Consider the following 70924-nt stretch of genomic DNA (forward strand, 5'->3'; position numbering starts at 1 on the left):
CATCTTTTTTTATTATTTTCTTTTTATAGTTAAATTAAAAAAATAAAAACCCATTAATTTGTAAAAAAATATTAAATAATTAAATAAAAGAAAAATACATTAAATTAAAAATAAAAATACACCAAAAAATAAAAAAAAAATACATATAAAAATACTAATTTAAGACCCGTCTTCGTCCTTGTCCTCGTCCTCGTCTTCGTCCCATCCTCATCCTCGTATTCGTCCTCGTCCTCGTGTTCGAATGATATATGATCGCTTACGACGCGTAGAGCCAGAAGCTATCTTATTTGCTTCCTCCTCATGACCTCAGCTTCCTCCTCCATTGTCTCTTGCATGAGCTGATCCATCCTCTTCTTATTCTCAATAAATTGTTCCAAAATGTCGAAAGTGTTTGTGGAATCCATTTCGGTAAAGAAACTTGGTGAAAATGAGTTTTGGAGGTTGAGTTGGTGTATGAAAATATAAAATAGTGAAAATGGTTGAATTGGTTTGGTATTTATATTAATTTTGTAAATTATTATATATTTTTTATTTTTTGACCGTTCAACGGTCAAAAGAATAAAATGTTATTACTTTTTTTAACATTTCCGACTACAAACCCCCCCCCCCCACCACCCATGTCGCCCCTATTATCGTCGAGGGAGGGGGGTGGTGTTCCTACAAAAATCGCCCCTATTTGCCGCCCATTACACATACCCTTAAAAGTATTTTATTTCTGATAAATCTCTTATTTATTACGTTATGTGTTGTAATTGAGCGTTATAGGGGCAAATATAGTTTTTACGTCATTCCGGGGGTATTATGGGGCGTTATAAGGTTATGGGCGTTTCTATAATAAATTTCATTTGTGACTTGAGCTAGTAATGATTAAAGAGGCGCGGTAGGTGGGGCTTTGAAGGGACGATGGACGCCGTTTTCTCTCCATCTCTCACACACATATACATGTGTGTGTGTATTTGGGCTCCCAAGGGACTTTAAACCATAGCGGGACGTTATGAAGAAGGGTTTCAAAGCCTCGTTTTCTATGTGACGATGGCGTGGCACTGTAAAGGGGCTTCGATGCCCCCACCATAGAAAACAACCTAATGAGTTTGGGATGTAACTTGTTTAAGTCACGAGAGCTCCTAATTGGCTTGTCTTGAGCTCTATTTCTTAATTGTGTTATAATCTATGTCTTAATAATTTGATAAGATAACAAATTAATTAGATATATTGTACTTGTATATCTAGAGAAACTTCTAACTTGATTCAAATGTATCTAGTGAGTTATGTGAAATATACTTTCTTCTTCGATATCTATATTTGGAAATTGGAAATAGCTAAAACTCTTAAAAGAATCAGTTCAAAACTGTTGGGTTCGTAGGTTTTGCTCGAGTCGGTTTATTATATGAAGTCAAAAAGGGAGACGGGTGCGGGCGGCCGGGCCCAAGCCCAGCCCAGTTTTCGATTTCTTGTTCAATAATTTACAAACCCTAGTTCATTCTCTGTATAAACAACGGTATGTACTTGTAACTATTTGTCAATCAATAAAGAATACCTAGTTGCCACCCATGGATGTAGGCCAGTTTAGACCAAACCACGTTAAATCCTCGTGTTCGTTTATTGCTTTCGTGTCTGTGCTCAGTTCGTGTGTGCGTTTAATCCTAACAAGTGGTATCAGAGCTTCGGCTCTCGATCGGGATCACATGAAGAACACCTTCAACCATTTCCGCTTTCTGTCACGTCAATCGATCAGAAGTATATCAGAAGGGTTTTGGGCAGTAGACCGTTTCGTTCTTGGTGTGCCACCGGCAGAAAACCGCCGCCACCGACACCCTGATTTCGTCTAAGCCGCAACTCGTTGTCAATTGTAGTTTTGATTCTGGTTCGATGTGAAAGCGACAAGCTTTTGCATCACCCACCTTGTACCACCGGATATTCTGATGCAAAACAAAAGGAGGCGCACCAAGACAAAGAAAAGATAGGTCGTTTTGACCAAGTGCATGTGCAAGACCAGATCCTTTTTTTTGTTTGTGCCGTTAACTTGGGCAGCAGCCCATCATGAAGATCAAATCAATTTGTTTTTTTTTCTTAGTGGGGCCACATGAAACAAAGGGATGGTAGGCCATATTCTTTTATCTTTTAATTGTGTGGGCCAAGACTTGAGGTTTAGCCCAGAAATTATTTGGGTCAAGATCATATTTTTGCAAAGTACGAGCCAAGAACGTTTGAACCAAGATTCTATTGTTTGAAGAACCGTTATCAAGTCAGAAGAAATTATTTAAAGAAACGGATAACCAGTGTCAATCGCGTTTGTTCAGATTTTATCGTTTCGGTTTAAAGTTTCAGTTTCTGATTTACAAGTTCGTTATTCCGTTGCGTTAAAATAGGTTAATTTTTTTAACAGAGTTCAGTAGAACAGTCGTTAAGTTCAGGCTCATGCCATTGCTGTAGACATCTCTGTTTTTATACAGGTTTTCATTTTAGTCATTGTAATGGCAGAAGACGGAAAGGTTTCGATACAGAAGTTTAATGGACAGAAATTTGGTTGGTGGAAGATGCAGATTGAAGCGCTACTTTGTCCGAAAGACTTAGATGTAGTGCTTGAGGATGAAAAACCAGAAAAGTTGTCAGATGAAGATTGGAAGAAGTTAGACAAGAAGGCTAGGGCTTGTATTACTTTGTCGTTGTCGGAAGATGTGGCGTGTAACATCATGAAAGAAACCACAACATGTGGTATGATAGAGGCACTATCCAACATGTATGAGAAGCCTTCAGCAGCGAATAAGGTCTATCTTATCCGAGAGTTAGTGACAACAAGAATGAAAAAGGGTGGATCAGTTACAACGCATATCAATAATCTCAATTCGATCATGTCTCGTTTAGTGTCAGTTGACATTAAGTTTGATGATGAAGTTCAAGGCCTATTGTTATTGTCCTCTTTACCTGACAATTGGTCGCAAACAGTGATTGCGATTTGTAGTTCGTCTACAAAAATTACTTTTGATGGGATTCAAGACCTGATTTTGGGAGAAGATTCAAGACGCAGAAGTTCAGGTGAATCATCAGGAAACATGTAAGTCACAGAAGGTAGAGGTAGGGGAAAACAACGAGGCAGTGGGAGCAGGAAGATGAGTCAGTCTATGACTCGTAAAGATATTAAATGCTGGGGTTGTAAAGAGAATGGACACTTTAGGAATCAGTGTCCGAATAGTAAGAAAGAGGCGAACGTTATAGAAGACGACACAGATGACGGGGTCAGTAGTAATGAGGCTTTAGTTTGCAGTGTTGAGAGTAGCGTTAATGCTTGGGTGATGGATTCTGGTGCATCGTTTCATGCTACTCACTGTAGTGAAACGATGAAGAATCTAAAGTTTGGGGATTTTGGAAAGGTTCGACTTGCGAACGATGATATTCTAGAGGTTACGGGTATGGGAGATGTTGATTTGATAACTTCAGCTGGTAGTTATTAGACTTTAAAAGACGTGAGGGTTATTCCAGGTTTGAAGAAACGTTTGATTTCAGTTGGGTAGTTGGATGACCAGGGGCACGATGTTAAGTTCGGGAATAGGCAGTGGAAGGTAGTCAAAGGGAATCTCGTGGTTGCCCGTGGCAAGAAAATGGGTTCGTTGTATATGGTCGACATGTCACTGAAAGGAATGGATCCAGTTTTATTGAAAGACAAAATCCGGTTCACAGAATCTCGTAGGCAGAAGAAGGTTCGTTTTGCAAGTAACAAACCCAGCGCCAAAGTGAAAATTCAGGATGAACGAGCTAGGAAGGTTAAATCAATTGGAGGACATCGTGACAGTGGAAGCACAGGTCGTGTTTCAGTTATAGTTCCAGGCCGACAGTGAATTAAGAAAACCAGTATTCCAACTGTAAAAGTCTCTCCAGTGAATTACTTGCTGAGTATGGAGAGTGTTTATTCTCGGGGTATCTCAGGGTCTGGCAGTTCATTAAAGTGAGAGCCAATAGGGACAAAGAATGGGTCAGGGGTAGTTTTAGCCGTGACTGACGTGTTGGAGCTCCGGGGAGCTTCAACGAGCCTTTAGGTTAATTGATGAGAAGGTGGTGGCAACTAGAGAAGTGTAATGTTTAGATTACAGAAGTACGATCAGGAGTTCAGACGAGAGTACTCAAGGCCTCCGAGTGGGAGATTGTTGGGTTCGTAGGCCTTGTTCGGGCCGGTTTATTATATGAAGTCAAAAGAGGAGACGGGTGCGGGCGCAGCCCAGTTTTCGATTTCTTGTTCAATAATTTACAAACCCTAGTTCATTCTCTATATAAACAACGCTATGTACTTGTAACTATTTGTCACTCAATAAAGAATACCTAGTTGCCACCCGTGGACGTAGGTCAGTTTAGACCGAACCACGTTAAATCCTCGTGTTCGTTTATTGCTTTCGTGTCTGTGTTCAGTTCGTGTGCGCGTTTAATCCTAACAAAAACAGCCTAGAGACTACAAGAAAAATGTTTTTATTTCAACCATTAACTTATATGCACAAAAATTTGAATTAATTATATGATTCGTTTGCCAGATTAGGCGGCTTTAAAATATTAAAAAAAACAGTTTTAAATGATCAACTATATTTTAAATGCTTTTAGGTAAATTGCTATGTGAGATGGCAGATTAGGATGACACATAAGCCGCCTTTTTAAGGGGCGGTTGTGAATTTGAGCCAAAACAAGGTACACCTCAGTACGTATTTATCGATTAAGCAAATAAACTCTTTTTGCGCAACAAACGAACGATTAACCGAACGGGTCGGTTTATGACCCAGATATCCCGGGGGGCCATCTATAAGTGATACACGTTTAATATGAGTTAAAATATTAGTAATATGGCATTATTTTGATAGCAAACAAGTTAAACGAAAACACGCTCGTTTAACTACCCGCTATAGATTTAAACGCGAAAGATAGTTACAAACCAAGCATTGTATAATCCGTTAAGCCGAAAAAGACTTACCAAACATTTATTTGAAGTGTTTTAAGCGATCCATGAAAATATTTTCGATTTTTACAAATGTATAGTATGTTTTTATAAATTTACACAAAACTAGTTGAAAAACACTCGTTTTCGCACTATTTGACGCACCCGATATACTTTTCGTGTCAAAAACCGAACCCGAACTAAATTTGGACTGGTCTTTTTGTGTTTGGGCTTGTATAACCAGAACATTGGGCCAAAATAGCCCAAAAATGGGCCATAGAGCCTTCCGGCCGCAACCATGTCCCACCCCCATTTATTTGTATAAAACTTGTTATGTAAGCTTGGTTATACATCCAATTTAACAAAAAACTGAAGTCCAAGCAGCTGCAAATCAGTTTTTTCCAGAAACTCTTCAAACCCTAAGGTAAACAATTTAAATAAGCAACTTTTATACTTGTTTAACCTTGATTAATACCATAAAAACATGTCTTAATTGCTAAAAATCATTCCTAACCATGTAAAAATCTCAAAAATGGTCCATAAACATGTTTTGATCATACACATGGTGAGGAACCTGTTTTGATAGTTTTTTTTGCCATAAACACGGATTAGAGGGTTGAAACGGCATTTTTACGGTTCAAAAGTTCGTTTTTACATCATAGCCGAAACCCTAAGTTAAGGGCTGTTATGTTGATGAAAAATTGTTTGGTTTGTGATATAGGACTTGTATCTAGCCTACATAGGAGCACAAGAGCTTGAAAAGTTGATTAGAAAGGCGGAAACGAACCAAAACCGGTAAGGTAATGCTAAAACACTCGCTTACGGGCTGTTTAGGTTAAGGTTATGATGTGCATATTATTAGGTCTTGAAATTTTTCAGGGACATCAGGGACCAGGTCATTGAGTCCCTGTTCAAATTTGGTAATTTTTTGACCATTTGAGAATATTTAGCGAATTTATTACCGAATTAGAACGTTTAATGGGGAAAAATAGTTATAATGCTTCAAAAATTATGAAATTTTTATGGAAACTCAGATTTAATATATTTTGATCACATATGAATTTTAGGATCATTTGGAGAAGTCTAAGGGTGTTTTGTGCATATGCGTTCGTGTGAATTTTTATAGCCGAATTTGGGCCGAAAAGAATATTGCACGAGATTTTTACATTCTGGAATTGATACAGGGTGTTTGGGGACATAATTTGAGTATTCAGGAATTTTTGTGGAATTTTTGGAAATTGTTTGGGATAAACGGACGATTTTCAGGCGAAATATAGCTGATAAAATAAATTTTTATAAATTAATAAATCAGTAAATAATTCCAGAAATATTTTTATAAAAATATACATATTTTAATTGATAAGTGGCTAAATTTTTATAATTTAATTATTAACGGTTAATTAACTATGCTAATTTGAAGATTAAATAAATTCAGTTATTATAAAAACCGGCAAGTTCACGACTAACGAATCTGCGAGAATATCAAAACACCAAGAGTGATCAAAAATCATATTTTTGGATTAATTAAGTAAAAACGAACTTTTCTATGAGAAACCTGGACAATCCGGATAGATTGTGCGCGCTTCTTCTTAAATCAAACTGAATAAACGGAAACAGGCCCCGTAGCTAATCCGGGACCCCAGTATGTGATCCTTCTTTATAACTTAATCATTTTATTAACCAATACATTTACCCAAGCTTATTTCCCCATAACTTTTTTCTGATCGCGTAAACGAACAACTTGACCCAGCTGGGAAAACGGGAATATGAGCCAAGTTCGGTTTTAAGTATTAGACATTGAACAACATCACAACCTAAGCCTATTGCCACTTTTTGGGCGTTCCAGTTATACCCAGATTAGTGATACAGCCCAGTTTAGTATTGAGATTATAATAATATTAAAATATTAATATTATTATAATATTGATTATAGGGAACCGTGATTACAAGTTACACAAACCTTGAACCGACGTACTACTGATTATCTACTACACAGTGAGTTTCATGACCTCACTTCTAAACTGTTTTATGAACTTTTGGGGTGAAAAGCATGTTTGATTACAATACATACCTGAAACATGTATTGATGTGAATTATCTAAGTGCTAACACACGAAAGTCCTCACTAACACAGTGATTAACTTCGAGCCGGTGGCTTGTGAATAGTACTACTGGTTTGACAAACCCAAACGGAGCCGGCATGTGTTGCTGAGACTTTACCCCGTTTGCACATGACCATTAATACACAAACACGCTATGTGTGTTAGACATAGCTACTTGGGGCATATTGTTGGCGGAAAGGGGGCCACAGTGGTTGATTGGGCGTGGGAAATGGATGCACGCAGCACATACAGTCAAGGCTTCACTGTAGCTTAGCATAATTACATCATTTACATACATACATACTTATATTATGATTACAAGTGTTAACTTGTGAATACTCATAACTGTTTTCTTGAAACTCGTGAAACTCACCAACTCTAGTAGTTCACCTGTTTTAAACTGCTTTTCAAGTGTACCTAAATCGGAATGATTTGGTGATCTGTTACCTGTCCAAGGTGTGTGGTTGATGCTATGTGAATAGAAGCAAGGGTGTTAGTAGTAAGATCGTATAGTTAACGAACTAGTTTTGTTTGTATCACCTAGACTGCAAAACAATGATAGAACAATGAAATGTAATATATTGTAAATTAGTTTGTAATATTTCTTTATAAACAATGTTGTTGATACCAGAGGTGTCTGTTACATTTCTGTTTTACGCTTCCACATTGTGCTAGTCGGGGTGTGACAGTGGTCCAAATCATCCAACCTTTTCAAGTGTTTATCTATGTCACCAAAGGTGTGACAGGTGAAAGCCTCTTTCTAAGATAGCAGATCACCCATAGACTGAGGTGCCACTCTTTTTACCGACTTCTAACTTTTTTTACCATCTGGACGAAGCCCCAATCTCAAGTAGCTGGGTGGCCAACATGTGGCCTTAAACAACCATTTGAATTATTTAAAAAATTTTTAACTTAGTTCTCTCATTGTCCGTAACAAGCTGGCCATGTATAAGGGCCTTGTTAATGGTTATTTTAGACATGATGCTTAGAATTGCAGCATTTACTTCCTCCAACATCCGCATCATATATTTTGCTTTAAAACTCAAAAGGAAAAATTGTTTGGAGTGAAAAAAAATCCATGACTTGAACCACAACGCATCTTTCTTCCACCTATGAATAAAAAAAAGATCACAACCTTTAAAAAAGACAGAATGATGCATCTTGTAACGCACATATAGTTTATAAAAGAAATAACTAAAAATCATGCTAAACATACTTCTTTTGCTTGTCTTCCTTATCAATTAACCACTTTATGAAACTTTCTTCCTCAAGTAAAATCACGAACATGGAACACAAAGTTATATATGATTTGCTTAAGAATGATTAGAAAAGGACCATAACTGTAATGTTAGAGAAATGAAAAAACTTTACTTGTAATACTTATAAACCCTCTATTTGAGATGAAGGCTTCTTGGGTTGCAACATATTTCCGGATGGTAAAAAGAGTGATACCTCAGCAAATAGGCAATCCACTATCTTAACATGTCACACCTATCGGTGACATGGATGACAGCTATGAAAGATTGGATGATTTGGACTATCACTTAAAAAGGTAGTTTATGAGTCACCCTATTCCGTTATCTGAGTAGCAACTTACCTAAAAGCACTTAAAATGTAGTCAACCATCTAAAATCTGCCGCATCAGTTGTAAGTTAATTGTTCAACCCTAAACCGTTTACTTAAGAACGAACATCGTTTCGTTGGAATTGCCCTAACTAGAAGAGGTGACGCCATGTAATTTATTTCGTGTCCCTATCTGAATTCTCAAAATTTGAGATATTGTATATTTCAAATCATTCTTAGACACCCTAATTTCACTGTTATACCATTTTCCTTCTCCGTTTGATTAATGCATAGTACCTAGAATATACTCTATAAACTTTTAATATTTGTTGAAGTGTTTGTGAGTGAAGTAAAGAGAAAAGATAATAATAAAACATAAAGTATTAATTAATTGAGAGGGAGAGAGAGAGAGAAATGTAGTAACTTTTAGTGTAGTTAAAGCATTCCCAATAGCTTCTCTATCATCATCTCTTTAGTTACATTAAAAACCACTACATGTTTACTATCATTTTCAATTAAAAAAATAAGTTTTTATACTTATATCATTAATTATTACTTTTTCTATTTCCTCTACTCGCAACCAATTTCAATAAATATTAAAATTAAAAAAACTAGCTTTTGAACCCATGTGCTACTGTCAAATAATAAAAATAAATAAGGTTCGTTAATTTAGCTTCATGTGCTGTTAAGATAGTATATACATATTTCAAACATTATTATTACAACACTTATCTTTAATAGTTGATTATTTAATCATAACTATTTTATAATTAATAACTGCCGCAATTGATGTATTTTAGGAGTAATCGAGAAGAATGTTGTAGCATCTTACTATTTCTAATAGGATAAAGCTTATATCTCAATCTACAAGTTTCTGCTAGTGTAGGGTGTTTGAAACATCAGAAGCATTAAACGTTTTTAAAGCTTCGTTTTATTCAAAATGTTTTATTTCGTTCATTTTTCCCAAATTCTAAATGCCCAGTCATTTACATCACAAACATTAAACGTGTTAAACAGTCATTTACATCACAAACATTAAACGTGTTAAACAGGTCGAACCATTTTTAAAATTGATCTCTTTTTACTCAAATCACTTTAACCCTTTACCAATTATGGATAACACCATGTTATGACCCGTATCAATTTTTATTATAATTGTCTAGATATGAGAAAATCCGACCAAAGAACCCGAGGTACCCTAAATCCAAACCAAAAACACCATGTATGTAACATGTAATTTTAAATACCACATACACCCAAAGTATAATTCGTACTATTGTTTTTGGTAATTTTATTTTAGCAAAAATAGAAATTATTTATTTAAATTCCTAAAATACCCTTCTCAAATTACAAACCATTGTAAGCCGTTGGATCAAAAATATAGCCGTTGAGTTACTCTCCATTCTTTTTAAAATCACACCAAGCTATACAATCTTCAATCTTCAAACAGCATGTCAACGATGATGCGTTCTGATCGGAAACCACCGCTGGCGTTAAGGTCTCCGATACGCCTTCGTCCACGCCGCGGTGTGCAGTCAACTGTGAACAATGTTCAAACAAAATCAGGTATTTAAAAGTTTGCCCATCAAGTGTTTGTGAAAATGTCTAGGCTAAATTTTTATTCTTTTAAATTTTTTTGTTTTGGGATTGATTGAATTTGTTACTAGAGGTTTTAGGGTTTGTGATTTTGTAAACTGGAAGTTGGGTTATATTAGAATTTGAACAAGATTTTGGTATTTAAACGTTTGCCCGCCAAGTGTTTGTGAAAATGTCTAGGTTAGATTTTTTATTTTTTTTTTGTTTTGGGATTGATTGTATTTGTTACTAGAGGTTTTCGGGTTTTTGATTTTGTAAATTGGAAGCTGGGTTATAAGTAGAATTTGAATAAGATTTGGTATTTTAACGTTTGCCAGCCCAAGTGTTTGTGAAAATGTCTAGGTTAGACTTTTATTTTTTTTATTTATTTATTTTTTGTTTTGGGATTAATTGAATTTGTTACTAAAGGTTCTAGGGTTTTTGATTTTGTAAATTGGAAGTTGGGTTATATTAGAATATGAATAAGATTTGGTATTTAAACGTTTGCCCGCCAAGTGTTTGTGAAAATGTCTAGGTTAGACTTTTATTTTTCTTTAATTTGTTTAAAAGGATCCGATTACAATAGAGAGGCAGGTAAGCAGGCAACAAGCTGCGCCGCCACCCCTTTTGAATGGCAAAACCAATCCTACTGAAAACAAAGTTATCGTTCTTCGGCGTCTTTTAGTTACTGTGCACGAGCCACTGGACTCTTTTCAGAAACATAGCCGCATCGGGGGCAAGAGACCCAAATGTATCGAAAGCAAAAGGAATGAAGGCGTGTTGATTCTCAACACACGCCTTCTCATGTTTAGGTTTTAGGATTGATTGACTTTGTTATAACTTACAAGAGATTTTAGGGTTTGTGATTTTGTAAACTGGAAGTTGGGTTATATTAAAATTTGAATAAGATTTGGTATTTAAATGTTGGCCCGCCAAGTGTTTGTGAAAATGTTTAGGTTACATTTTCTTTCATTTGTTTAGTTTTGGGATTTTTTGAATTCGGTACTAGAGGTTTTTGATTCTGATAACTGATACGCAGACTTTTAATAAGATTTGGTTCTTTTGGCGTTTAAAAGTCCGCCCATCAACTGCTCGTGAAAATGAAGTTATTCATAGCTTCAAGAATGATGAAAAGCTGGTAATTTTAATTTGTTTTAGTTGAAATTAGTTGATTAATTCCGAGATAATTCTGGATTCGGTTTAGCCTTCCATATGTTTGTGAAAATGTCTTTTACCGAGAATATATTTAGTATGAAATAAACTATTTCTAGAACTTCATAAACCCTTGTGTTGTTATATTTAGTATGAAATAAAATCTTTTTTTGAATGAGGAATTGGTTTGTTATTATTCTCAGATAGTTGTTTTGATGTTACAGTTTCAATGACAAAAGCGCGTCTGCCCAAACAATCTTCCAACTCGGAAGAACAAGAAATGAATTCCGAACGCCAAAAAATATCATGTAAGTTTTCTTTTTGTGTGAAATAAAACTCTACTTAATATCAAGAATCTTGAAAACCTGGTAATTTTTATTGATTTTGTTTTAAAATTAGTTGATTAATTCCAGGTGAATTTTTTTTAAAATTAGTTGATTAAAATTAGTTTTATTTTTTATTGATAGTTCTGGATTTCTTTATTCTCTTCGAGTAGTTTGTGAAAATGTCCCGGTGAAATTTTTCTTTTTTTAACTTTCTAAAAGGCAGAAAATTTTCAATAATGAATGATTGAAAGTTGTTTAGATTGAAGTTGGTTGTCTGAACTCGATTTCATCATCTTCTTCGTTTGTCTTCCTCTTTTTTTTTTACCTGATATATAACTAGATTTGGTTTCATTGGTATGTATGTGTTTGTAAACATGTATAGGTGAAAAAAGTTTTTTTTTTTTTGATGAAAAGTTGTTAATTTTGATTGATTTTATATCAAATTTAGTTGGTTAGTTACTAGAAATCTCATTTTTTTTCGTAGCACCAAGAACGATGAAAAGTTGTTAATTTTCATAGCATCAAAATTAGTTGGTTAATTACTAGAAATTGCTAGATCTCTATATATACCCTACTTGTATTTTTAAATAAATTCTGTTCATAGATTTATAAACAGTTAATTGGGTTGGTTGTTTGAAATCTTTAATGAAATAAATTCTGTAAATAGTTTCAAATCTTTAATGTATTTATTTAAAACTAGTTGATTAATTCCTAGATAACTCCAGATTTCTGTATACCAAACAATACCGCGCTTGTGAAAATGTCTAGGCGAACTTTTATTTGTCCAGCTTATTTATAAAATATTATCTGTTCATGTATTCATCAAATTGCTGTTTTAATTTTACAGTTTCAATGACAAAGTCACGTCTGCCCAAGCAATTTTCCACCTCGGAAGAACATGAACTCCGGCCCGAATACCAAACAATATCATGTGAGCTAAAAGACTTAATGAAGATGGTTCAAGAAAACCTATGGAGGCCAGCAACCAAAAACCAATCAGCAAATGCCCATAATAACAATCCTGTACTTCAAAGAGGCAGATTATATGATGAATATTCAGCAAGACGAAACGAAAGGTTGAAACGAAAGAGAGGTGAACCTGAAACCAAGAACAAGACTCCTCCAAGCAAGCTGTATGTTGGAGGTAGAATTGAGTCAGCAAAAGAAGTGAAGAAAAATGAGAGTGGTAGGAAGATGGCAACACCAGCAGCAGCAACTACCGCAACAACGACAAGGTATTCATTAAGAAGTAGTTGCAAAGAAAACAATAAACCGCCATTGGCAATGCGCTTTGAGAGATCATCAATTGAGAAGACGACTGCAGTGAGAAGAACTGCAAGAAAAGGGTATTGAAAATGGTATATGTTGGATTTCTTCTGTTTTGAAAAAACTCTTTTTCAATGTCATATGAGTTGGTTTTAGGTAATTTGGTGGATTTTCTTTTTAATACCAGACACCATTATAATATGGTGATTGACTTCCAATTTTTTTGTTGAATGATCAAAATTACCTTAATTACTTTTTGTGGTTTTGTACCAACATCATCGGAAGGTCCGTTATCGTCCGAGACCAACATCACACTTACATGAATGAGTTAGAATCTCAAAATTGCTCACTCTTTACAACAAAAGCTATCGAGTATTGCTTATTGAAACATTTCAGTATTTACTTAATTACTTGCTACTTGAAGTTGAATCCTTAACATTATTCCGCTCTTTAATATCTGTCTACAAGGGAGAATTTTATTTACTCCCTTATAACTCATAATATATCATATACCGAATTTTAATAATTTGGTACTTTATGAACATGCTACCCCTTTCCGGTATGTAATTCTTTCATAACCTTTTTTATCGACACTGAGGGCGGTCGCATTGTCTCGCCTTCTCTTTATTGAAGTAGGCTAAAGATATACAAAATTGCATACTATGGAAAGGCTGGAAGTGTAGACAAACTTTGTAACAGTGGTAGCTAAGTGTATCACAAAAGCATAGGATGAAGTAGTTAATTATCTTTTCTTTTATTTGAATCTTCAGTTGGTGTTTATTGTTTTAATTGAATTTAGTATTATACATTACTTATCAAACACTACAAGTATTTGCAAGTTAACGAAGATGATTAGTTGATTAGTTTTTAGTTTAACTATTATTAATTTGATACTTCTTATAAAATAAACAAATGGTCGAACAAACGGGGTCATGTTTATTGCTCTAACTATCATTTATTAACTAAACAAACTAAACGAACGCTCATTTTAACTTTATCCGAACCAATAATCAAACAACGGGTTTATTTGTTAATGTCCAATTGTTGAAAAGTAAATGTGTTCATGTTCGTTCGTTAATAGTATGAACGGATGGTTCATAAAGGTTACGAACTAAATTACAATGAGGCCTAACAATTTAAATGAATACATAAATGATTAAAAGAGACATGTGGTCATATTCGCTAGTTTAACTAAATCAAGAAAAAGTTTTGGTTATTTTCATTCATTGATTAAATAAACGAACTTCCTGCTAGTTGGTTCACAAACTGTTCACTCGGTTCCTTCGCATGCCTAAGTTTATAAACTAACAAAACACCACTAATAAACATCAATTGACAAATTTTTATAAATTTCAGCCAAATAACACTCGAATTTCAACCCGAAACTTAAAAGAAAAAAAAAATCTTGAAAGTTACCAACCAAACGGGACCGAAACTTCAACCCGAAACTATTTTGTTTCACACTTTCAACCAAATAACACCCAAATTTCAAGCCGAAACTTAAAAAAAAATGATTTTTCTTGATAGTTTTCAACCAAACGGGCCCGAAACTAGTTTTTTTCACACATTACAACCAAATAACACCCTTATTTCAACCCGAAACTTAAAAAAAAATAATTTTCTTGAAAGTTTCTTTTACCAAACGGGTCCGAAATTTAACCCGAAACTAGGGTTTTCACACTTTTGAACCAAATAACACCCAAAATTCAACACGAAACTAAAAAAAAATGATTTTTCTTGAAAGTTTTCTACTGAAACTTCAACCCAAAACTATTTTTTTCACACTTTTCACTCAAATTTCAACCCGAAATTTAAAAAAAAATGATTTTTCTTGAAAGTTTTCAACCAAACGGGCCAGAAACTATTTTTTTCCACACTATCAACCAAATAACACTCAAATTTCAACATAAACCTAGAAAAAAAAATGATTTTTTTTAAAGTGTCCAACCAAACAGCCCCGAAACTTCAAGCCACGGTGGTGCTGCTCAAAGACGGCAGTCGATGGTGGTGCTCAAACCCTTGGTTTTTGTGAGGTTTTCTGAGAGAATTGGAGAGTGGAAGTAGGTATTTAATCCATGGGATTTTGGTGAGGTGATTAAGATAAGGAAATGTAGAAGAAGGTGTGTGGAAACTAGGGATGAGCTTGATACCGTAGCGGTACCGCTATCGAAAATACCGATCTCGAAAATCACAAAATTTTGGTTTTGGTACCGATACTACCGAAACGTTACCGGTATTGAAGGTAAAAATTCAAAAAGTACCGGTATCATACCATACCGTACCGATACCGTAGTGATCACGAAACTCAAAACTTTTGTACCAATGCATGCCCTTTCTCTTTCTCTTTAAATTGGCACACTCTCTCTCTCTCTCTCAATTCATCACTCCTCTTCCTCTCTCGAGATTTAGATCTCAGCCACCATCCAATCCAAAGCCAGATCTGATCGATGCATACTTTCATTTCAATGATGGATCCGTAATTCCGAGTAAGGTATTTTTTACTACCATCATCCTGGTAGTTCGCTGTATTATTATTATTATTATTAACCCCTAGTCGTTATTGCTGTTGCTTTGGATCCAGATCCGGTAAAACCCTAAGATATGATGAGGTGTATACATACAATGGTTTCTTTTTTGCATAAACGAATGTGAATCAACGGCCCATGATCTCATCAAATTCATCCTACTCATCCACTTACATACACACAATTAGGGGTGGTCGAACAGGTCATGGGTAGAAATGAGTTAGGGTCGTTACGGGTCAATTAAAAAGAAGATGTTTTGGTCTGGGTCAGAACGGGTTTTGAGTTTTTTTTACGGGAACAACGGAAAATTTTCAGTTTTTAAGTTTTTTGTTTTTGATTTTTATATTTTTTTTGATTTTTTTATTAATTCACACGCGGCTTGCGGAGAGCGGATATAATGCATGTACGTGTGAACCCTCGGGCGGGCAAAAGTGAAATTGCACTAATTTTGATATTATTTTTACTAATCTTGTGGAAATAATGTTAAAAGTGACGAAAGGTTAATCAGGCATCATGTGGTGGCGTTGATAGCCAAAATACAAAGGTACATGCACCAATCGGCCAGAGTGCCGATGTCTGAGTGTTATGTGCCTTATGTTCAAGGCTTGATGCAAAACTAATATTGGGCTGGGGGTCTCACCGGAAGTAGCCTCTTTATTCCTACGGGGTGGAGGTATGGCTGTCTACATCTTACCCTCCTCAGACCCTGCCATAGCTTTGTTATTGATGGGATATACTAAGTACGACGACGATGATGATTTTTTTTGTGAGGGTTTTCTATCAAAACTCCTCAAAAAAATGATAGAAAACCCCTAGAAAAATATTAAAAAAATCATAACTTCAAATTTAAATCAACCGATCAAAACAAAACTAAAATAATAGAAACCGAACGAAAAACGAAACTGAAAAAATGGACCAAAACGAAACAAAATCGAAAACGAGTCCGGAATCGATCAAAAAGAAACCGAAACCCCCCGTCCTGTGTGAAAACTCTTGTTTACTCGAAACCTAAGCCGAGCCCGTTCCAATCCGAAACCCGTTTCATGCCAAAACCCGTTTTGATCCGAAACCCGCCACATTTCGTTAGGACACTAACCCACATCGATCCATTTCTTTGAATTTGTCGACCAATTTTGACCTGAAATAACAAATCACTGAACCAAACCAACACATATAATCTTTAAAACAACCCAAATTGACCCATTTGAAATGGTTTGGGTCAAGATTGCCACCTCTACATACAATCATTCATACACACGAAAGAACTTATTCCCTTGATCAGAGAGATAGTTAGTCAGGTTACATTCATCAATTTCGATTGGATCAATTAGCTTAGTGGTCGGTCAGGCTTATTATGCTAGGGTTAATGGCTTCCGAGATTGAAGTGCCATTGAACTCTCTCTCATAGGCACAAACACAACTGTAAACAAACTTCACCGGACACTTACTTAGTGGTCTGGATTTTTGATAAGTGTCATTTGCCCACTTGTACTTGAAGTTGTTCATTCGCATATTAGAAGGAACGTACATATGGCTATAACAAAATGTGGAGGGACACCTTCAAGGATAAGCAGGCAAATGACAAGAATCAAAATCCCGACCACTATACTCAGTGTTTGGTGGAGTTTGTTTACAGCTTCTGTGTTTGTGTCCTTGAGAGATAGTGCAAGGGCTTTTCGATCTCTGAAGACATGAACCTGAAAGATAGTACAAAGTTTCTTTGATTTCAAATAACATGAACCTGAAAGAAACATATTTACTTAAAAGTAATCATTTTTAACTAGGGATGGCAATGAAACCCGAATCCGATGGGAAAACCCGACATAAATGGGACGGGTAATACCCGACCCATTAGGGTTTTGGATTTCTAATATACCCGATAACATAGACCTATTTACCCGATATAGCTTATTATATTATATGTTTACTATATTCCAAATATATTATTTGTTGAAACTTGTTTATGTCAATTATTTGAGATATTTTACCTTTATGGTAACCATCTTTGTAATCGATTAGTCATATTTTGTCAAAACTCGATAGAAACCCGATGGGTTTTGAGCCGGGTATACCCGATGGGTATTTTATCAAAACCCGATAGGAAACCCGAAACCCGATGGGAAAACCCGAATCCCGACGGGTAATTACCCGATTAAAACCTGACGGGTTTGGGACGGACTTTTATAACCGGGTATGGGTTTGGGAATACCTAAACCCGACCCATTGCCATCCCTATTTTTAACTTGGACCCGTTCTCGGTAGATTCATGTTATGTTTAATCCCTAAGCGGGTGAGTGTAAAATAAAATATCACTAGTTTTAATTATAGAAATAAATATCGTCATGCTAAATCCCTAATGGTGCCGTTCCCGAGGCGAATAAGACGTTGACCGGTGACTACGTTGCCGTGGTGGTTTCTTTTCGTTTTATATTATTAATAAGCTAATAGCATGATAAACCCTATGATTGCTGCTTATGAGTAATGATCTGAAGGGACATGGTATTACCATTTCAGCAGAGGTATTCAAAAAGGGGTTGCGCCGTATCTTGTTGCTTGTTTGCCTGTCACTTTATTTTAATCATTTTGAGTTTAATGGGAAATAGCAAGATGAAAAAAAAATTTATTAAGATAAAAATTGCATTTCTTGGATTGTTCTTTTCATGTTTAAGGGCTCTCACATGCTACATGTTTTATGCATAGAGAACATGCTTTTTAAACGTTAGCCCTCATGATTACTTTTATGTGATGGTGAGCATTCGATTGTTGCTACTTGACGATAGTGTGCGGTTAAAGGAAGATACCTGCAATTGACCCGCAAGGCCAATCATAATTAAGGTTTTTTGTTGTCCCCTAGCTAGTGATTTATAATTATATATATCTTTGCTTTGCATATTTATCGGATTATTGAGTGGCGAGGTGTACTGAGTTGCTTGTTTAAATTTAAAAGAGTCAACTTAAAAGGTCAACGTTCATATTATGTTTAGATGCTTGTGAAAAAACAAACAAATATATTTTAATAAACAAATAGATGCATGCTCATGATTTGAGTCTTAAACTTGCCACATGTAGGTTTGACATGTAATTAGATAATAGTTAGATCTCGAGTAGGGGTGCCAATCTTGACCCAAACCATTTCAAAGGGGTAAATTTGGGTTGTTTTAAAATTTTAAGGGGTTGGTTTGGGTCAGAGATTTTAACAAAATGGGTCATTTGAAATTTCATCTTGTAATTTTCGGGTCAAATTGGGTCGCCATATTCAAAGAAATGGGTCGATGTGGGTTAGTGTCCTAAAGAAATGTGGCAGGTTTCGGATCGGAACGGGTTTCCACACGAGACAGGTTTCGGCACGAAACGAGTTTGAGATTGGAACGGGTTTGGTTCAGGTTTCAAGCCAACACGAGTTTTCACGCAGGATGGGTTGGGTTTTGGTTTCTTTTTGGTCGATTCCGGACTCGTTTTGGTTTTTTGTTTCGTTTGTGTCCGTTTTTTAGTTTCGTGTTTGTTCGGTTTCAGTTTTTTTAGTTTCGTTTTAATCGACCTTTTGATTTAGATTGATTTGGTTCGGTTTTGGCTTTTTTGTTTCGTTTCCGTCGACTTTTCTGTTTCGGTTCGATTTCTCGGTGGTTTTTTTTTATATATTTTAATGGAACGAGGACAACAGAGGAAACATTTTAGTTTTTTTACTTTTTTTTTTGTTTTATTTATATTTTAAGTTATGATTTTTTATTATTATTTTTGAATATTTTTTGAGGGGTTTTTGTTCTTAATAGGAAACCCCTTAGAAAAAAAATTCAAAAAAAATAATTAAAAAATCATAACTCAAAATATAAATCAAAAACAAAAAAAGTAAAAAAACTAAAATGTTTCCTCCGTTATCCTCGTTCCATAAAAAAAAGAACGGTTCTGACTCATTTCGACCCTAACCTATTCTGACCCAAACCAAAACAACCTTTTTTTTAGTTGACCCATTCTGACCCTAACTCATTCTGACCCAAACCCGTTTCGACCCAAACCCATTTTGACCTATGACTCGTTCGACCCGACCCAACCCATTTGCCACCTCTAATCTCGAGTGTATTGTATTTAGTTTCAAACTGACAATCTCACAGCATGTATTAATTGCATGTTTAAAATTTTAAGCTGGATTAAAACAAGTTGTGGAAACTGGTTTATGACCATGTCATCATGGATGATCAAAATCTTAGTACTTTTGTTTGGTATTGGCCTTTATTCATCTAATGTTTTTATTTATTTTTATTTTTACATTTTTAAAATTAAAATGGATTCACGAGTTGATCCTGTGCTCACATTTAGACAACAATTTACATGTGTTGGAATTCAGTTGTAATGACTTAAACTGGTCATGATTTTGGATTATTATGGTTCTTTGAAGTGCCGTCAAGATATGCATGGTTAGACGGTTTTGGCCGACTTCATATGGTTTGAATTTGGAAGTTGGTGCGCTCACTGCATTGGCAAACAGTGGTGATATTACTGTGGAGTGGGCCTTTTCAATAGCATTGGCAATGAGCTTTGAAAGATCATCAATGGAGAAGAAGAGCTAGAAAAGGGTATTGAAGTCATGGTTTTATATGAGTTGCAAACGTAGATTTTGATGAAACTGCAAATGTTGAGAACCTTTGTAACAGTGGAAATAAAGAGAAATAATATGCTAGTTTGAATTTTAAAGTTATTTTACTCAGCTTTTCTTTTATTTGAATTTGGTATCATTTGTTTGTTTTCAAACAAAGTATATGCAAGTGCATGCAGATGATCAGTTTTGACTTTAATTATTATTAATTGTGAACTTTTAACTTCTATCAAAAACTTTTTTGAGATTTCTTTAATCTTTTGGTTAACCAATTGAGTTTGAGCCATTGATTGCCTTTGTGCCGACATCATTTGGTATCGGGGCTCTTGATTTGTCAAATGGCTCTGCATGGAGACATATGCTTGCTCGATTGTGGCACAAGTATGTCCGGTTCACGTGCCATAAAATAAAGCCTTCCAAGAAACATAGGTCAAATAATTACACGGATGGTCCTTGTTGTAAGGACATATTAAGGTTTTGGTCCCAACTTTTCAGAAAATACGTCCTTAGTTCCCATTTGTTTTGCTCATCTTAACGGTGTGATTTCATTTAGCTCGCTTCCTCACACTGTGAACACCTTGAACATGGGTAATCCAAACCGCAGTTAGGACCTAAAGGTGAAATTATTGAAAAGTAAGTCCAAAACGGTAATTTCAGCACACTAGGACCGTCTGTGTAAATATTTCTTAACATGATCAAGTTTTCATGTTCTTTGTATGGTTGTTCAAAAAGCTCGTGGCTAGCTTGAAAACATATCGTTTATAAACGATTTTTCATCGTTTATAAATGAGCGGAGCCAAAGCAAGCACTCTCGTAAGCCAGTTTGCTCGTTTAACTCATTTAAATTGAAGCTCAAATTTTAATTTATAAATTAAAAATATGTACTTTATAAATTACATTATGTGCATGCTAAAAATGTTATTCTTTGTTTATATATAGATCAATATATGTAAAAAACAAAATTAAAATTAATTTTTTTTAGAAATAAACAAATTGGCTCGACAACCCACGAGTTAACTCGAGCTTTTGAAGAGCCGTGCTCGAACTCAACATTTCTGCTCGATAAATACGAGCCAAGCTAGCTCAGATTGGTTTGTAAATGAGCCGAGCCACATAGCCCTAGTCAGTTGTTTGTGTAAGGGTCATGATCCTTGCGGTTTAAATTACGGATATAGTGTAACATTCATTAAATTTCAAACTCGAAACCCGACCCGTTTTAAACTTTCGGGTTTTATGCATTTTATACGTTAATTGTATTTTATTGAAGTCTTATGTTACATGTTTTCATGTTTAATCTTCCATTAATTTATTTTAACACCATTTTAAATTATTTCAAAGGTGTTTCAGCTCATTTTTATGATAATAAACTTATTTGAATATTTTACTTATGTTTCAACTCAACTTTTATGATCATTTTAAAAGTTTTGAATGTTATTCATGTCAATTAACAAGTTTTGACCAAATTTAATTCTTGTTATCATCTTTTGCCATATTCACTTTTAAATAGAGCTTCATTCCTTCTCATTTTCTTACAACTCAATTTACAACAGATTGTTGTTATTCTCATGTTTTTTTATAAATTTTTACCTACTTTGACTTCATAAAGTCGAACTGTGAAATTCAAGACTTCTTATTTTATTATCTAGGTTTTTCCTCCGGGTATGCCATGCTTGTATTTTCCTGCGAGTTTTGGTTGTTTGGAACTTAATACTGTGTTAAATTAATTTAAAATTAGTATTAGTTAATCAAAAACGAACTTGACTCGCTTACGTATTTATTCGGTTTGGTTTAGTTATTTTATATATCCAACATCTAAAACCAAATCGGGGTAGCAATAATGCCAGAAAAAAATTCTCTTAAAAAGAGACTAGACATGTTGGTTCAAGATGAACATAAGGTATCTGAAAATGAAGAGATCTCAATAAACTATATCATGTCTAGGAAGGTATGGAACCGAAACCAAGTTGATGTCGATGATATCTTTTCATATAATGTAGCGCTAGAAATAATGGAAAACAATGAGGATCATGAACCAATATCTATTGATGAATGTCAACAGAGACATGATTGGCCAAAATGAAAAGACGCAATTGAAGCAGAATTAAATTCCCTCACGAAACGGGAAGTTTTTGGTCCCGTAGTTCAAACACATGAAGGTGTAAAGCCTGTTGGTTATAAGTGGGTCTTTGGTGAAAACGTAATGAAAAGAATGAGATTACACGCTACAAGGCACGATTGGTAGCAAAAGGATTTTAGCAAAAGACCTGTAATTGATTATGAGGAGACGAATTCTCTCATGGTAGGTGCAACGACTTTTTGTTATCTTGTTAGTCTGGTAATACAACAAGGGATTGGTATGCGTCTAATGGATGTTGTGACAGCCTACCTTTATGGCTCACTTGATACAGAAATTTACATGAAACTACTTGTAGGATTCAAACTACCAGAATCATGTAAATCAAGTTCTAGAGAACATCTTTCAATTAAACTAAACAATTATCTGGGCTGAAACAATCTGGGCGTATGTGGTATAATCGCCTTAGTGAGTATTTGTTGAAAGAAGGTTACGAAAATGATTCTGTTTGTCCATGCATTTTTACAAAAAGATAAGAATCTAAATTTGCTATAATTGCCGTATATGTTGATGATTTGAATATAATTGGAACTCCTGGAAAGCTCCAAAAGGCTATACAATATTTGAAAAAGGAATTTGAAATGAAAGACCTTGGAAAGACAAAGTTTTGTCTTGGGCTACAAATAGAGCATCTTAAAGGTGGGATACCTATGCATCAAGAAACTTACATAGAAAAATTACTCAAAAGGTTTTACATGGATAAATCACATCCACTGAGCACTCAAATGGTTGTAAGGTCACTTGATGTGGAAAATGACCAATTCCGACCACCGGGAGACGAAGAAGAAATTCTTGGTCCAGAAGTACCGTATTTGAGTGCAATCAGTGCATTAATGTTCCTTGCGAACCATACACGACCAGATATATCATTTTCATTAAATTTGTTGGCAAGGTATAGTTCATGCCCAATAAGGAGACATTGGAATGGAGTAAAACAAATATTTCGATATCTCCAAGGAACTGAAGATATGGGCTTGTATTTCACTAACCAATCGAAAACAAATTTGGTTGGTTTTGAAGATGCAGGGTATTTTTCTGATCCTCATACTGGCCGATCCCAAACAAGATATTTATTCACACATGGTGGCATTACAATTTCATGGCGTTCTGTGAAACAAACAATCACAGCCACTTCATCTAACCATGCAGAATTATTGGCAATCCATGAAGCTAGTCAAGAATGTGTTTGGTTGAGAACTATAATACAACACATTCGTGGATCTTGTGGTATTTCGTCTGCAGACGAGGGACCAACAGTTTTACATGAAGACAACGCAGCATGCATTGCGCAACTTAAGGAAGGATATATCAAAGGAGACAGAACCAAACATATCTCACAAAAGTTCTTATTCACACATGATCTACAAAAGAATGGAGATAGTATTGTTCAACAAATTCGCTCTAGCGAAAATTTGGCAGACTTGTTTATTAACTCACTTCCGACCTCAGCATTCAAGAAATTACTTCATGGGATCGGGATGCGTCGACTCAAGGAGCTAAAATCATTAGGGGGGAGAATAATACGTGTTGTACTCTTTTTTTCCTAAGCTATGGTTTTGTCCCACTGGATTTTCCTAACAAGGTTTTTGATGAGGCAGCATCAACAAACGTATTTGATCATGTGGATAGTCAAGGGGGAGTGTTATAAATTATCATTAATAGTGACTATCGACATACAAGTATGCCATAATATTAGGACTCTCTATGTACTTAACTTCTCTTGATGATTAATGTAATGAGCCTATAATAGAGGTTTTGTACTCCATGTTGAAAGATGAATGAAAACTATTCCTCCCATTCTCTCCATATTAGTAATAGGTTTTATAACACATATGTTGAAGTTTAATTTAGAACCATATAGATAACTAGGCATGAATGGGTTATATGTTATGTATATGTTAGGATTCTACTATTTGACCAAACTATTCAAGAAGTCAATAGAAATTGGTAACACTTTTCATTAACCGGGTCTTTATTATTCGGTTATGATAACAATTTATAAACAAATAGACTTAATGAATCAACGTACCCAATGAACATAAATGAAAGTTCGCGGACATAAATAAACTAACGAATTATGTGATCATATTCGTTCTTTTAACTAAATCAGCAAGAAGTTTTTGTCATGTTCGTTCGTTTATCAAATAAACGAACTTCCCGTCAAACAGTTCACGAACAGTTTACTGAACGTTTGGTTCATTTCAGTGGCGGCCCAATCATTTAGGTGGCCTAAAGTGGAATAAAAATTAGGGGCCCATTTGCATTTTCTTTGTGATTTACAATTTGGAAATTATTCTGTTGTCTGATCCATTAACAAAGTTTGGTCCGTTAGCTATACAACACAATGCAATTGCAAACTACTACAAAATATATGTAATTTGCTAATAAAGATTTTATCTTAAGTTTTATCCGCAGAAAATCTTAGTATACAGTTATGTAAGTAACAAAAAAATATCCCTTTACAATACAAACACAAGAAAGAAATTACGCCGGATATAAACAGAAAAAAAAATGAACTGAATGAATATGGCATGAGAGAAATATAATTAACTGATGGATATGACATTCGTACACCCTTTGGTTATCCACACACCCTACATACGATCGTATAGGGGTTATATGATCGTATGGAACCCCACGTTAAAGGGTGTGTGGAATGTGGATAGGTCAAAGGTGTGTAGATAACTAGAGCCTTAATTGATAAGTATTCCTAGATTAGTATTGGGAGTTATATCTGCAGGAAGGAAGAGTAATTAAATTACACAATTTTTTTTTAGCCTAAATGGGCATGTCCATTAGCTGCAAATAGAAAAATAGAAAAAAAAAGTTACAGAGATCCTGAGATTCAAACTTGTGTACTCAAGTTTCCAGGCAACAATCCTTACCAATACGCTTCAACAAAGCCATATGCCAATGATATTGAAATAGAATTAATATGCATTACGTATAGTGATATAAATTAGTTTTTATTTTTAAAACGAGGCCTCAAAAATTTAGGGGCCTAAAACTTGCTTACATTGTTAGGCCGGCTCTGGTTCGTTTACTTGCCTAGTTTTATAAATTGACAAATCACCACTAATAAGCATCAATATACAATGAATAAGGTATCTAACTTGAGGAAGAAAGGTCTCACAAATAATAGTGATTACATGAAAACTTATTTATATTATGGGGAAAGTGAATATGAGGCTATTAAACACCTAAGCTTATATGCGAAACCACCAAAACTACATAGTTTTGAATATAAGTTAATAAAAAATATAATTTTATTATGCATTTCAGTAATGCCACAATTTTGTTAGATCAAACATTGACCCACCAAACTTTTTTTTTCTTTTAAACATTTTCTGATTATGTTTTTAAATTCTATAATTTTAAAAGTAATGCCACAATTTTGTTAGATCAAACATTGACCCACCAAACTTTTTTTTTCTTTTAAACATTTTCTGATTATGTTTTTAAATTCTATAATTTTAAAAGTGCAGTGCACTGCACTTTTATTTGTAATAATATTTGTAAGGTCGCCGACGGGTTCGCCAAAAGATTTGTATAGTCACCGGTTTTTTTTTTTTTTTTTGCTTAAAGAATCCAAGTGACACGTTCATAGGTTGTTCAAATGGCCGATCGGCCGGATTCTACACTCTTTTGTACACGTGACAGATGAAAAGTACATGTTATATTTTGATATAAAGCTCTAAAGAAACTAAATGGGATATTTCTTTACATTATAATATCATTTATATCTATAATATTGTTACATTACAGATAAGCGTCCTTTCATCTCCTACATTGAATTCTCTCTATGAGACGCTGGTATATTAATTATCCTTCACCTCCGGGCGCCCTTTAATCGTTCAAAAAGCTATACAAATATTTACTAGTTTAAATGAAACTCTTTTGTACACGGACAGATGAAAAGTACATGTTATATTTTGATATAAAGCTCTAAAGAAACTAAATGGGATATTTCTTTACATTATAATATCATTTATATCTATAATATTGTTACATTACAAATAAGCGTCCTTTCATCTCCTACATTGAATTCTCTCTATGAGACGCTGGTATATTAATTATCCTTCACCTCCGGGCACCCTTTAATCGTTCAAAAAGCTATACAAATATTTACTAGTTTAAATGAAACTTGAAACTACTAAATTTGTAAGTTACATTTCATTTACTAAATGCTCTTATTAATATATTTTAAAAGAAAGGAATGACCAGACTAATGAGCAGCATTGAAAACAATACTTAAAAACATAGTTCACAAATAGAACCAACCGTTCACACGCGATCTAAATAGTTGCAATTTACCGATAATCCTAAGAAAACTTAAAGCAGGATAGCAAGCAACTACACATTGCTTGGAACATCATAACAAAAAAACCAACATAAATGTCATGTCATGTCATGTCAGGTCGCATGCTCCTAATCAATCAGTCCCAAAAACCAACATCAATCAGTCCCAATACGTGCCACATGACCGTATTTTGATGTCGAGTACTTCTTAAACACAGCAACTAGTCTTCCTGTGCCCGCTTTTTGGTGCAAACCGACCATCAACTTTGCACACTCCCTGCAGAAAAAGTTGTTCCATAATTTTGTAAGCGGTAATGTTTTATTCTATTCAATTATGCATAAAAGTTCACCATAAATGGAAAAATAATGATTCAAGATTGTTCAACTTATATGCAAATGATTGTGGTACGGTTTATGTTCAAATCAATTTTCTTTGAAACTAGTTTGTCTAATTTAAGTAAAAAAAATGCATAATAATCACCCAAAATGCATAAATATGTCAAATTGTACGAAATTTTAAGAATTTTCTGGTTCAATTCAAATCAGTTATGTAAAGATCTCCCAAAAATGGAAAAATATTAGTTTAAATTAAATTCAATGCATAGAGAGTTGACTAAAATAGCAAATTTTTCCAACTTTTTAGAAATTTACAAAATTATTTATTATAATGCAAATGAAATTAAAACAAAGTTCAGTTCACTTGTTTATAAAAAAGAGAAAAAAAAAAAAACTTCGGTTCATTTTGATGCAAACCAGAACGTTAAAAAAATGGCAAATTGTTCAAACTTTTAGAAAATTTCAAAATGGTTCGATTTCAATGCACATGAAATTACAGCAAGGTTCATCAAGTGATAAACTTTCTATTCAATTATGCATAAATATTAAATGCAATATTGACACAAGTAAGGAAAAAGATCTTACAGAAGATGATTCTGCGAATATTGTGAATGATGTTGACTTGTTTTGGTCCATTGCGTTGACCTTTTCAGAGTTGACTCAGCGGTGAAAACAGCAGCGGCTGCTAGCAATGAAGGTGGGAATTTCAGCACATCATATTCCACCAAACACAGGTCAATCAAGAAAAAAAATGCTAATAGCTCCATCTAGTTTAACAAAAAAAAAAAAAAAACATTAATCAGAAAAAAATAACATTTGAGAATTAAAAAAAATGCAATCTTAGAAAAAGTCGGTCATATTTGTCTGTTTTTATTTAGAAAAGGAAACATATCTTTGGAATAACATGTTATGACATTAACCGAAAAATGAAGATAAAATATTTTATAAACTAAAAAAAACATAGTTTATTTAAAAAGCAGTAACATTTGTTTTAGAACCATAATTTGTTTAACAAGATTTTATTCAAAATCTTGCAGAACTCTTTGTACGATCTTGCGGCCTTGAGAAATCGCTTCATAAACACGAGAGAGGTCGGAAGCGAGAGATTAAATTCCAGCGTATTCATCATTTCCTTTTCCTGAAACCATCAAATGAGAAAAAGTAAATAAATAAATAAATATTGCATTTAAAAACAAACAAAAAATTAGATAAATAATAATCTTCTTTATTTAGTTACCATATCAAGAACTTCTTGTCTAGTATAAGCTTTATCAGAAATCACCACAAAATCATCCACAATAGGCACCGAGACCTCTTCATATTTGCATGCCAAAAGCATTGATGTAATTCCCACAAGTTGAAGATTCTTTCTTGTTACAGATCTTCGTGCCAAGAACCGGTCAACAAGGTTGACGGTTAAGTACAACGTCTCTTCCATAAGTTCAAATTTGTAATGAACCTGTTATTACAAACGTTAATTCTGCGTTTGATATACAAGTTTATGTTACTAATTTAATAACATTTACCTCGATTAGCCAGTCGATGAGAATGGCTCTCATTCTGTCGGTTATGTCATGTTGTTGCGACAGATAAGTAGGTGAAACACAGCTCAATATCTGCAATTATAAATGACAGTTTAGCAAGATGGTAACTTTATATTTGACTTTTAACGGGTCAAACAGGTAAGCTCGACCCCAAGTGCATTCAGGTAAGCCAGTCGATGAGAATGGCTCTCATTCTGTCGGTTATGTCATGTTGTTGCGACAGATAAGTAGGTGAAACACAGCTCAATATCTGCAATTATAAATGACAGTTTAGCAAGATGGTAACTTTATATTTGACTTTTAACGGGTCAAACAGGTAAGCTCGACCCCAAGTGCATTCAGATGCCCATAACATCTTTAATCCATGTTTTTCAAGAATAAAGGACAAAATATGGTAACTTAATATCTGCAAGTTTAAATGATTATATAGCAATATGGTAACTTTATATATATGGGTTGATTGTGGTTATATTTGACTTTAGATGCTTATAGCATTAAAGCAAAAATGACTGAATATGGGTCAACCTAGCCCGGTCAGCCCACTTTGACCCATATTAAAAAATATTGTTTGGACTCCAACCCGATTCGAATCGTTAGCCAACTGATTCGTTGACCAGCCTGGATTTTACCACCTCTAGTGAAAAGTGCATTTAGATGCTTATAACCCCTCTTAGATCTTTTATTCAAGTAAAAATGACAAAATATGTTCGCGGGTCAATCTAGCCCGATAAGCGCAGTTAACCCGTATTAAAAACACCATATGGATCCCAACCCGATTCAATTCAAATAAAAAAGATAAAACATGTTGTGGGTCAACCTAACCCGATCAGCCCCCTTTGGCCCGCATTAATATAATCATTTAGGCCCCAACCTGGTCCAATACAAGTAAAAAAAGGACCAAATATGTTTGTGGGTCAACCTAGACCGATTCGACTCAATAGCCAACCCGTCCAAAACGAGCCCACTTTTACCACCTCTTTCGATTTTCACAACTTGATAAAAGATTTATAAACTACATAAAAATAAACTCATAAATCAGCGTAATATGTGTAACCAAAATATTACCTCTTGTTCCTTGTAGTGAGCATAAAGCTCATCAATGTACTCCACAACAGCAAGCGGATCATCCTTGTCAGCCGCATCGATATCCAAAACCGGTTCCTCGTATATATCCTCATCCTAATAAACAGATTCATAACATCAGTATGTTTATCTTAAAAAACCTAAAAAATAACAATAAAGGAAACAAAAAGATTAATAATTAAAGTACCATCTTATCGATTTCATCCAACATAGATTCGGTATGCTGCACAAACATTGGTGCATATCATCTTCAACATCAATTATATCCTCATCCTAATAAACAGATTCATAACATCAGTATCTTTATCTTAAAAAACCTAAAAAATAACAATAAAGGAAACAAAAAGATTAATAATTAAAGTACCATCTTATCGATTTCATCCAACATAGATTCGGTATGCTGCACAAACATTGGTGCATTAAAATCATCTTCAACATCAATTAAATCTTCATTCTCAATCTGATCAGGGATTGTTTCGATTTTCGGCTTCTTTCCCTATTAAAAAAAAATTCAAGTATAAAACTGATTAAAAAAAGTAATTCACAATTATTAATTATCAAAAGCATATAGGGTGTATTGTATGTATACCTCTGGTAAAGGTAGTGATGGTTTGTTGGTAGTAACTTGTGTACTAAATGCCCTGCAGAAACAACAGCCAAAAGTCTACTATAATTAATTATATCAAACACAAACATCTTGTAACAAGAACAACAAAAATATCCTATTACCGACCTCGTAACGGGTCGACGAACCGGAACAAGTGGTTTCTTAGCAGGGATTGGTTTTTTTCTATACAAAAAAATAAAACAACTTCATGACAAAATCCCATATATATAAAAAAACAAGAAAATTAAAAAAAGTGACTTTTTTACCCTTGTAACCCATACGGGTACGATGTCGGTGCACAGATAATATTCTTGTTAATCTCACTTAAAGCCTCCTGTTCTGACCATACCCGGGCTTCATCCCGCCTCCTGCAACTATCAAAGATTCAAAAGTTAGGGTTTTTAATCTTTTTTTTTTAGTCAGGCATTTAATCAAACACTTGGCGTGCATTCTTTAATTTAACAATTACCTTGTGTTTTCGGGCGAATCACATCTGGGTTATTCTCCTTCAGTCCAGCCATGTCACTGTACAAAACCAATTTCCATAATATTAACTATTAAAAGATATTTCGATTAAAGATCATAATAACAGTAGGAATAATAAATAAACACGAACCCACGTTTATGTCGATTAATGATCTTCAATTTCTTCACAAACTGATCGAATACTACACAGATGAGATCGATTAACAGATCAATTGATGAACTCCATGGATGGATTAATCTTGAATTTTGAATTTTGATCCGTTGGTGGGTGAGTATTGGAAAAGGGGTTTTGGGGATTAATAATTTGGGGTTGAATTGAAATCGAATGAGAATGAATTTGTAATGTAAAGAGCGGATGAATAATAATAATAATAAGAAGAATAATAAAAATAGACTTTTGAAAGTAACGGCTAGTTGATTACAGCCGTTGGATCTTTTGATCTGTGTGGGCTTAAGTTTCATACAGGTCCCTGAAGGTATGGGGTGTTTACAATACTGACGCAATAGTTAGTGTTTGTTGGAAGGTGGGTTTTATGACTTTTATCATCCAACTAACGGCACTCTCGTTTGAATAGGAAAGGCTTTTTTTTATTGATTAAACTAGAAAATTTAATTTGTTTTGATAACCAGTGATTTGCTGGTGTGTTGCATGTATGTAAAGACGTTGTAGCGGTTAGTCAACGTCAGTGGCGAAGCTTGGACTTCGTCACGGCGGTGACCGAAGTCACGAACCCAAAAATTTTCGGGTCAATGATTTGGTTCGTGTTGGTGGTTCGGTTCGGGTCGACGATTCGGTTCGTGTTGGTGGTTCGGTTCGGGTCGGATCAAACAATATGACATCTATATGTCTATTTTTTTTTTCATTCATTCAAAAACGATTGTTCTTACAATTAAAAAAAAACTAGACCTAAAATATTCATAATAATGCGAGCGCCGAGAGGAGGGGTGAGTACCTTAGAAGAAAAATTACAAAGCAACTCAACAATCTTTAAAATTTTTGAATTCCTCAATTATGGATTTCCGAATCAAATGTTTCAGTAATTTCTTTTCTATGTGAACCACCAAGCAAATTAAGAAAATTTAATAGGGTGAGTTAAAGTAAAATTTCACCATACAATACAAATTACAAGCTTAGTTGATTAATTTCCCCAAATCCTAATTTTATAATCCTTGAACATAAAGATGAACTATGTTTAACAACAACACAAAGATAGAACTATTACCTTGCTACCAGGGCCGAGCAAAGGGCGTAGGCGGTCAGGCGGTGGACGGTGTGGCGGTGGACGGCCCGCGCTGAGCAGAAGAAGGGGCGCAGGTAATGTAGCTGGGTTTTCTAAAAGAATTCCGTTCTTTTTTTTTGTAAGTTTTGTTAACATGTTTTTATTTTTATAATTTACAAAAAGCCCCCTCAATTTTACGTTTTATAAAAACAAAGTTTTTTACTAATTTTGTAGCTTTGTTTATAAAAACTGTGAGGTTTTATAAAAAAAATCAAACGATGGGGTATTATAATTAAAAAAAAATAAGTGGTGACCGGTAGCATTTTGGAAATATACATCCGGGGTGACCGTGATTAATGCCTATAAAATTTTTTGGGAAAAATCGCGAAATTTACTACGGAAAAAATGACAATGACCGGGGCCACCCCGGGTCCCCACTGAGCTTCGCCCCTGGTCAACGTGAATTCGGTCGATATTTGCTACATAAACCTAAAGTATAAACTCGTTAGATTAGCATATCTAAAATTTAAAAAAAAAACAAAAAATAGCAACGCTCGTATATCGTATTATAAAATAACGTATTTATTTGGTAGGTAAAATCTAGATGTTATTAAAACCCGAACATTGAGGCGGTGAGTCTACTCAAATTCGATTGATTTCAGTTATGTTCTTTAAAGTACTGTAACCATTAAAAACACACACAAAATTATAAAAATTGATCCGTGTGGACTTAAGTTTCATATAGGACCCTCAAGTTATAGATTGTTTAAATTGAAAATGATTCCATTTTAAGTCTTTTTATATTAATTAATTAAAATAGATGTGCCAGTTGTTTGATGATGGAATGGGATGGTTTCGTTTGGTTTGAACTTTTAGTATTTAGTATTTACATCTATTATATTTTTATATATCAACGTTACTTTAGTCATTTTCATTGAATGATATTAAAAATTTATTTAGTTCATGTGACCATTTGTAACTTCGTTAATATAAAAACCTTATTTTCTATGCTCTTTCATTACTTTCGTAAGGTACTTTCCCGGGCAGATATTTTGAGTGGCGTTGTTATCAGGTTGATTGATGAAGAGTGATGTGTTGACGGTTGATTTACCTATCAGCGTCGTTATCATTTGCACTGAGGGTTGTTGTGATAGGAAAGCACTTGAAACATCCAGTGTCCTAACAACTTCTGGTTGGAGAAAGAAGAATACAAATGTAGAAAGACCCGTAATTATTTCATGTCGTACTTTAAATCTGATAACTTTATACTAATGATTCTCTTTCTTTAGAAATGGGCTAGGTATCATATTTTTATAAGTGTTTTTGGGGTTTTGGTGAATAACTTGATTTACATGTTTTATATGAGTTTGAATATAAAAACAACTTTTCTAGGTTGTGGGGTTTTTGTTTGAATAATTTGTTTTAATGTTTTAGGTTGTTTTGTATTTGTTGTAGTAAAAACAAACTTTTATTAGGTTGTGGGGTTTGGTAGAACTTGACATTGGTTACTGGTTGTGTGTACTCGTCGGTATTAACTTGTTCAAAGTGGAGGTGGCAAATGGTTGTTGGCGGTGGGTCGTCCTTGAAAATGATGACAAAAACGAGTACTAATTTTGAAGTGTAAGAATACAATGGCCATCTTAATGAAGTTAACATATTTTTAATGCAAGCTAAAGAAGATGATCAAATATATTACGAGTCGAGCAAACAATGAGGACCAAACTAGTTCTTTATAAGTTAAGATTGGATATGCAATATAGTAGATCATCCATGTAATTTACTATTTAATTAATATCCGTGTAATTTACTATTTAATTTATAAAAATCAACTTTTATAAATTATTTTTTCTTTATATAGTATTTCTTGTTAAGATCCTTTTTGTTTTCAATACAATAACAAACAAGATTATGATATATAATATATCAACAAAAGGATTAGGTTTAAATAAGAAGTTTGATTTTCCTAAAAAGGCTAGGAATGAGGGTATTTTAGTCTAACACTTAAATATCAAAACCCACTTAATTTAATTTCAAAAACCCACTTACATTAATTTCAAAAACACACTTACATAAACCCAATTACATATTTACTCTCGCCCACCGCCACCACTCCATCGCCCACCGCCACCACAACCGTCACCCACCGCCACCACCTCACCGGAAAAGTTCGGAAAAACACAATGGAAAAAAACACAACGAAAAAAAAACACAATGAAAAAAACACAATGTAAAAAATACAATGAAAAAAACACAATAAAAAATACTATTGTATAACACAATTTTGTAAAACACAATTTGGTAAAACACAATTTGTAAAAAACTCACTAATTTTTTTTAAATTTTATATTACAATATGGTACTCATATGAAAGATAAAAAGAAACTCGTTATTATGGTGAATTTGTTTTTCAATAAAAACGTCATAAAAAAAGTTATGGACGTTTTAAAATGATTGGGGAATTTGACATGTGCCTTGCATATGGAGAGAGAAAGTCAACAAATGTGTTATTCCTTTTATGCCCTCCCCCTTCTTTCACACTTGATTTCCTCCTAAACTAATCTCAACCCTCCATATTCAAAATCAATGGACAAGATTACTTCTTATCCTTCCTACAAAAACTATACTTCCTATTATAACCTAACCCTCAACAAAAAAAACACATCAAGATTTATAATGGTTCAGATTGATTTACGCTAACTCCTTGATAGTACGAGAGTTTACTTCACTAAAAGCTTCTCTCTAAAGTGTCAGATAAAACTTTGTTTTTTTTCCAGAGGTAAGAGTATAAATCTTGTAAAGTGTGTGTAAGTTGCCATTCTTACAAAAATGATAATCTTATCTTGATGTTCTATATAGGACCAGAACTCGATTACGAACCTAACCCAAAGCAGCCCGAAATATGATTAAACAGCACCGCGAACTTGAGCGAAATGACCCGAGAAAACTGAAACCCGAGAAGAAAAACGAGTTTCTTTTTACCGTTTTTATTTTACCCCAAAACCCGAATTCCCGATTAACCCATCACATATTGGCCGGGTCCGTTTTTTGATAGAGTATCAGCAACACAAAACACGCGCAAAGTGACACGAGAAACCCAAGAGCAAACCCCGAATAACGGCCTTGAGTGTCTTTGTCTACTTTTCTATTTTAACCCGGTGCGGTTTCTAACCATAATTGATCGGCGAAACCAACCAACTCCCCCGAACCCACTCGAAGCCTGGGTTAAGTAATAATTAACTTGGAACTCAATGTCTTGGTCTCTACCGCACTACATCATGTGATAGGTATGATGACTTCAAATGTTGTGTGTATTCTTTTAAATTGTAATCAGATGATCCATTTCTTAATCAAGTGGTGTCCACATCAGTTTGTTATTGTTTCTACATAAATGACCCTATAAATTTCAAACATGACATAAGGTTAAAAGATGAAGCATAACTTGTGGTTGAAACATTATCTATGACATAGAAAAATCTTACTATACTGTTAAAGCAAACAACAATTTTTACATAACATAATTCTAAGATTTTCATATAAATGTCAACTACATGTCATGTCACAACTTTCTTATCTTACTAATTGCCAACTCACCACCTTCCTGTTATTTAAACCATAACATTAAAACCATAATACGTACACATTCTTCTTTTCCTCTCCCTCTTGTCGTTTAATCAATACTCTCGAACATCAATCACAATTCTTAACAATTATCAAATCCCGAAGATTATCTTCCGTTTATTCGGTATCATAATCCTTTCCCCCTATTATTCGATTCTCATTGTATTATTGTTTATTTTCATTTTATGTTTGCTTGCACTTTATGGTTTCTATTTGTGCCTTTAAGGGTGACATGCTTGAAAGATACTGAGACTTGCTATTTTCGTCCGGTGATGATCAGGGGCGGATCTATAGTAGAAGTGGGTGGTTCCGAGTTTCGAAATAATAGTCTAATTATATATAGAAAATATAAAAGGAATCACCTTATAAATAGGAAAGGAACCACTGCATAAAAGTTCGAAGTGCTGGTTCAGCCGGTATGGTGTTTGTTTGGTTACCTTAAGGTCGCAGGTTCCATTCTTGTTGGAGGATAGATTTGTTCTTATTTTTTTTTTACCAACTTACCTTATGGGTTTTATTAAAACACTAAGACCACAACAAAAAATTTGGCGCCTCTTCAGTCTTCCCTGGCCTCTCTTCAAACACAGACAGCCTATTTCCCCTGACCCCTCGTCCCCGTTCAGCCGTTCTCTTCTTCCCACTTTGAAGGTATGTTCGATCTTCCATGTTCTTTCCCAATTCCCATCGATATGTTGAAATAATTTTTGGGATTTTTGCTTTCTTCTATTGTCTTATATGGTCTAGGTTGTGTTAATAAGTGGTTTGGTTGTTTAACTCTCACATTCAGCTCTCAAATCTTTCTAATTAGGTGGTAGAATGAGATGAATAAATGTTTTTTTATTGTAACAATTATGCTTACAAGGTGTTCAATGAAATGCCTCTTAGAAAGTTTTCTATAAAATGATCATCCATTTTTTAAATTGTTGCTATAGTTTTAATTGTTCTTGACTTCTTGTTAATTGTTTTTGATTGTTACTTTAGTTTTAATTAGTTAGATTGTTGGTTTTAATTTCTTAGTTTGTTAGAATTTGTTAGTTTCTTATAGTTTTTAATTTGTTAGTTTGTAATTGTTGATTTGTAGGTATATTGAATGTTAAGAGATATTTCCAAAGTGAACCATCGAACCTTGGATCATCAATTTCAAGTAGTAAACCGTCAAAAATAATTTTTGATGATCTTTCATAGGATCCTTTCGAAAGGCAAACCATTTCATCTTATCAGCGAAGTTAAAAAGATGAAATTAGACGGGCATATCTACTTAGAGGTACGTGTCAACAAACCGGGCATGATTTTCCTCTAACCAATTTAGTTGGTAAATTAAGACACTTTAATGACGGTATCTTTTTTATTATTTTATCGTATTTTTATTATGTAATGAGCTTTGGCCGAATAATCGAACCGACCCGGAATTTTTTATACCCAACCGACTCTATGAAATTGAAGCATATAAAAGTAGTGCACCACCTAAAAAAAATTCCTAGATCCGCCACTGGTGATGATTGTCGGCCGTCAAAAGGGTTTCTTCGCCTCGATCACAGGTTCGTTAATTCCTAATAAAACTTGGTTTATGTTTGATTACAATTTTGCTTTATGTGCCTATAAGACAATTAAAATAAATAGGCTTTTTGAGTCCTATATTTTGAGTCATAATCTTCTCTGCGCATTGTTTTTTTAACTCAAATAGAGTAGTTAATTCCTTTAAAATGATTATAGCCATCTATTTTTTCATTTGTTAACGGACTATTTTGTAAGGTGTGATGTATTGTCTTCATAGCTACTTTCGTTCCGGTCATTTAGGTTTGTTTTGAGTTGTTTCAAAATGTTTAGAATTTTAATTCTTAGATTGTGTTTTTATTTGTTTTTTGATATTTATTGTTATGTCTCATGCTCTGTATTTTTTTAAAAATATTTACATAAAGATTTTGGAAAAAAAGTCTTATAGAAAAATGTGACTTGGATATTCAGAATTATATGATTGTTAATCAAGATCTATTAACAAGTTATATGAATAAACCAACCAATTTCCCAAAAATGGTATAATATTAGTTAAATAATAATAAATTGATTTAACGAGCATTTATATTTATCAATCAATGCAAACAAAAAAATAAATAAATTATAATTTATTTTAAAATTTTAAAATCTTTAATTTTATAGTAGCTGACTTTATGTAAACATGTTAAACTTAAAAGTTTAAACACTTAATTTATAAATTTGGAAACAAATGTTTATATCTTATAAATTGCTTAAATGCTCTTTTAAACACCATATATTTTTTAAAAGAATGACTGTTTAATAGGTTTGGCTAACTCATTAAGTTTTAAACGGTTTCATCATAAATTAAATATTTTTCTCAATATAGAATGAAATCTTTCATTACTATTCATTCAAAACTAGTTTGAGACCCATGTATTACACGGAATTGATGAGAATTTTGATCTTTAAACATCAAGCAAAATACAATAAATAACACAATTATCATATATTGTTAATGCAGTTACAATTTACATTAAAACTATAAGAATTACAAAGCAAACATTACACAAATAATTTACAAATAACAAAAAATTTCCTTGTAGACTAGATTTGTGTTTATATTGATCAATAGCCTTGTTTATCAAGAATAAATATCTATAATCAACGTCTACTTTTAACTCTTGATAAGGCAACGTATAGTTGTCCATGTGAGAACACGGGTTCTTTCAAGTACAAATCAACCCTAGATAATGATTAACCTTGGCTTTTGTTTATGATCATCGCGAAACACCGTACATCTTCCAAATAATCAAAGATTTCGGATTTTAAGGTATTTTAGCAAGGTAAATGATCTGACCAGATTAAAAAAACTGTGATTATAGCTTTCCCATATTAAGCCATTGATTTCTTCCCTAAAATATATTTACCTAAAATAATCTATTGATTTATATTTAGGGAATATTAAAAAATTAAAATAATCTTTTATTCCTTAACGGGTCAAACAGGTAGAAAATTGTCCAAAGTGAGTTTTTAATGCATACTCAAAAGTGATTTATTGTATTGATTGGATGATAATTCTATTTATATAGCTTTATCCTCATATTAAACACATTATAATTCCTTGTGAAAATTTTGACAAAAAAATGTTCCAAGCTCAGCCTGACATCTACTAAAAAATTTCAACCTACTGATTCAATGAACAAATGATGAAAACCCTACTCTTTATAATAATCAACCTGTTGATGCAATGAGCCAACGATGCAATACATGAAATCAAATCCTTTCCTTTTTAACTTCAAATGTTAATGCACAGCTAATTAACTGAAATTATAGGTGAGCATGTATGTAATTATTAATTTATAGAGATTGAAAGTTAAAAATTGATTCTGAAATTTAAAACTAATAATGATAGGTTTCCAGCATTTAAGCTTAAAACTTAAAACCGGATTTGCAGGTTATGTTAGGTATTAATAATGGTTTTTGTTTTTAAAATTAAGAGAATTTCTACTATATTTATAAATATACATAAAAAGTTACATTTAAATTAAACCAAATTTACCATGAGTGCAACATATGACATGTTTAGGGGAAAAAACTAACTGATAGTGGCAATTATACGTACCAACATCATAGCAACATTTCCTTTAACACCACGAGTCAACTTCATTACCTAAAATTGCATGTGATCGAACAAAAGGTATTAAAAAAAAAGTGGGAATCAACAACAAAGTTAACAAGATGATAATCAAGTTGTTGAACTAATTACCTGAAGGTATAGATGTCAAATAGCCCTCCTCATAATCAAGATGTTGAAGTAATTTTTCTTTCAAAAGTGATGTTCTTTCATAAATGATTCGGTATTTAAAGTTTTATTAGGTGTATGTGAAAGATACATAGTAAGTAAGCTATAAAGTGATAATGCCTTACAGCATATAAGCATAATTAACTAACCAATTCCTACTTCAAAAGGTAACATCAAATTTATGTGAAATTATATATAATACATGACCCTGAGAGGAAGTTGCTTGTTAATAATACCGCACTTAAGTTTATTTTTACAAAATACCCATTAGGGATGTTTATTAAAAAATAGAAAAGAGTCAAGTGGAGTCAAAATTTGAAAGACTAAATTAAATAACTGACTTGAAATTTAGTTTAGGTTCAATTTGAAATTAAAGATCTAGATCTGATAACAAAAAATACAACACTACAGGTACTGTGATAACAAAAAAAATCTAGACTTTTAGTGAATGAATATTAACGAACATATTGAATTGGGAAATTGGGACAAAACAATAAAACCTAATCTATACAATAACTCACCTATGGTTAAAACTAAATAAACACGACCTCTATAAATTTGCAAATCAAATCGATACTTCCAATTTCTGCAAACGAAACAATGAACTAATCAGGCATTGACGTAATTGAATTGGATTGGAACAAAAGTATAAAACCTAACGCATACAAAAACTCACCTACGGTTAAAATTAAGCAAATACACCTCCTTAAAATTGCAAATCAGTTCGATACTTCCAATTTCTGCAAACAAAACAAAGAATCGATCAGACATTTACACAATTGATTTAGCAAACGAAAGAAGAAATCAGAAAAAAGATGTGCCAGCTTCATATGAATCCAAGCGAAGTGAATCGAATGTTGGATCAATATGGAGGAGGATGATTTGGGTCGCCTTACAATAAATGGAGTGGTAGGTCACCGGATTTCTTTGCTTCTGGTATGTAAACAATCAGAGAGTAACCTAGGGTTACCATTCTATTGAAAGAAAAATAAAGCAGGTCAGAGAAAACATATAGATCCGAAAAAACATGTTGGGTCGGGTAATAAGCCAAAAGGGGTCAGAAAAAACCATATTTTGTAAATGGGTTGGAAGGGTGAGAGGAGCTAAAAGAGTGACAAGTGACAAAAGTATGTATTCTTTTATTAGAGTAGTAGATTCTTTATAGAAATCATAATCAAAATTTTTTAAAACAACTTCCATGTGTAATCTAATTAACAAAAATATTTAATTTGTAACTAATTTAAATACGGGTTTCATTATTATTAATTTTGCAGTAATTTAGGATATAACTTGTTGTATTGTTTGAATTTATAAATAATTTGAGGCGTTGCATTCATAGGTTTGGGCATTTTACGAGTTCCAAATTGCTTTGGATAACACAAACACCATCAAGGTATGCTTTCTTCAACTATGTTCATATAGAGTTTTACTTTTTATTAATTAATTTCCTTATCACTAATTGTATATGTTTTTTTTCTAATGTATCTATGTTTTGAATCTACATAATGTTTATTTTTGTTGTATTTTAGACTTTTAGTTGTTGTGTATGAGATATGACATTTTGGATCTTGATTTCATTAGATAATTAAGTTTTTAATTAATATGTGTTTTTTGTTCTCATGTTATAAATTATAAAAATATTTTAACTTTTTATTTATCTCTGTTAGTCTTTATATGCTTTTGTATTTGAATTAAAATAACAATTTAATGTCTCATAATTTATGTAAAAGTATCCTTTTTTATATAAGGGATAATTTCATAAAATAGTAACCAACTTTTGAAACTGTCCCAATTAGGTCACTCATCAAATAATTTGTTCTAGTTATGTCATTAAAATTTAGTTTTATGTGTCAATTATTGATATTTAACCTAAATAGCAGGTCATCCATTCCATATCACCTTTAATTCAAGTTTTTTTTTTATTTTAATAATTTGAAATTGGAAAACATTTTTATAAAAATTGTGAAAAAAATAGCAGAAATTACAAAATATTTCATATTTTTATAAAAGGAGTAAAGTAATTAGAATATTATTTATACCTTATTTTTATATTTAATATCTATAATATATATAAACGAAAACCCTAAAATCCTACGTGTCGCGATGTGGTCGCTCCCCCTTTTTATGGAAGCCACCAGATTTCTTGATTTTTAAATGGAGGCATTGATTTAACCCAAATTCATGGGTATGGATCTTACCAAAACCAGATAGCTCTTAAACGAATTATAACATCTCATTAAATTAAAAACTAATCTTACCAATTATTTGATATGAAAATCCTATAAAATAGGGATATACTAAAATATAATATCCAATTTAAAAGAAAAATATATTATTTATAATTAATAAACAATTTTATAGTAAAAAACATAAGCGGGTCATGGGTCACCAAATCCAGATAGCTTTTAAAGGGTTATAACATATTATTTATTTATGAAACCCTTTCATCATCAAACCTAAGTATATTATTAACTTTCTTACAATAAAGAAAATTAAAATCCAAAAAATAAATATTAAAAAACGAAAAATGTAAAACAACCATTCTCTCAAGCCATCAGATTGCTTTATTTGTAAATGAAGGTTTCTCACGCATTTGATCCGAATTCACGGGTAAAGGTCTCACCAAACCCAAATAGCTCTTAAACGGGTTATAACATCTCATTATATTAAAAAATAATCTCATCAAATATTTGATATGAAAATCCTATAAAATAGGAATATACTAAAAATTAATATCCTATTTTATTTAAAAAAAGATATTATTTATAATTAAGAAACAATTTTATAATAAAGAAAATAAACGGGTAATGGGTATTACCAAACCCAGATAGCTTTTAAACCAGATTATAACATATCATTTATTTGTGAAACCATTTCATTATCAAACCTCAAGTATATTAATTATTAACTTTCTTATAATAAATAAAATTAAAATCCAAATATACATATATAAATATTAAAAACGAATAATGTAAAACAACCCCCGTAATACGGGGGGATAAAATCTAGTATAATATATATATATATATATATATATATATATATATATGTATGTATGTACATATACTACTAGAAAAGAGTAATGTTACTTACAAAATTTTCCAACGCATTCCCTACGAATGCCATTTCATACACTTTTCTAACGAAATTCTTACGAAAAAAGAAAACCCTAAATTTGCAACAAATTTGTTACAAGATAGTGACAATAGAATTGTGTTGGAATTGCGTAGCAAATATTCCAACAGAATTCCAACAAAAATAATAGTTGCACGCTTTTGTTTAACATTTTCGTAAGAAATGCGTAACAAAGAAACAAAATAAATAAATAATAAACTCCATTGAAAATGCGTAGAAAGTATTCAAGGGGTGGGTTCCTTATTAACCTATATTTATATCTACCTAGTCTAATAAAGTAAAATAAGTGAGGACACTTGTCATGTTTTGGTTAATTCTTACAATTTTTTCCCTTCAAATCTAATATACCCTAATATATGTAATAAATCAATAATTATTCACTTTCTTTTTACACTATATTTATATAATATCTATATATTTTTATAAATATAAATATTAACATATTATTTTACTATATATTTCAAATACTTGGTGAATTCCAAAAATCAACAACAAATCATGTTTCTCAAATGAAAAATTGTTTTGGGTTTTTTGTGGAAGTTAAATTTGATTTTATGGGTCAAAAGTGGGTAAATAGATTGTTTGGTACAAGTTAACTACATTTAGGTCAAAATTTGTTACGAGTCAAAAATGAAAATTTTGAGTATTTTTAAAAGTTTGAGAATGCAAAATAGATTTATCGTCAAATTTGTTATGGGTTCAAAGTGTTGACTTTAAAATGTCAAAAGTATGAAAGTTAGAATTTTAAACATGATTCGGGTTTCAAGTTTATTTTTAAGGGCATTTTTTGAAATAATCAAAAGGTTCGGGATTTGGCAAATTGACTATTTTTCCGACATGCCACCCCCATGCCTATCAATACTTCTAACTTTTATCAAATTTCAAATATTTATATATGTCAACATTAATTTTTCCTTCAATGGTGATTAGAACGTTGTATGGGAAGCATGTCATGCAAAACTATATGCTTAAATGAAACATAATATTCACAAAATTGAATGGGTTAACATGTTATTTTTTATGTTGTCATTATGACAAAGTCGAGAAGCCCTTTGAAACTTATCAGCATCTTTTTTATGGTGTAGCTCAGAAAAACATAGTTCTTGAAGAACATCCATTGTTACAATTTAATATCCTACTTTCCTTTGATGAGTGGTAAATTGATAAATATATCAATAAAGGTAACGCCTATTTTATATTTAGGTTGGGTGGTTAGAACTACTATCGTATGAGAAGTCTTATTTTCGAAATTGGTTCATAACCAAAATTCTTTCAATTATACATATATGACACCGAGAATGAATTTTTCAATAGAAAGAAGCATTATCGGGTACGATTTTGCACGGACAATTTTTTATTAAGTTCATTAAAAAAAACCATTGTGGGACATAAATAAAATCAATTTATGTACACATTGTATAGATACAAGCATAGATGTAATACATTTTTTTCATATACGCTATGTAATTATTTGTTTTACTTATAATTTTATAATTTGAATTATACACGGGATCTAAAACTAGTTTATAATATAGTAACTGTTTAATTTATAAGTGAGCTATTTTTATTATTAATAATTGTAGAAGTATAAATTTGGGAGCATATTTACTGTTTTTCTAATCACAATAAAATTGTTGATAATAACAATATAGAACTGGTGAAATGATTGATGATAATAATTAACTAACTTTATTGAATTAAAAGTATTTATGTATTTGTTGAAAGCCGAGAATTTCAACAAACATGTCTAAAAAGGTATTAAAAAAAATAAAAGGCCACGCAGGAAATCGAGCTAGCCTTACCACTCTACCACAATAAATAAGTTACTTAAGTGTTATTTTCATAATTAGTTTTGTTCAATTAAGCAATTTTAGTAACGTTTTTGAATTCATTGCAATTAAATACCTGACATTTCAAAAACATGTCATTTTAGTATGTTTTTTTTTCTAACCATATCTATTTTGTCCATTAAGTAAGGGGTAAATTGGTAATTTCGTTTATTTTATTTATTTTCACTATTAAGTGTCATTTTCATACTCGTTATTTGTTCAATTACGCAACTTTAATACCTTTTTTGAATTTATTGCAACTAAATACTTGAATTAGTTTTGGATACATAAGGAAACCAAAAGAGCCTTTACATATTACAATTACAAGGTCATCTCTAACCCTACCCTTCTCATCGATCCTTCAAACCCTAACCATTGTTCATTGCCAAGTTCAATGAACTATGATATGGTGCTTTGCTCATGTGGTTCGTCAACCATCGTTCCAACATCTTGAACCTGGCGGAACGACCAATCACTGGCGCCCCATTTACCCATGAACAACATGCTCCCTCTCTCCCCTACACACACAAGCATCTCACTCTCTCCTCTCCTTTTTTCAAGTTGTAGTACCTTGAATCGTTACCCGCAAAAGGAGTTGAGGTGGTGATGTTCCTGCTCCACTTGGGGTACCCGATGGCACTACCCGCAGCCCACCCCCGTCACCCTTTGTGTTGCAATTTTTTAACCTAAAGGCAACCTTTATTTTAAAATGTTGCATAAGATCTACAAGGACTAGTAAGGTGTTGTATGTTTTTTCACAGGTAAATTGGCCGTAATTTGCGGACCACATCTGTAGAAATTTATAGAAGAAGACTGTTTGTTTTTTTAATATATGTAGACTGCTAAAATAATTTGGTAGTGGTGCACGAACAATGGTAGTGGGTGGTGGTGGATGTTGATAGTGGTAGTGGACGGTGGTGGTGGATGATGGTGGACGGTGGTGGAAGGTGGTGGTGGTGATGGACGCTGGTGGTAGACTGGACTTGGGGGTTGTGGTGGTGGTAGACTGGACCGGGAGGTTATGGTGGTGGTGGACAGTGGTGATGATGGACGGTGGTGGTGATAGACTAGACGGGGAGGTTGTGGTGGTGGTGGACAGTGGTGATGATGGACGGTGGTGGTGGTAGACTAGACTGGGAGGTTGTGGTGGTGGTGGACAGTGGTGATGATGGACGATGGTGGTGGTGGTGGTAGAAGGCGATGGTGGTGGCAGGCGGTGTGTGGTGGGCGATCGTGGTGGACGATGGTGGTGGGTGATGGTGTTTTAACACTCTACAAACCTTAGAAGATCTTAGGAGTGGATGAGCTATGTTACCACCAAACAGAGTTCGCGCATATGTTTTTTAATGAAACGTCTTCGAAAAAACAAAAAGTATGTAGATGGCAGTGTCTGCGAATGGTCTGCGCGGCGCAAGCAAAAGAGCTTGCATGAATCTTTTTTAGAAAAACAAATAACATCTAAGACTCGTTTTCATGACATAACCCTGTAAAACACTACTTGGACGTGACCTATCTTATTATGGCGTATTAAGACTTAAGAATCAATGAGGGCGAGTAAAATAAATGAATAATAACCTAAACCGAACTCTTAACAAACAAAATTAACAGAAACTGAATCATAACTAAGATGATTATGGTTAAGTGAATATCATTCATTCTCTCTAAAATACCTCAAATTCATTCAATCAACCTCACTTGTTTTTTTTCATTCCATACCTTTTTTCACCCCACTACCCTCCCACCCTTACGATCGACTACCACTGACGCTGTCGCGGCCACCGACCACCACCACCGCCTCACACTGTCATCGCCAGTCATCCACCACCGCCGTGTATACCCACCACTGCCACAACCCTGACCCTTCCACTACCATTGCCCACCACCCACCACCGACATCGACCACCTCCAACCACAATCACCGACCGCCTCCCGTCACAACCACCACCCACCATCACCCCCCCACCATCACCATCAGTTGTATTTTATTTGTTCATTTTTCCTGTATATCTAACAACATAAAGTAATAAATCATTTTAGTCATAGTTTTCTACATGGCAATTTTTTTTTGTTGACAAATCTGCTAAAAAATTATTGTTAGAAATAATTCTAAAGATCTAATTTATTGTTTTTTTTTATGTAATTTTTTTTGGAATGACCAACTAAGTAATGCCCCCATTGGTTAAAGGTAGCCCGAGCCGGCTACGAGTCCGGACGGACGGAGCCCCTAGCGGTCCATCAATTGAGGGATTCACCGGATAAAACCCGACCCCCACGCCCACCAAACGGTATGACAGCGAGGAGCCGGTAAAACCGAGTGAGATCAGGACTCGAACCCTTGCAAGCCAGGGTCATCCCTCATATCTCCTGTATAAATTGATGATAGTGAGGTTTGAACCCCCTACCTCTTACTAATAAAACGAGTGCTCCGCCGTTGAATCACATTCAATGTGTAATGCTTCAAATTAATTTAGTTTTATCTCACCCCTAGATTAAACTCCCCTAAAAATTTCTCTTAATTTTCACCAATAATCTGTTTTTTCCTGATTATCTTAAATTTCCCCCCTAATCCTTTTCAAATCCTCTCAAAATTGAAAAGGCGAAGTAGTGGGTTTCATATACTTTGACCGATCCCGATCGGACACGTCCTCAAAAGTTCCAACATTTCTCGCTCGCATATACTTATTGCTGTTACGGAATAATCTAATCGAAAGTAGAGCCAATTTCTCTTGTCATTTTCCATTAATGCATACTTATGGTGGAAAATCAGCTACTTCATGATAAATAAAAACGATGGTGTTGGTATGGCTTGTTTGTTTGCTATTTTTCAATTTTGTGTGTCGATATATATGTAGTTTATGTATTTTTCAATGGTGTTGGTATGGCTTGTTTGGTATGGCTAGTTAAAATGCAATTATTCGGGCAAAAGGAGGCTGCAGAATTTGAAGACTATTTTTATCAATAATATAGGAGGAATATAATATTAATGACCTGGTTACATCTGTTATAAATCACAGCTTAAATTCACCATTCATAATTAACTGTTGAAATCTTGTTATTATGCATTATTTTTATTATATAATACTTTTTACTCACTATAGAGTTGGAGCTTGGAAGGAGACAAAGGCGTGCCGGTGCTGGTAATGGGGACTATATATCTCGGCACCCATTTGAATCTATGGGATTTGACAAGCGTCGTATCCACTTGTTAAACTAATCATATTTATTAATTTTAGTGAAAAACATTGTGATGGAAAAAACTATTATTTTGTACTTAATAGTTATTATATTACTCATGTTTATGTAGGAGAAAAAACATGGCTGCGAAATTAGCTGGTTGGAAGTGTTATTTGATACCCACCTTATCAAAGAATGCAAAACAAGATTTTCGGCAGGAGAGCTTGACATGAATGAGTGGGAAGGGTTTGAGTTTTGTACAAACGATCAAAAGATATATATGCAAATTAATTATCTTTTTTCATTCGTATATGATTAGTTCAGTAACGATTACAATGTTTTGATGAATTGTAAGCAGAGTACATGAGGAGTATGATTGAGTTTTACGACTTTGATCTCAGTCAGCATCCATCGGGTGATCCCAGTGTGTGGGCGACGGTGCCGGCACCAGGAGGAAGTACAAACTGGATATTTGGGATATGATCTTCGGATCCCAGTTTCATGGTGACCGGGACAACATCTGTATCTTGAAGGTCTAGATCATATTTTGATGTCCGATGGTTGCAAAAACGGGTATTGTTATTAATAGGTTTATCATTGTCATTATAATTACTAGGGTATAAATATTAGGATATGTTTGGACCGAGAACTGGTGTCCACAGCGGTCTAGTTAGGCTTATATTACCCGTTTTTAGATAAACTAGGGGGTTGGGTAGGATTGGGTCGATCGGGAATCAGTAATCCGTTTGAACCGACTTCTTTGGGGACATAATGTTAATGTAAAACCAAACTTACCATCTGTACTATGGAATTGCTAGTTCATTACTTTTGTAGGTTAATTACATACATACTTAGTAATAAAAGATATTAACTTTAAATTAAGTATATTGAAGTTGTAGGTTGGGTAGTTGACTATGGGCTATATGCTTACACAAATTTCAACATTGGTATATGCTTACAGAAGATTAATTTGCTAATATAGGTTACAGTAATCAAATGCAGGTGCTGACTATGGATTGTTTTGTTGTTTCATTACTGATATTTTTTGATTGTGAAGTGTTTTGTATTATGATACTCTAAAGTGAGTACAAACTCTTGATAGATAACTGGGTCAACTTTGGATATAGGCTTTAGAATAAAGTATTTTAGGCATTTAATAAATTGTTGGTTCATTAATGAAGTATGGTTTTTAATTATGTATTGATTGTTTATTAATAATTATTATACATGTGTTAAATTTTTAGGTACAAGAAGGACGAGCACATATGGAAATCAATTGGAAATAAACGGAGGGTAAAAGAAAACTTGGAACAACGATTGAAAGAAACAGAAAATGAGCGTATAGAAAATGAAGAAAGGATACACAAATTTGAAGAGTTTATAAGAAAATTTCAATCTCCTGTTTTGATTTTGCAATCAAGCCCTCTTAAGACTAGATTAGGCCGAATCCAACATGCATATATTTTACATACTTATATAGATATAGAAAATTTTAAATAAAAACTCGAAGACTAAACAACTCAAATCTTTCTATTTTTGTATTGGATCTACAATGAATCCTATGGATCCGTAGGATTAGGATATTCTTTTAGATCCTACAGTTTCCTTGGATCGAGACAGGTATCACAACTCTTTCTACCCATTCTGCATATTGTCCTTTTTGTTCCATATTCGTGTTGTCATAGAAACTTAACTTATTATTAGTTATTAGATGAGATTTTAAGAAAAAATTGTTCGTAGGTTTGTTGAGAGAACAAATCCTTTTTTCAATACTCACACTTCTTATTAGCTAATAATTCTAGTGATTGTATTTATATGCTTATTTCTGGAAATACAATATTCAAATTCAAATAAATGATTTTTCGTCGAATGACTATTGATCTATTGTATTTTCATGCAAATATGGAGCAATAAAACTATATGAAAAGATGTTGGTTCAATTCGATCTTATTTAAGGAGTTTGAACACAGATGCAGGCTAAGTAAATCAAAGGGTGGTCTTGGTCCTATTGAAATTGAAAATGCCAGCGAAAGTCAAGATCCGAATATAAATGATACGGATATAAACATTCAGAGTTGGAGTGGTCATAACAATTACAGTAATGTTGATCTTTCTTTTGGCGTTAAGGACATTCGGAATTTCATCTCTGATGATACTTTTTTAGTTAAAGAGAATAATGTGGACATTTATTCTATATATTTTGATATTGAAAATCAAATTTTTGAGATTGACAATGATCCTTATTTTTGTAGTGAACTAGCAAGTTCTTTTTATCGGAATTCTAGTTATCTGAATAATGGATCTAAGAGTAAGAATACCGACAATGATCCTTCCATGAATGATACTCAGTATACTTGGAATAATCACATGAATAGTTGCATGACAGTTATCTTTAGTCTCAAATCTGTATTGATAGTTACACTGTAAGTGGTAATGACAATTCCAGTCATAATTACATTTTCCAGTTCCATTTGTGATGAAAGTGGAAATAGTAGTAAAAACGCAGATGCCAGAATGTGTGATCAAATTATACAAGAAAGTTCTATTGATCTGGAAAGTTCTACTGATCTAGAAAGTTCTACTGATCTGGATGTAACTCAAAAATACAAGCATTTGTGGGTTCAATGCGAAAAATGTTATGGATTAAATTATAAGAAATTTTTTAAATAAAAAATGAATCTTCGTGAACAATGTGGATATCATTTGAAAATGAGTAGTTCAGATAGAATCAAACTTTCGATCGATCCGGGTACTTGGGAGCCTATGGATGAAGACATGGTCTCTCTGGATCCCATTGAATTTCATTCGGAGGAGGAGCCTTATAAAAATCGGATAGACTCTTATCAAAGAAAGACAAGATTAACCAAGGCTGTTCAAACAGGCATAGGGCAACTATATTGAGAACCTTTTAATTTAAATTATCATATTTGTGGTTGAAGTGTAAAACATGTTCTTAATTATATATAATTTTCTATATTTTTAGCAGAAAAGATCTTGATTTTTGTTCTTTTCTTTTTTGGAATTTGTTTTGAAATGTGTAGAAAATAAAAATTAATATTATATGTATATTGGAAATGCATAGAAAGTAAAAAAAAATTTAAATTAAAAATAATTAGATGCGTTGGAAATACGTAAGAAAATAAAAAAACAAAGTATTTAAATGCGTTAGAAATGTGTAAGAAATTATATTATTATACGTAGGAAGTGCGTAGGAAAGTGAAAATACAAGTTTTAATTATTTGTGTTACAAATGCGTTGGAAACTTCCAACAACATATTTTTGTAGGTAATGTGTTGAAAAATGTGTTGGAAATGTGTAGAAAAAATTTTCCAATGACCCTTTTTCCCACACACACATTTTTGTTGGAAATGTGTTGGAAACGATGATTTCCTACGTATTTCCAACGGAAACTGACGTAGGAAAGCAATCAGTTTTCTAGTATATATATATATATATATATATATATATATATATATATATGGGAGGGATTTTTTGAGAATCATGTTGAGTTGTAAGAACTTAAGAACTTGATTATAGGCCACACATTTAATTAAATTGATTGAAATATGTGGTTAAGATTAAATCTGGCAAAAAAGTCAAAATAGGAGAGAGAATAAAGATGTAAGTGGTTACACTAACTTTTACGTCCGTTACACATGTGTAAAAAGTCGACTCGGTGCGTAAAAAATTCTGTAATTTTTTTTACATGTATGTAACCTACATGTATTATGCATGTGTAAAAAAAAAATCGTTACGCTGAGTTCTTTCGAGTTCTTAAAACTCAAAGGGGTTCTCATTTGAAATCTCCCCTATATATATATATATATATATATATGGTAAAGTTAAAATGAAAACCCGCGAAAACCCGCGAAAACCCTATATAACATCGTTTTTTTTTATTACATGTAATATATATTGTAACATTTAATATAAAACATTAAAACATAAAAAAAAATGTTTTGCTATTTTTTAATATTTTTTTACTAATTTTTATGTATGTTTTCAGGAGAGAGAAAAATTTATATTTATATTTACATTTTTTATTCACTTTAATTGTGGACCACAAGATTTAAATATTAATTAAAAACATGTGGTTGAGAATGAGTTTCAAAAGTTTTCACAACTCAACTGGGTTTTCATTTTATACTTAGCCTCTATATATATATATATATACACACACACAAAACTACACAGCTTCCTTCAAGTTCTTATTATCAGGTCACTGTTCCACCACCACCTTCAACCGCCTCAGTCGCCCACCACCATCGTCAGCTGAGTCCATCACCACGACTGTTACCACCATCTAATCTCCCATGTTCCTCAAACCCCAAATACACTTGCAAATTGATTTTCCGGCCGACAATCGCCGTCTCCGGCCCCTCGCCTCCACCAAGACTTTAACCATCACCACGTAGAATCCTTTTTTTTCGGTATAACCAACAACACCTCACCTGCAACCACCGCCGGAAACACCACGTTGCTGCTTGTCAGATCTTAAAAAAACGAAATCGACGAACCTTCGTTGGTGTAGCTTGTCGGAATGAACACAAAGAGTAGCTTTTGTTGGTGCAGCTTGTCGAAATGAACACAAAGAGTAGCTTTTAAAATGTTTCTTTATCGCACTTGTGGTTATGATCTCCGTCAATGTAACGGGTTGCCGGTGTGCCGGAAAAACGGGTTCATCTAGGTTATCGGTGTGCTGGAAAACGAGTACGCGCAAACAAACGGCAGCAGCTTGGTTACGAACTGGGTGAATTATTTGAGTTCGGTGGTGTGACTGTGGTGGTGTAGAGAGAGAAAGAAGAGAGATGGAGTAGAGAATGGCGGCCGGAGTTGAAGGTGCGGAGGCGTTGGTCCACGGAGAATATTGGCCGAACTCCCGGGAGCTGTTGGGCGCCAATTTATTCTTTCATTGATATTATCTTTTATTAATTTTAAAAGAAACCTACGTAACCTTCTATCAAGGTAAAATACCTAGGATTAAAACATAATACAAACTTTAGATACCTAATTAAAACAAAATATTGGATAAGTGACCTGATTGGTTACTATTTCAAAAAATAATCTCTTTATATAAATATGACATTTGCATTTTTTTAAATTTATAATATATACATATACATATAACGCTAATTTAAATCTGTTCCACCAGTATTTAATAATGGCGTTATCCAAGTAACTAATAAAGAAACATAGCTAAAAGAATAAAAAAACAAATATGGTGAAAAGCATAAAAAGTTTATAATTTGTTTCATTACCATTAAAAGAACATAACAACATAAATTAACATCAGGCCATTACTTGGCTTCTGATAGAATAAATTAACAACTGAACTAAACCAAATAAGACACAAATGGATGGAAGTTTGATTTATGATATTTTTTAATTTTATACTTTTTTAAGTTTTAGTGTATTTATACTGCATTATAATTCAAAGTAAATCTCCTTTGGTTAGTGACTTATTTGCTTTTGATTATGTTTTTGTTTCTTATAATATTTGGTTTCTTATGTTCTACAACTGTTAGAAAAGGGGTTGATTGCATTGTGATATAAGGTAGCTAGAAACTTAAGCCAAGATTGTTGCTTGGTGTGCGAAACGTGTGAAGTTCTCCGCTTGCAACTTCTATTGCAACCGTAGCGATCTAAAAGGAATGTCTGAACCTAGCAGGTTGATTGTGTAACATGTTAAAATTGATACTTTTTGGTCTTATCATCTATGGCACAATTTGTATTTAATTTTAGTTAGTATTTTAAGTTTATTTAGTTAAATCTCTTAACTACTATTTAAATATTCTCCATGTTGAGTAGTGAGCATTATTTAGACACTAGAGAGTTCATTGATATAGTAGGAGATGCGCTCAAAGCAAATCAATGATAATTCGTGTTTTCGGTTTTACGACTCCGCCGCAAAGTAAGGACCGGGCCTGAATACTAGTTTATTATAAATGACAAAAATGTTTTATTTAAACAATATTACTTTTAATAAAAATTTACTAGAATAAAAGATATATATATATATATTTACGTTTATCAAACATACTTAACTTAAAAAACTAAACAGTTAAATTTTATTTCGAACCTAATAATTTATTTACAAGACTTAACAAAAAAAGAAAAAAAAAACTTGCGAACTCACATGAAAATAATACTTATTCTTGAAAGTACTCATTTTTTAAAATTTATATCAAAACATTCATTAAATTAAACAAGACTGTGTTTTTTTAAAGTTAAATAATATAAGTTATTAAAAAAACAAATTATATATAAAACTTATTGTTAAAAAAAAATAATAAATGACAACTAAAAGGATGACACTCAACAAGAATTAGTCGTCTCCAAAATTTTAAGGGTATCTTCCAATTTATGTTGAAGATATGTGTGTTTCGTTTCTTGATTTTAACTAATTTAACTGTCATTTCGGCTTTGATTAGGAGGTAAGACATTTGTCTTTGGGTGAAGACTAAGGTTAAAACCTTGGCATGCGTGCAGAATTTTCTTTTTAAGTAGTTTAAGAATAGGAGTAGAGATGGATGGGTGAGTGTAGCCGTTCAAAAAAACTTAAAAAGCGAAACTATTTTAACTAGAGGTGCACAAACCGGTTTAAAGCTCAAAACCGGTTTGGGTTGAAACCGGTTCGGTTTGGTCAACAAAAGTCAAAACCCGTTTATTATAGGTTTCGGTTCATGTTGAAACCGGTTTCTTACCATGTCACGATCGGTTTCGGTTCGGGTTTTGACAGGTTTTTACCCGGTTTTAGCCGGTTTTGGTTAGGTTAACCGGTTTTGCTAGAGAAAATAGCAAACAGGTTTCGAACCTACGGTATCAATCGGTTTCAAACCGGTTTCTACATAATCGGTTTCAAACCGGTTCGGTTTCGGTTTGATTTTCTGATCGGTTCAGTTAACCGGTTTATTTGCCAACCTTTAATTTTAACTATATATACTTAACTTCGTGAACTATGTATATTAATATAGGAGATATTTATTAGGAAATAAACTAGAGAACTCTATAATACATATATGCACTACATGTTAAAAAAACATATATATATTACATATTTTTAACTCAAAAACATGAAACAACGTTACAACAGCCGTGGAGTTAGAACAAGAAAGGAGTGTGTTCTAAGAAAGTCTAAAAAGATATGTGGAGTTGTGGACCATTAGACGTAGTGTGTTAAGGGTTGAGATTAACTTCAGTGGAAAAACCATGATGTGCTGTAACATGTGACATGTTGTTTTAGTTAAAGAAGAAAATGGTGCGTTTTACCCTTCATCCTTCCTACACTTCTTAAAAAACACTAACCTTTTATTTTAATTCTACAATGTGTGTGTGAGTTCATCGAGGAACTCCAAAAAAGTGAGAAGCCGGGGAACTCAATCTTAGACTATCAATCTAATTTTATGGTGTATCTTTTGTGTTCTTTAAATCTCTACATCTCATATGACCTTATGAAACCCAAAAACCCCCAACCCACCCCCACCCACCCTGCTAAAAAAACCTTATCGGCAAGCTCTACCGAGAATGTCGAGAAAAAAAAATAAATAAACAAAGGCACACATAAAGCGGATATTCTACCGATTATAGCAGCTTGGTACCGGTTTCTACCTAGTAGAGAAAAAATAGCGAGCCCTACTTATAAGGAAACCGAAAACCATAGAAATAAATAACGATAGCGATGTTGTTCGATTGGTATCAGTTCAGTACACCTGTGTTAAAGTTGTTTGGTTGGTATCGGTTTGTTACTCGGTACCTTACCGGCATTGAAAATATCAAAATCGGAAATGAGTAAAAACAAAAACCGATTCTCATACCGACAGTTGTATAATGCTAGTGAACTCGTGAACTCACCAACACAGCACGACATTTTGTGCCACAATTTACACAATGAAATTACAGTTCATTTTTAAGTAAGTTGAATGTCCTTCATTTTGGGAAACCTTTTGTTTTCTGTATTGCATGTGTTTTTTATTTGTTAGGTAATTTAATTTGGGACAGGGTATTTGTAGGTCATTCGGAATCGATCTAACAACTTTGCTCGGATCAATCCTTGTTGTTGGTTAGCGGAAATCACCAACAACACTCGGATCTCGGATCTTAGTTTGTTTGGTTTATTTGCTTGAAGGTAGAAAGAAGAAAAAGAGATGAGCAGAGAGAACTTTATTTCCTGGAAGTTGTGAAAGAGAGTTGTAATAAGTTGTTCTTGTGGAGAAATGGGTAAGTGACTCTTTATATAGGGTCCCCATTTCTCCAAAGTTTACATAATAAACCTACAAAATAAACGTACCGAGTACGTATTACATCGACTAAAAGCAAACCAAAACGACATACACAATCCTAAAAACAATATAGAATATTGGCCCTACAATCTCCCTCTAGGATTGAGTATGTCGAGGAACCTTCGTCAAGTTCTTTGCTTTGTCTTTATTTCTTGAACTTGGTATTTGTCTTGATCGAGTAGCTTGAACGAGATTGGATCTTGGAAAATTTTTTATTTTCCAGTCTTGTAGACTTGAACTTCAATCTTATTTTCTGGGAAGGATCGGCAACAGCGAATTTTTAGAAACGTCAGATACATGAGGCTCAACATCTAATTTTCTCTTGTTGACTTTCTTGAGCCGACTATTTTTTTTTCGTCTTCGGATACAATCAGTTCATCTTTAGGTTCAACTACCAACTTTCACGTTCTCGTTTTCTTTTAAGCGCTTCAGCACCTGCAACTCCAAGCAGACTTGATCTTGATCTACCTGCATGTTTATGTACACCTGCACAAAACTTAGAACGAATAAGATTCTTTCACAGACCCTCTTGAGGGTCAAAGAAGAATTCGTTCACAGGCCCTCCCAATTTCAGTCCCTCAACTTGTAAATGATTTGTTTAAGTCCTCGGTTTTCAACAAACTTTGCATGAACGACCTTAACAACAAAACACATGATTTTGAATAAAACAAGGTTTAATAAATTATGTACAAACACAATAAAAACTTAAAATCTTTTTGGCATTTTCATATATTTTAAAATAGCGAAAGTATATACATAATATTTTGAAGTTGAAACATAAAATAAAACAAAAGAAAATAAAAATAAAACATAGGAATAAAGATGAAATTAATATTATATATAAAAAATATGTACTTAAAAATTTACTAAACTATTTTTGTGAGAAAAATCACAACATGGAATCACATTATCTGTTAATGTTCTAGATCACACTTCTATCTGGACATTATTATGCCAAGAACCCAAAGTCGATTGTAGATATAATTTGTCCACTTTAAACTTAACAAGTATTTGGATGTCAATGTGATATGTTATGGTATGTATTAGGCACAATGCTTGTGTGGTCCCCATTTAATCTGATATGTTACAGACTCCATCATACCTCGGGCTTAATTTGCTTTCACATGTCACCTCAACTTGACCTAAACCTTTCTTATCTGATCACAGTACTCTTATTAACATACTTGACACTTTGTACTTTGTACACTCGACATTTTATGCTTTGCACACTTGACTTGATCTTGAAAAGTTAAAACAAAGCAGAAGATTCAGGGCCTTAACAATCAGATCTTGTATGACTACAAACAGAGAAAGTCCAAGACTTGAATCAAAATAAATGAAGAAATAAAACAAAAGTTAAAATCCTAATTGACTCTTTTTCTTGATTTTTTATTTTGTTTTTCTGTTTTTCTTTTTCTTTTCTTGACTCTTTTGTTTTTCTTTTTCTTGCTTTTCTATGAAGCATTTCTTAACTCAATGAAAATTAAAAAATTGACACTTATTTCATAAGACAACTGTGATCAGGTAAATAGAGGCTTGAGTATAACATGCTATTTACGTTTCTGCCTTCATTGATATGACTTTAGTTGGAGTCGAAAACCGCTTCATAACGTGCAACCACTAGCGTAGGCAGATATTTAAGTTTATATCACTATGACACTTACATATTTGTCAGGCCTATCTACACATCAAGCAATGATCTTGTTGGCTTTTGATCTACACTTTTCATGTGCTAGAATCGTTAGAGATAATTTCTTATCATTTTCCAAGGTTGGATCAATTTCTCAAAATATTGAAAATTTTAATTATCCGACTCCCTCTAAACAGGAGCTCCCTCTAAACGGGACAATTCCTTTTAGATTTTCTTAAATGTAATGTAAAATTTTTTTGGTAAATCAAATGATTTGTTTTTGCTTTTCTTGAAATGAATTGAAAATCTTTTTGGTGAGTTAAACTTAACTCATTTTCTCCCTCTAAAATTATGACATATTTGAAAAATATTTACAATTTTAAAACAAAAGGATAGATAGGTTATTTTAATCAAAATTGATCATGCCGAGCGATTTGACCATAAATTCAAATCGGGCATGATCGACGGCTTTAGTGAAAAGGTTAGCAAAGTTGTTGCCAGATTGTCACACCCGGCCCTGAGCGGCGGAAACAGCCGGGCGCGCGCGAGTGGGGATTGATAATTAAGCACGGGCCATTGCAAACATTCAAAGATTTTCATTGCGCGTGAATTGTTTAATACAATACATTACATTGTTTAAAAATTACATAAAAACATCCAAGTATAAAACTGTTGAAGATTTCCAAGCCATATCCCCTTGCGCGGCGGGAACAACCACGCGCATCGAAGGGATAGAACTAAAATCTTCCAAAAAGCTAGTTTAGATGTTCAGCGTGAGGTGCTCTAAGTGTGACTCCATGCGCTACCTAATTATCTCCTGAAAGACACGTAAAAACATTTGAATCAGTATAAACTGAGTGAGTTCACAAGTTTTAGTAACTTGATAGATCGTATTGCATCATAATCATTCTGAAACATAATTCTGGTAGCATCATTAAAACACATGCTTGGTAAAACATAGTTCTATCAACATATTCTGATAAAATCGTTCCGCGGTTTACGCGCGAACATTTCTGGGAACTGTGCTCGTCTGTGTAAGTGGCACTGCCACTACGAGCGAAACAAGTAATACTGTCCCGCGGGTTACGCGCGGACACTTCTGAAAAATCGTGCTCGTCTGTGTAAGTGGCGCTGCCACTACGAGCGAATAATACCGTCCCGCGGGTTACGCGCTGACGTTGTGCCGGAAAACAAGGCGCTCGTCCATGCAAAGAGGCGCGACCCCTACGAGCGGGCTCAAACCCATAGTACTGCCCCATGACCATACTAGGCACTCGTCCATGCAAAGAGGTGCGACCCCTACGAGTGGGTGGATCAAACCAGCAGTCCCTACCCTTAGAGTTCCAATGGTAAAGTGATCACTTACTCGAGTTCTAGCGCACATACATCGAAAACCTTAGATAACCGTTCGCATTGCTAATCATGAAATATAATTTAAACACATAATCGCTTGCATAGCTTGTAAGTATACCATGATAAAACATTATTTAGGTACGTGTCCCTCGCCCCGAAAACAGTTTAAAATAGTGAAAATAGTGAAAATAGGGGCTGTGAGACTCACCTGTGGTTCTTGTTAAGGGATTAATCGAGATTCGGGTTTTCTTGGTGTTGGCCTCGGAATCGAAGGTCTAGAATACGATTAAATAACAAGAAGTATATGTATTAAGATCAATAAACGGGAGAACATAAGGGTTGGAAAGTAGATCTCAGGGTTATATTCTCGGCTTACCTAGTAACAGGATCGGAAATGAAAACAACGGATGCTTGGGAGAGGATTAGTGCAAGTTTGTAGTTCTTTGAAGTGTGTTTTGGGTGATAATTTAGGTTACAAATTTATAGGCAAACTCAAGGGAACACAATCCCTTGCTTTAGGGGATTGAAATCTTTTCATATCTAAATGTAATGATGATAAAGTATGGAAGTTATTATTATTTACTTAAGAGTGGAGTGGTGGATAAAAGATTTTGATTTGATTTGGACAGAACATGCAGGTCTGGGGTTGGTGAGAATAGGGTGGCTGACAGTTGACTTTTCATGTTACAGTGTGCTTTTTCAGGTACTTTTGTCAGTGTACAGTAAAAAGTGGAAAATCTCTGAAACACGCTACTGTTTCCTTTTGGGCGGGAGTAATCTCCTTATGTCTGGAGAATAGACTAAGTGTTCTGCGCGTAATACTTTGTGCGCATAGCTTTCTGCGTGAAGGACATTTCTTTGCTGCGGGTAGGTGCGTAACCTTCTCGCAGTTAGGGACATTGAGTTTCATTTGCAGATTCTCCAGGGGGTCTTGGTATTTCAACATAGTGATCAGTCATGTTGAAGTCAATTCCATCTTGGAGCTTCAGACAAACTAGCTCTCAATGTTCCCGCCATGCGGGGAGGTTAGTTCCCTTCCGCACGCGCATAAACGATTTAGGATGCACCCGCCTTAGCATCATGCGGGATGGTCAACCCATAGATAACATAACGTTAAGTTACATGAAAACATAAAGCCAAAATATTCACGCATGGCGCATATAACACATGCTCACGCTGGTTCTTAACATGGTGCGCTCGCGCAGGTTGCATGTAACAACTGCACGCGCTGACTAACATGGCGCGCTCGCGCAGGGCGCACATAACAAATGCACGCGCTGACTAATATGGCGCGCTTAATATTCACAATCACCTAATTATTAGGTTGATTACTTAGTTTAAGGGGTTGGGAATTTACCGGGTGTCACATTCTCTCCTCGTTAAACGAATTTCGTCCCGAAATTTAGGAGACGTTGCTGGCAGAAGCCATGTTCTGAAAGAGGTGTGGGTATTTCATGCGCATCTGGTCTTCTCTTTCCCAAGTGAATTCAGGCCCACGCCTCGAATTCCATTGAACCTTTACTAACTTGATTCTGCTTCTGCGCAACTTTTGTTCTTTCCAATCGGTTACTGCTATAGGTTCTTCTACGAAGTGCAGCTGTTTGTCGATGTGAATCTCTTCCAACGGCAAAATCAACGTTTCGTCAGATAGGCACTTTTTGAGGTTGGACACATGGAACGCATTATGAACTCCACTGAGTTCGGCGGGTAAACGGAGTTTATAAGCAACCGGACCGATCCTTTCCAGGATCTCAAATGGTCCAATGTAGCGCGGATTCAACTTTCCTCGCTTGCCGAAACGGGGGACTCCTTTCCATGGAGAGACTTTCAAAAGTACTTTATCCCCTACTTGAAATTCCAATGGTTTCCTTCGCACATCTGCGTAGCTCTTCTGTCTGTCGCGCGCTGTCTTAAGGCGATCCCTTATCTGAAAAATCTTGTCTGTTGTTTCTTGGATCAATTCTGGACCAGTCATTTGCTTGTCACCCACTTCAGCCCAGCACAGTGGGGATCTACACTTGCGCCCATACAAAGCTTCGAACGGCGCAGCCTTAATGCTTGTGTGATAGCTATTGTTGTAAGAAAATTCAACCAATGGGAGGTGAGTATCCCAGCTACCTCCGAAATCGATTGCGCACGCGCGCAGCATATCTTCCAATGTCTGGATTGTTCGCTCGCTTTGCCCATCCGTTTGAGGATGATAAGCTGTACTCATATCAAGGCGAGTACCTAGAGCTCCTTGTAACGATCTCCAAAACCTTGATGTGAACCGACTATCTCTATCAGAAATGATGGACACTGGGACTCCATGTTTTGAAACTACTTCTCGAATATACAATCTGGCTAACTTTTCCATCTTATCGGTTTCCTTGATCGGCAGGAAGTGCGCTGACTTAGTTAGCCGATCTACAATAACCCAGATCGTGTCATAACCCCCAGGTGTCCTTGGCAGTTTGGTGATGAAGTCCATAGAGATTTGTTCCCACTTCCACATGGGAATTTCTGGCTGCTGAAGTAACCCCGACGGCTTCTGATATTCAGCCTTTACCTTCGAACACGTCAGGCACTTACTGACATACGTCGCGATGGCGCCTTTAAGATTGGGCCACCAATACAGCGTTTTAACATCTTGGTACATCTTGTCTGCGCCAGGATGTACGGAATACCGCGTCTTGTGAGCTTCGTTCAATACCTGTTCGCGCAATCCTCTCTTGAGAGGGACCCATATGCGGTTAGCGAAATATAGATTGCCGTTCTCTTTCAGTTCCAAATTCTTAACCATACCCCCAAGGCATTCGTTTTTAACAAACTCTGGTTTCAAGGCTTCTTGCTGAGCGTCTCGGATGCGGATAGAGAGATCTGTTTGAATGGTCAACCTTAGAGCCTTGACTCGTAGCGTTTTTATTCGCTCCTTCCTACTTAGCGCGTCTGCTACCACATTCGCCTTTCCAGGGTGGTACTTGATTTCACAATCATAATCGTTCAACAATTCAACCCATCTTCGTTGCCTCATGTTTAAATCCTTTTGATCAAATATATGTTGAAGGCTCTTGTGATCCGTAAAGATTACACACTTTGTACCATAGAGGTAATGGCGCCAAATCTTTAGCGCGAAGACAACCGCTCCAAGTTCTAAATCATGCGTTGTGTAGTTCTTTTCATTGGTCTTGAGTTGGCGCGAGGCATACGCTATGACTTTGTCTCGCTGCATAAGGACACATCCGAGTCCTTGATGTGAAGCGTCGCAGTAAACGACGATGTCATCCGTCCCCTCGGGCAGAGACAAAATTGGCGCACTACATAACTTCTGTTTCAACATTTGAAATGCTGTTTCCTGATTTTCGCCCCAAACAAACTTCTTGTCTTTCTGAGTTAGCGCGGTCAGAGGTAGAGCTATTTTGGAGAAGTTCTCAATGAAGCGTCGATAGTAGCCAGCTAGCCCTAGGAATTGCCTCACCTCAGTTGGGGTTTTTGGCGCTTCCCAGTTTTCGATGGCCTTGACTTTAGAAGGATCAACGTGTATTCCTTTCTCGTTTACAACGTGACCGAGAAAATGAACTTCTCTAAGCCAAAACTCACATTTGGAAAACTTCGCATACAACTTTTCTTTCCTCAACAATTCCAAAATCAATCTCAGGTGTTGCTCATGCTCGGCCTTGGTCCGAGAGTAAATCAGAATATCATCTATAAACACAATCACAAACTTGTCCAAGTATGGTTTGCACACGCGGTTCATCAGATCCATGAATACAGCCGGCGCATTAGTTAGCCCGAAAGGCATCACTAAGAACTCATAATGGCCGTATCTAGTTCGGAAGGCTGTTTTCGGCACATCTTCCTCATGGACCCTAAGTTGGTGGTATCCGGACCGTAGATCTATCTTCGAATAATAACTGGATCCTTGCAACTGGTCAAATAGGTCGTCAATCCTCGGTAAGGGGTACCGATTTTTGACTGTCAGCTTATTCAGCTCCCTGTAGTCAATACACATTCTGAACGAACCATCCTTCTTCTTAACAAACAGTACTGGAGCTCCCCAAGGTGAAAAGCTTGGGCGTATGAAACCCTTATCCAATAGTTCCTGTAACTGATTGGATAGCTCTTGCATCTCAGATGGAGCTAATCGATAAGGCGCTCGAGCTACTGGCGCAGCTCCTGGGACTAAATCAATACGAAATTCTACTTGTCGCGGCTGCGGTAATCCGGGCAAATCTTCAGGAAAAACTTCTGGAAATTCGCGCACTACTGGTAAGTCTTCAATTCTTCGCTCATCACCTTTCTTCTCTACTACATGCGCCAGGAAGGCGTAGCACCCTTTCCTTAGGCACTTACGCGCCTTTAGGCACGAAATCAGTTTCGTCGCAACTCCCATTCTTTCCCCTTGAATTACCAAGGTTTCTCCGTTCAACAGTGGGATCCGAACCTGCTTCTCATGGCAAATAACTTCCGCGTGGTTCTCGACTAACCAATCCATACCTACCACAATGTCAAAACTTCCCAAGTCTATTGGCAACAAGTTAATATTGAACCCGTGACCTCCCATGACTATTACACATTCTTCAGTTCTTTCGTTCGCGCATAACTGCCTACCATTGGCTAGTTCTATAGTATAAGGCGTGTCTAGCCTACTGGTTGCTAAGCCTAGGGAGTTTTTAAACTCAGCAGATATAAAACTTAGGTCAGCGCCAGTATCAAATAAGACAGATGCAAAATGTCCGTTAAGCAAAAACGTACCGGTTACCACATTCGGCTCTTCTTTAGCTTCACCCGCGCTGATCACAAAAGCTCTCCCGCGAGCTTGGTTTCCCCTTTGCGGGCAATCCCGACTGAAATGCCCTGGCTTTCCGCATGCGTAGCAGTTGTCATTGGCTCCAGCTTCTTTAGCACGGCAATTCACCGTCTTGTGTCCTGGCCTGTTACATTTGGCGCACGTGACGCTCGCGCATTCACCCTCGTGGTGAAACTTGCATTTGTTGCACCATGGGTAAGGGCCACTGTATCCTTTTCGTGGTGGCTCCGCGGCCTGAATCGCGTAAATCCTTGCGCTTTCCTGCTTCTTGAACGGTGGCTGCTTGGAGTCGGACCCTCGGTGGTGAGAGTTCCATTTCCTCTTGGGATCAGGGGTTCGCTGCTCGGTTCCGCGCGTAGTTAACATACCCGCACGGACCGTATCCCTTGTAAGGGTGATGGCCCGCGCTACCGCCTCATCAAAGGTTGGAGGCGCTGCGGCGTTGAGCGGAACCCTAACAACAGGAGGTAACCCAAAAATATACCTCTCGATCTTCTTTTCCTCCGTGTTTGCCATATCTGGCACTAACTGGCAAAGTTCGTTGAACCGGTTGTTGTAGGCGTCGATATCCGTTCCTACCATTGTGTGGTTCCAGAATTCCTGTTGTAGGCTCTGGATTTCTGCGCGAGAGCAGAACTTTCTCATCAACATCTCCTTCAGTTCCTCCCAGGTCTTGTGGAGAGCAACTTCTCGCCCCAATGTTTTCGTTTGAAGCTTCCACCAAGACGAAGCTGCTTCCTGGAACATGCAGGTCACGTAAAGGACCTTCTGGTTCTCACTACATCCGCTAATGGAGAGAACTGTCTCCATCTTGTCAATCCAGTTGTAGAGCCCAATGGCCCCTTCGGTTCCCTTGAATGGCCAAGGCTTACAGGCCATGAATGTCTTATAGGAGCATCCTTTGTCCAAGGCTCCTGATTCGGGTTCTGGGGTCTCATTCTGACGACCCTGACTTGATTCGGCCTTGCTGGCCTCATGTGTCGCAATCGCCTGCGCGATTATTTCCGCGAGTTCCTCGGGTGTCATGGTAATTCCTTTGGCTTTAGTTGGAGGCATTCTCGCTTTAAAAGAGTGGAAATATATTAAACTTAGCGCATGTACTCTGAGCACATAATGTTATCATTATTTACTAGACAGTGTGACCCGTGTTCCTAAGTGTGTGTATAGTTTCTTTTGAAAATATTTTCTTTGAAAAATATTTCATGCGATTCCCCAACGGTTATAGTCTAGGTTAAAACTTCTTTTCCTAGTTCGCTATAACCAGTGCTCTGATACCAATCTGTCACACCCGGCCCTGAGCGGCGGAAACAGCCGGGCGCGCGCGAGTGGGGATTGATAATTAAGCACGGGCCATTGCAAACATTCAAAGATTTTCATTGCGCGTGAATTGTTTAATACAATACATTACATTGTTTAAAAATTACATAAAAACATCCAAGTATAAAACTGTTGAAGATTTCCAAGCCATATCCCCTTGCGCGGCGGGAACAACCACGCGCATCGAAGGGATAGAACTAAAATCTTCCAAAAAGCTAGTTTAGATGTTCAGCGTGAGGTGCTCTAAGTGTGACTCCATGCGCTACCTAATTATCTCCTGAAAGACACGTAAAAACATTTGAATCAGTATAAACTGAGTGAGTTCACAAGTTTTAGTAACTTGATAGATCGTATTGCATCATAATCATTCTGAAACATAATTCTGGTAGCATCATTAAAACACATGCTTGGTAAAACATAGTTCTATCAACATATTCTGATAAAATCGTTCCGCGGTTTACGCGCGAACATTTCTGGGAACTGTGCTCGTCTGTGTAAGTGGCACTGCCACTACGAGCGAAACAAGTAATACTGTCCCGCGGGTTACGCGCGGACACTTCTGAAAAATCGTGCTCGTCTGTGTAAGTGGCGCTGCCACTACGAGCGAATAATACCGTCCCGCGGGTTACGCGCTGACGTTGTGCCGGAAAACAAGGCGCTCGTCCATGCAAAGAGGCGCGACCCCTACGAGCGGGCTCAAACCCATAGTACTGCCCCATGACCATACTAGGCACTCGTCCATGCAAAGAGGTGCGACCCCTACGAGTGGGTGGATCAAACCAGCAGTCCCTACCCTTAGAGTTCCAATGGTAAAGTGATCACTTACTCGAGTTCTAGCGCACAAACATCGAAAACCTTAGATAACCGTTCGCATTGCTCATCATGAAATATAATTTAAACACATAATCGCTTGCATAGCTTGTAAGTATACCATGATAAAACATTATTTAGGTACGTGTCCCTCGCCCCGAAAACAGTTTAAAATAGTGAAAATAGTGAAAATAGGGGCTGTGAGACTCACCTGTGGTTCTTGTTAAGGGATTAATCGAGATTCGGGTTTTCTTGGTGTTGGCCTCGGAATCGAAGGTCTAGAATACGATTAAATAACAAGAAGTATATGTATTAAGATCAATAAACGGGAGAACATAAGGGTTGGAAAGTAGATCTCAGGGTTATATTCTCGGCTTACCTAGTAACAGGATCGGAAATGAAAACAACGGATGCTTGGGAGAGGATTAGTGCAAGTTTGTAGTTCTTTGAAGTGTGTTTTGGGTGATAATTTAGGTTACAAATTTATAGGCAAACTCAAGGGAACACAATCCCTTGCTTTAGGGGATTGAAATCTTTTCATATCTAAATGTAATGATGATAAAGTATGGAAGTTATTATTATTTACTTAAGAGTGGAGTGGTGGATAAAAGATTTTGATTTGATTTGGACAGAACATGCAGGTCTGGGGTTGGTGAGAATAGGGTGGCTGACAGTTGACTTTTCATGTTACAGTGTGCTTTTTCAGGTACTTTTGTCAGTGTACAGTAAAAAGTGGAAAATCTCTGAAACACGCTACTGTTTCCTTTTGGGCGGGAGTAATCTCCTTATGTCTGGAGAATAGACTAAGTGTTCTGCGCGTAATACTTTGTGCGCATAGCTTTCTGCGTGAAGGACATTTCTTTGCTGCGGGTAGGTGCGTAACCTTCTCGCAGTTAGGGACATTGAGTTTCATTTGCAGATTCTCCAGGGGGTCTTGGTATTTCAACATAGTGATCAGTCATGTTGAAGTCAATTCCATCTTGGAGCTTCAGACAAACTAGCTCTCAATGTTCCCGCCATGCGGGGAGGTTAGTTCCCTTCCGCACGCGCATAAACGATTTAGGATGCACCCGCCTTAGCATCATGCGGGATGGTCAACCCATAGATAACATAACGTTAAGTTACATGAAAACATAAAGCCAAAATATTCACGCATGGCGCATATAACACATGCTCACGCTGGTTCTTAACATGGTGCGCTCGCGCAGGTTGCATGTAACAACTGCACGCGCTGACTAACATGGCGCGCTCGCGCAGGGCGCACATAACAAATGCACGCGCTGACTAATATGGCGCGCTTAATATTCACAATCACCTAATTATTAGGTTGATTACTTAGTTTAAGGGGTTGGGAATTTACCGGGTGTCACACAGATGGACTATCTTAAGCTAGCATTATCACATTGTATGATAAAGTTGAAGAGATTCAAACAGAGATCCAACAGCTGATGCTGGATCCATCGCTTGAGAAAAGCAGTTGGACGAGGCTAGTTTGAGAAACGTTCAAAAAGTTGTGGTTGAACCATTTAAACAAGGCCTCCCTTCCTTGATGTTTGTCCTCCCATGTCGCTTATGAAAGACTCGAATCCGCCATCGAATGGCTTAGCATCAAAGAGCAAGGGTTCGTCTCCCATCATAAGCCGGGTGCAATCACTATTTAGGTACCTAATACTATTGATAGTCCTCCTTGATTGACCCTGCATGCACTAAGCGTTTAAATAGACATGGGTTCCCGGGATACTTTTGTCCCGGGAAGGTCAACCGTAAACCGACCGAACTTAATTTTATTTCCTGGAAACCATTTATTTCTTGTTGGAGCCTCACTTGATGAAAAACAGTCCTTAGGAATCCAAGCAAAAACTTTTTCCTTGGTTTTGGCAATTTTGGACTTTTCTTTTCTTGATTTTGAAACTATTTTTGGTGAATCCTCATACTTTGCAGTGCGCGCATATAATGTATATATGTGTGAACCCTCGGGTGGGCAAAAGTAAAATTGCACTAATTTTGACGTTATTTTACTAATCTCGTGAAAATAACGTTAAAAGTGGCGGAAGGTTAATCAGGCATCATGTGGTGGCGTTGATAGCCGAAAGACAAGGGCACATGCACCGATCAGCCGGTGTCCCGATGATTGAGTGCTATGTGCCTTATGTCCAAGGCTTGATGCAAAACTACTATCGAGCCGGGGGTCTCACCGGAAGCAGCCTCTCTATCCCTATGGGATAGAGGTAAGGCTGTCTACATCTTACCCTCCTCAGACCCTACCATAGCATTGCTATTGGTGGGATATACTGAGTACGATGATGATGATGATGATGATGATGATGATGATGATGATACTTTACAGTCTTAGGATCCTTTTTGATTTTATCATTCTTAGTTTTCCAAAAAGGTTTCTTTTTGTGTTTTACTTTATTAACCTTGGATCTCACATCCATTTCACTGAGTTCACTATCAGCTTGATCAGTCCTTGAATCAGGGCTACTAAAAGCTCCTTTTGGGGACTGACTAAGCCGCCTTTGAATATCAAGTTGTTGCTTGAACCAGTGCTTGCAATGTCTTGCAAGGTGAGAAGAGTGACCACACACAAAACAACACTTTCTCCTAGGAGTGCCATAGAACTCATCTGAACTATAATGTGGTTGGTGTGGTGGGAAAGGTGATCCTTGGAAAGGAACATGATTATAAAACGCATTTGTGTAATATGGATCAACAAAATTTTGTTGATAATGACCATAGTAGTTGTTATCATAGAAGTTGTATGGCTGAGGATTTCTTAATTGATTGGTTGTTTGAGAAAATGATCGTTTATTTGGTGGAACATATTTACTTGAAGTACTTGTCTTTCCATTTTCAAAAACTTTGCTTTTACTTAAATTATCCTCAGTCTCACAACTTGATGATGAACAACTTGATATGTTCACCTCAATAGGCCTACTTTCGTTGACACATTTTTCAACAAAAGTGTCATCACAAACGGTTTCACAATCACAACTCGTGTCCGTTTCCACCGACCCACTTTCTTCTACACAACCAGCTTCAAAAGATACATTGATGTCAGATTTATCAGATGATGGGACTGGAGCAGTAGTTTGCGACATCGCAGGAACAAATTTCACTGGTTTTGGTATTCTACCAACCCTATATGCTATTTCTTCCTCGGGAGAAGTATTATAGCTAAAGTGTGGCATTCTAGTATAATTATCATTCATCGGTGGAGGTAAGATCATCCAATTTTTCAGATGATGCTTCAAATCTTTCAACTTGTTTTTCTTTTTCCCTTTTATCAGAAGCATCAAGTTTTAATTTTTCAATTTCATTTTTTAATTCATTAATTATGTTTTTATAATATATAACATCGTGTTCTTTTTGAAAAATTTTAAGTTTAAGATTTGCCACATCATTACGATGAGTATCAATCTTCTCAACGTAAATCTTGTCAGCCTTTACATATTCAGCATTTAATTGTCGAAGTTTTGCATTTTCTTTCAAATCTTCATTTTGATGATATCTATAATATGTGACCTTGTTGATGCATGCTTCAAACAGAGATTGTGATTTACCTCATCGCAAGGTGATGTGTCGGGAATGATGGGACATGCATGACTGCTTTCACCTACAGTACTTGTCCCAACTTTATTACTTGACCCAACTTTATTTTCTTTGGACTGATTGTTTATTTGGAGCTTATCTTCCATTATTTCAAAAGACTTGAGGGTAGAAGGCAACTCTGAAAGTGTCATGGTATGCATGTTTGTGGTTCTCTTGACAGTAACCACATTGATGCTCCATGTATAAGGTAGTGAATTCAACAGCTTCATGTTGATATCAAACAAACCATTGATGATTCCGACACTTCTCATTTTAGTGACGAGTGACTCAAATCTGTTGATAAGAGAGGCAACCGATTCTCCTTTAATATGTGTAAACATGTCGAATTCTTCTTTTAACATTTTCTTTCGGCTTTCTCCCATATCCAGATTTCCTTCAAGCTTAGGATAATAAGACATTTTTTTTTTAATTCTACTCAACTCAAATAAATCAACTTGATTCTTTTTTTTAATTTAACTCGAAAACGACTTGAAAAACTCAAACACGACTCAACTTGAAAACGACTCGACTCGAAAATTGAAACTAGACTTGAAAACCTAACCCAAATAAAAAAAACTTAGATTTTTTTTTAAGAAAGACTCGATTGAAAAAACAAAACTCTATTGAAATTTGAGTCTAATAGACTCTGAGTGGATTTTACGCCTCAGATGACTCGATAGATTCAATTCCTCCTTATTTATTTATTTTTACCCCAAGCTTTGATCCAGGATTATAACAAATCTCTTGTACCCATCATCATATCATTGCAAGTTGCTTGCCTTTTGCGCTCCTTAATTCCACACCGATCAGAATCATCATGTTGGTCTATCAAGATTTGATTTATGGTGATAAGCTTCTTTCTGACTCCTTTCTTTATAATGAGATCTTGAATGGGTTCTTGTGGGAAGTTGAAAGAAAGTGGGTGGTACAAGGAGCAGTCGCTGATATGATGGAGAGAGACTCGATTGTATATGGAACTCGGTTCGAATGATCTTGGGGCTCGACCCGAATGACTGGATCGACTCGAATGAATGGGGAACTCGGCCGAATGGTTCGACACGAATGGTCAACTCAACTGATTGACTCGACTCGAATGATATTCGACTCGAATGGTTTGGATTCGGTTCGATGATTCGACTTGAATGAATCTGAGAACTCGAACGGAACGGATTGAGTTGATTAACTGGAAGCAGACTCGATTGGAATGTAAGGGATGGTTTTATAGATTTGGATGGATTGAGTGGTTCAGACTTCAGAGGGACTCGAGTGGATTTTTTTTTAATTTGACTCTAGTCTAACTCAATTGGAATTTCGACCCTAGTCTGACTCGAATGAAAATTTGACTCTAGAATGAGAAATTTGACTTGACTCTATCTTGACTCGAATGAGAAATTTGACTTGGCTCTTGCTTGACTCGAATGAGAAATTTGACTTGACTCGAATGAGAATTTGACTCTAGTGAGATTAGATCCAAATCACATGCACATACTCCAGACAAACAATTTACTTTGCACCAACAACAATAGTACATCCAAACACTCAAAAACCAAACACCTCACCAAATCTCATACTTTTCACCAACTTTTCACAACCAAAGAAACCGTACCTTTTTTTTTCTTTCGTGAACCCGTAACCCACTTTTTCACACAATAACAACCTCAAATCCACAAAAACTAAGATCAAAATCCGAAAAGTTTGACCCGAAAACCACAAAAAGTTGAGCCGAAAGCTCTGATACCACTTGTAGGTCCTCCGGAATGGATCTAACAACTTTGCTCGGATCAATCCGTGTTGTTGGTTAGCGGAAATCACCAACAACACTCAGATCTTAGTTTGTTTGGTTTATTTGCTTGAAGATAGAAAGAAGAAAAAGAAGATGAGTAGAGAGAACTTTATTT

General features: G+C 35.1%; 1 protein-coding gene and 1 pseudogene across 2 annotated transcripts; one reads left to right on the top strand and one right to left on the bottom strand.

The window, feature by feature from the left end:
- Positions 1-10039: 10039 nt before the first annotated feature.
- On the top strand, positions 10040-19988 carry LOC143625300 (uncharacterized). Its single transcript, XM_077095671.1, has 4 exons — positions 10040-10145; positions 11531-11614; positions 12480-12978; positions 19817-19988. Exons 1-4 carry the CDS (start codon positions 10040-10042, stop codon positions 19986-19988), a joined length of 861 nt encoding a protein of 286 aa, XP_076951786.1.
- Positions 19989-26603: 6615 nt separating this feature from the next.
- LOC143625302 (cyclin-B2-4-like) lies at positions 26604-30760 on the bottom strand (annotated as a pseudogene). Its single transcript, XR_013152255.1, has 12 exons — positions 30638-30760; positions 30481-30542; positions 30284-30382; positions 30144-30200; positions 30000-30051; positions 29775-29906; positions 29393-29506; positions 28310-28399; positions 28021-28242; positions 27822-27921; positions 27369-27549; positions 26604-26724 (listed from the first exon to the last, which is right to left on the bottom strand). The product of XR_013152255.1 is annotated as a cyclin-B2-4-like (transcript).
- Positions 30761-70924: the final 40164 nt, after the last annotated feature.

The sequence above is a fragment of the Bidens hawaiensis genome, unplaced genomic scaffold (assembly GCF_021521415.1).
Source record: "Bidens hawaiensis isolate Kalapana, Puna unplaced genomic scaffold, B.hawaiensis_p1.1 tig00004101_1, whole genome shotgun sequence".
Classification (NCBI taxonomy): Eukaryota; Viridiplantae; Streptophyta; class Magnoliopsida; order Asterales; family Asteraceae; genus Bidens; species Bidens hawaiensis.

Excerpts from the sequence above, each read along its gene's own strand:
- LOC143625300 (XM_077095671.1), top strand. The coding sequence starts at position 10,040 with ATGATGCGTTCTGATCGGAAACCACCGCTGGCGTTAAGGTCTCCGATA. Across the intron at positions 10,146-11,530 it reads CAATGTTCAAACAAAATCAG|TTTCAATGACAAAAGCGCGT; the intron begins GTATTTAAAAGT and ends TTGATGTTACAG. Across the intron at positions 11,615-12,479 it reads CGAACGCCAAAAAATATCAT|TTTCAATGACAAAGTCACGT; the intron begins GTAAGTTTTCTT and ends TTAATTTTACAG.